Source organism: Anguilla anguilla, chromosome 5, assembly GCF_013347855.1.
Source record: "Anguilla anguilla isolate fAngAng1 chromosome 5, fAngAng1.pri, whole genome shotgun sequence".
Lineage (NCBI taxonomy): Eukaryota > Metazoa > Chordata > Actinopteri > Anguilliformes > Anguillidae > Anguilla > Anguilla anguilla.
This window is the reverse complement of record NC_049205.1, coordinates 16,350,002-16,411,596: the sequence shown is the minus strand read 5'-3', so window position 1 is coordinate 16,411,596 and position 61,595 is coordinate 16,350,002. Positions and strand designations below refer to the sequence as shown.

The 61,595-nt window shown below is 43.2% G+C and overlaps 4 protein-coding genes across 5 annotated transcripts; 3 read left to right on the top strand and 1 right to left on the bottom strand.

Annotated features, from left to right (window-relative positions):
* Nucleotides 1-1,372: 1,372 nt before the first annotated feature.
* fgg (fibrinogen gamma chain) lies at nt 1,373-5,720 on the top strand. Its single transcript, XM_035418813.1, has 9 exons — nt 1,373-1,509; nt 1,632-1,679; nt 1,918-2,104; nt 2,538-2,622; nt 3,063-3,193; nt 3,632-3,765; nt 3,849-4,033; nt 4,560-4,834; nt 5,222-5,720. Exons 1-9 carry the CDS (start codon nt 1,453-1,455, stop codon nt 5,407-5,409), a joined length of 1,290 nt encoding a protein of 429 aa, XP_035274704.1. The 5' UTR covers nt 1,373-1,452; the 3' UTR covers nt 5,410-5,720.
* A 3,774-nt stretch (nt 5,721-9,494) lies between these two features.
* On the top strand, nt 9,495-16,418 carry LOC118227847 (pleiotropic regulator 1-like). Its single transcript, XM_035418812.1, has 15 exons — nt 9,495-9,655; nt 9,842-9,948; nt 10,201-10,340; nt 10,710-10,763; nt 10,876-10,969; nt 11,282-11,372; nt 11,763-11,864; nt 11,970-12,062; nt 12,320-12,469; nt 12,712-12,813; nt 13,726-13,828; nt 14,265-14,373; nt 14,966-15,105; nt 15,778-15,971; nt 16,253-16,418. Exons 1-15 carry the CDS (start codon nt 9,647-9,649, stop codon nt 16,310-16,312), a joined length of 1,548 nt encoding a protein of 515 aa, XP_035274703.1. The 5' UTR covers nt 9,495-9,646; the 3' UTR covers nt 16,313-16,418.
* Nucleotides 16,417-21,470, bottom strand: LOC118227849. The gene is made up of 5 exons (XM_035418814.1): nt 21,161-21,470; nt 19,088-19,288; nt 17,852-18,054; nt 17,224-17,364; nt 16,417-16,846 (listed from the first exon to the last, which is right to left on the bottom strand). The coding sequence occupies exons 1-5, from the start codon at nt 21,295-21,297 to the stop codon at nt 16,638-16,640; spliced, it is 891 nt and encodes a 296-aa protein (XP_035274705.1). The 5' UTR covers nt 21,298-21,470; the 3' UTR covers nt 16,417-16,637.
* A 1,097-nt stretch (nt 21,471-22,567) lies between these two features.
* On the top strand, nt 22,568-53,826 carry dchs2 (dachsous cadherin-related 2). 2 transcript variants are annotated; one of them, XM_035416628.1, is made up of 21 exons: nt 22,568-22,855; nt 23,011-24,688; nt 28,934-29,125; nt 29,392-29,623; nt 30,393-30,629; nt 31,104-32,129; nt 32,433-32,620; nt 33,037-33,136; nt 33,452-33,603; nt 34,108-34,945; nt 35,356-35,595; nt 38,713-38,847; nt 40,634-40,843; nt 41,315-42,175; nt 42,628-42,741; nt 44,861-45,072; nt 45,182-45,333; nt 45,750-45,880; nt 46,607-46,893; nt 47,290-47,431; nt 49,377-53,826. In XM_035416628.1, the coding sequence occupies exons 1-21, from the start codon at nt 22,812-22,814 to the stop codon at nt 52,016-52,018; spliced, it is 9,813 nt and encodes a 3,270-aa protein (XP_035272519.1). In that variant the 5' UTR covers nt 22,568-22,811; the 3' UTR covers nt 52,019-53,826. The 2 variants fall into 2 exon arrangements, with proteins under 2 accessions (XP_035272519.1, XP_035272518.1); XM_035416627.1 differs by having other exon boundaries at nt 22,568-24,688.
* The last annotated feature ends 7,769 nt before the right edge of the window (nt 53,827-61,595 follow it).

The following is a 61,595-nucleotide window of genomic DNA, read 5'->3' as shown; positions in this document are numbered from 1 at the left end:
AGGCCACTAACTTTAAAAAGATTCCTTGGGTACAAATAAACTGGCAAGTAGCTTATCAAGAAATCCTTGCCATACCCCCCATGCAAAGACATGTATGAGTATTTAGGCTACTGTCTGTTAGAGGCGGCGCATTGGTTGTTTAAAATTGCCGGCGTAGGCTACCCTTGCCCATAATCCAAATTCAACCCCTAGCCCCTAGTAGTTCCCCTGGAGTACCCTCAGTATTACAGCTCGCTGACATCACATCGAGGGTCACTTACAAAGATTGTACAAATAACTCTGGGATACCGCCTTCAGAATGAAGGCTACATTGTTGCTGACTCAGTCATTTCTGTTGTCTATCAAATAAATATTTCAAAATATTTTAAAATTGTATTTGTATTTTAATGTATTTTTAAAAGGCTCTATACTATTTGAAAAAAGTATTTAGTTTCACAGGAAAGTATTTATTTAAAGGAATGCATTTTTAACTAATATTTGAGAATGTATTTGGTTTTCCATGAAAATAATTTAAATAAATCAAATACAAAGTATTTCATGTGTAAATGTATTTGAAAATATGTCAAATATGTGTTTAACTACATTTTCAAATACAAATACGTATGTCGTCTGATTTGAATGCATGAAGAAAACATAGTGTTGCTGGAAACCTGGAAGACTCAAACCTTTTCAATGGCCTTTCATACCATACCATTACAAAACCTATGTATCTAACAACCACACAACCTGTGCTCTGAAAAGGAAAGTTATTTAATTAAAAATCTTAAAGACTCTGCATGGCTGGACTAAGGAGGTTTCTGACTGACAGGCCAGTTCTTCCCATTGGATTGGTTTTACTGAACATTATGTCCCTGGTTCACAAAGTGAGGTTTTAATGCAGGTACGGGAACTCTGACAAAGGAATTGAGCAACGTGTGCTAATGCTAGGGGCTTGGACTTTTTGTTTACAAACATCTCACAAGCTCCATTGAGATAGCCCAACCTAAAAAAAGAATACAAAGCTAAAAGCAAGTCATATCTGACTCCTTGCCTCCTTGTTGTGCCAAGACTTACGGGAAGACCTTCTCTATTCTCACCCACCTACCAAACCCCAAACCATCCCAATTACCCCGACAGTTAGTCATCAACGGTAAATCGGGTTCATTGATACATGGACTCCAACAGCCAATGGACCTTACTCCTACGTTGTATGTTGTAGGAGTAAGCGTAGGCGGCTCACTTCTGTCCGTACCCTCCGAAATGCAATTCTCGAAATCCGACTGACTAATTCAAACGGTGAGTAAGATGGGCGTCACGAAACGGCAATTGATTGACAGGTCATTTCGGCTGACCCCTGCGTGTACACAAGAGCCGTTATCTCCATCTGCTATGTGGACCCTGATCATATAAAAGTCTTAACCCAGCTGGGGTGCTTCACTTTGTGTGGGACCAACAGCAGGCTGTCAGGGAAACATGGCATTCATACACACAGCAGCCTGCCTTCTAATTCTGTGCTCCATCTCTTCAGCAGTAAGTGGATGATTTTCTTCTTTTTTTGTCACTCTTGAATGTTTTGAAGATGTTGTGAAGATCACTGTTGAAGATCTTGTTACTGTTAACTTTCATGTGTGTTTTTCTTCTTTGTATTTTAGCAATTTAGAGGTGATTCTGATGGATCTTGTTCCCCAAATGATGGATTTGTGAGTATTATTGTGTATTATGTATGTGTGTGTGTGTGTGTGTGTGTAGGTGTGTGGGTGTGTGTGTGTGCATGAACTGTAGAGCTGTAGCAAATATGTTATGCATGTGTTACACATGCATCATTTCACTAATGTTCCTAAAGAAAGATATCCTTGCACAACTAACTAATAAACTGCATGTGTACTTTAATAGGTCCATTTTCAGTTTTAAATGTGTTTTGCCACTTGCTCTTTTCAGGGTAAATACTGCCCAACAACATGTGGAGTGGCTGATTACCTGCAAAAATACAAGCCTAGCATGGACAAAGAGCTTGATGACATGGGGTATTTATTAGAGGAAATAGCTAATCTGACAAAGGGAGCCCAGGACAAAGTGGTCTACATGAGAGATTCTGCCAACCAGGCACAGAAGTCTACTCCCCCAGGTGCAAACTCATTTCATACAGCATACTTTAAAACTTACTATGGACTAATTACCTATGTGTGCATCTGTTTTTCTCTTGTATTATCAATTGGTCAGTTGATATATCAATCTGTCCCATCTGTCCAGTCTCTCGCATTAATGTGTTTACAATCCAGTTAATCAACATATATCTAGATCAATGGTAACCAATCCTGTTTCTGGAGATCTACTGTCCTATAGGTTTTAATTCCAACCCTAATTTAGCAAACATGCCTTTACTAATTAGCAGCTAATCATGATATCTACCTGTTGAATGAGGAGTGCTTTGTTAGGGTTGGAGAGACAACCTACAGGACGGTAGATCTCCAGGAACAGGGTTGGTTACCACTGATCTAGTGTATCTATCCAATTGACCTATCACTTTTATACAATTCATTACTGTGCTTTATTCACAGATTACTATATCAAAAGGTCATCGAACATGCTGGATGATATTCTGAGATTTGAAAGGAGCATTGTTGAGCAGGAAGCAAAAATATAGTAAGTTGCTGGTGTTTTTGCTTTGTTTTTAAAGTTGTTCAGAGAAACATATGGTGTCATATTTGGCCACTTGTGGTTCTGAAGATCAGGTTCATACAAATATAATTCAAATAATTTCAGTCTAACAGAGTATACTGTACATACATACATACATATGTACACACATACGTACATGCATACATACATGCGTACATGTGTACATACATACATGTAAACATACATACATGCGTACATACATGCATATATACTTACATGCATATGTGTGTACATACATACATATATACTTACATGCATATGTACAGACATACATACATGCATGCTTACTTACACATATACACATACATACATGCATATATACAAACATACATACAAATTAACCTTTAGAAAAGGAAGCAATTTAACCTGCTGTGCAAACCCCCCTCCCCCCATTTCTCCCCCAGTGAACTCGAACAAATGCTTGGGTCCAATGAGAAGCGAATGCTGCAGCTCAAACAGCTGTCACTGCAGCTAGAACAGAAGTGCAAGCAACCCTGCCAGGACACCGTTAAGATTGAGCCAGAAACAGGCAAAGGTAGAATCAGCAGGCTGAAAACGACAGCTTTTTCTCTCAGAATACTCGCTTTACCTTTTCCATCGATCGAAACTACGTTTAAAACCACCATTAACAGGCGGTGTAGCCTCTTAATGGTGTTTAATAGCCTCACACAGTCAATATTTCTAAATGGAGGATCAGTCTATAAACTAGTTATTTCTTCCAAAACTAACAACACCATCACTGTTTTAACCATAGACAAGGCCACGTGTTAAATGTGCACATTTTACAGCAGTCATTGGTGCACTTATTAAGAAATGTAGCGAAAATATCACAAAATGGAAGATTCAAATAATTATCAACTTAAGTTGGTATGAAATCCAGAACAGATACATTCCTCCTTGAGCACTTCTGATATACACAAAAACACTTCAAATCATCCCATTTGGTGATTCATCATTTTTTTCCCCATATCAGATTGCCAAGACATAGCGAACAAAGGCGCCCGAACCAGCGGCCTGTACTTTGTGAAGCCCCTGAAAGCCACGCACCAGTTCCTGGTCTACTGCGAAATCAACAGCGCGGGAAGCGGCTGGACGGTGCTCCAGAGGGTAGGCCCGCGAGAACAAACAACGAATAAAACTCGCTCACAGGTCCACTGGTTGAATTCAAACTGGATGTTGTGTCCTTCCAGAGGCGCGATGGAAGTGTGGACTTCTCCAAAAACTGGATCCAGTACAAGGAGGGCTTTGGCTACCTGTCTCCGAACGACAAAACAGAATACTGGCTGGGTAACGAGAAGATACACCTCCTGTCCACCCAGTCGTCCATTCCGTACGTCCTGAGGATCGAGATGATCGACTGGGATGGAACAAAAAAGTAAGGAACCGTCTATCAGACGAAACAAAAATGGCTGGCTGGACAGAAACTTTAGTCACATTCATATTAGAAATGGCCTCAGAGCACTTGTTGCCATGTTGTGAATTCTTGGTATTTTAAAGGTCAAATGCTTTGCATTCACAATATTCATCTGAGTTATTATGAAGCTGGTTTATTACTGGCAATTCAAATTTTACTTCTGTCCTCAAAAAAAAAAAAAAATTCCACTGTTGGGCCCTTGTGAAATAGTATGTTTGCAAAGTTATGCAACTCTGAAACAGGTCCCTGTATTCAAAGTAAACAACATACTTTATGTTGCACAACATTTTTGGGGGAGGGAAATTCAGGGAATGAGTTTGTGTGGGTGGCTGCTATCAAAGCAGAATTTTTACAGAGACATTTTATGAAAATTGTCAAATATTTTTATCTTGATTGCCACACTTGTGATCAAGATGAAAATATTGCAAAAGCTACGAAAGCATCAGAGGCCCATCTCCTGAATGTTTCTGTTTCTCCCCGTCTCTAGGAATGCCGATTACGCCATGTTTAAAGTGGGCCCGGAGGCTGACATGTACCGGCTGACCTACGCCTACTACCATGGAGGGGATGCCGGTGACGCCTTCGACGGATTTGATTTCGGGGACCCCAGCGACAAGTTCTACACCTCCCACAACGGAATGCAGTTTAGCACTGCTGACAAGGACAATGACAAGTACCAGGGTAACTGTGCCAAGCAGGATGGGTCAGGCTGGTGGATGAACCGGTGCCACGCCGGGCATCTGAACGGCAAATATTACCAAGGTAACAAGCCCTGTTCTCACCTGTCGGTTCTGTTACAGAAGATGACCACCGAGTCATAAAAAAGAGAAGGTAGAAATTGACATTAGTTTAGTCATTGTGAAAAAACGAAAACATAATTCTATAAATAACAAAGTAAACATATTTTTCTCCAAGTATCACACCTTTTATCCAATCAGCACACAAAATTAGTTTGTGAGTTTTTCCTTCAGCACAAACCTTCGCAAGTAGGCTGCAGAGGTCAGAAAAAGTAGTGCAGTGCAAACCACAAGTGCCTCACTTGCAAATGAATTTGTTCTGTTTTGGTGGCAGCCATTTTGTTTTGAGGTGTCACATCTGTGAATCAAAAGTGGATCACTGACGCTGTCCCTTGTTCTTCTCTCGTCCAAGGTGGGAAGTACACGGAGGCGGAAGCTGGCCAGTACGGGTATGACAACGGCATCATCTGGGCTACGTGGCACAACCGTTGGTACTCTATGAAAGAGACCACCATGAAAATTATCCCGATTAATCACATGGTCGCAGGCGGTGGTCAGCAGACGGGCATTAAGCAATTTGGAGGTCTGGGAGACATATAAAGGACGAGGTGCCAATATTTCATTGCACAAATAATGGTTTCTTGGGTTTTCTGCTTTGTATAGTCAAACATCATGTTTGTCACTCAAGGAGAGTGGCCTCCCCTGTTCACTTAGAATCATCTCAGCTATTTGTACATTTCTCCAATAAATGTTGTGTTTTCTAAGCATTATAACTACTTCTAATGCACACATTAATACAGCATGGCTGAACTCAGTGACAAGGACTGAATATGCATTGAAAGGAGGAAAAGGTTTTGTTTTCTTTTTACTTCTACAGATAAATAAAAAGTCAAAACAAATCTTACCGTCAACTTTGTTTCTGACACTTCTTCCATTGCCGATTCCTTTATTACTCGTGAAGTCTGTTCAAGAGCAAAATTGTAGGAAACAAAACCAGCAGGTTTGATATCAAAAAAAAATATTTTATCGAGGTATGTATAAGTAGATGCAGTCTCACACCTCACAGAGATTCACTCTGTGACTGAATAGGAAAGCCACTGTATGCACATATTATGATAATAGGCTATAGTCCGAAAGTAATTGAAAAGTCAGGAATCTCCAACATTTACTAGGAATTATACATTTAAAATATAAGTGATATGAAAAAATATTGCTATGGTTTTCCTTATACTTTCGCAGTCAAGCCTGAAAATACATCTCTGCATACAATATCTGTGTCACACCATATATGGGAGAAATGTAACTACTGAATGCCAGGGCTAGCACAAGACAACAGACAAAAGGCCATTGGCTGAAGACCTTTGATACCGAGGACAGTTATTTGAATGACAAGCGCTGCCAATTACTTTTTATCTCATTTACACTCGTGAGAAAATACAGTTAGGAGCCGTCAAGATGGCAGAGGGAGGAGGACATAATTAGCGGAATTTCCACAGAGGTGCTAATCACGAGCATGCTAACTGCACACCAGCGCCTGTTCATTTTCCACAGCCACTCTCAGGGCTGCAAGCCCACGCTTTTGGCCCGTCTATTCCCCTTTATCGTCGTCAGGCCATTAAAGGGGTACAAAGGGGCATGGTCAAGCTCAAGGGCTGGGTAATTACAGCTTGTTTCCAAACTACAGACAATAGTGCCCTTTTCCAATGTACTGTAAGCATGATGTTAACAGAAGGTAGGCTTCATAGAAGGATCCCAAGAACCATATATTCTACTAGGCTAAAACTACACAAGGAACATTCAATAAAAATAAAATAATTTATTTGAAAATATTTTCATAACAACATATTTGTGTCACCCAAGACACTTGTATTATGTGGAAAAAAAACATTGGTAGACAAGAAAATTGGAAAATTGCTTTATGCTTGAACTAGCTCTGGTTTTCGGCTCTGTCTGTCAGTTCTGACCACAGAAATGAGACCAATATATGACCAAATCAGATCAGTGTTAAGCAAAGAATTTGAGAGAATGCCTGGTGTTTAGAGGACCATTGACTACAGTAATAAAAAAATATATATAGTGATATCAGGTGGGAATGGCAGACAGGCATTATCATTAGTGACAAACTTACATCATTTTATTGAACGTACATTTTGCCTCTTATGTAATATGACACAATCCCAACCTTCAAATACAGCACTGGTCATAGTGCACAATATAATTTCAAAAATGTTATCAGTAGTCTGAAGATAAGAATCATCCAGCTCCTTATTGTGAATGTAAATTTCAATTATTAGACTGCTGACTGTTTTACAATGGCTGTTTTGAATTTACCATGCTATTATCCAGTCATAGCTTGGCTGACTGTTATCATTAGCTATAGCTAGTCAGCTAACTAAACAAACCATTATGCAATTGGCATACACATGAACCATCACTGTCAGGAAAATAGTGAGCTCTAGCCTAGGCTACTCACCATGTTGGCCACACAACACATCCAAAAATGACATAATGATTTATGAGAAAAATAGCACTTGATTCAAATAAACTTCAAGTTACTGTTTAATAAAAAGAACATTTCATTTCAGGTTCTGTCACCATGTTGATTCAAATTTTGACAATGGCACCCTAGAATCAAGAGTGATATAACTTGAGAATTAATGACTGTGTCCTAGAGGACATAGATGCAAACTCCACTTCTTTAGAGTGACAACTGCTTATCAAATGAAAATTATGGAACAATGATTCTTGAAGCTAACATTATTACCCATAAAACAACAAACAGCTAAAGCTGCAATGTCAATGATGAAACTAAAAGCTGAAACTGTTAAACATGCATTTATTATTACATAGACTACTTTTTAGTACCATAGTGATCAAGCAGTCCTTGTCTTTCAAGTGCTTGAGCACTCATGTCCATATATAGAAGGAAACACGCTAATGATTATTAATACAATTAGACCTTTCTTGGACCTCTGTTAAGAGTTGAATCAACACTGTTAAAGTTGAATTACTACTGGACATTTTGCTGTGAGAAATATCAGCTACGTGCATCAAAAGGACTCAAGGGGCGGCATGGTGGTTCAGTGGGTAGCACTGTTGCTACCTACTGTTGCCTACTATTGCTTCACCGCAAGAAGGCCCTGGGTTCTAATCTGGCCTTCCAGTGTAGAGTGTACATGGTGTCCGCGTGGGTTTCCTCCTACAGTCCAAAAACATGCAGGTAGGCGGGTATAGATAATGGAAAGGACACAGTTCTAGAATTTCCAGGCTAAATGAAGGCAAAATAAAACAGATTTTTTATAAAAACCCTCATCAAACACAACACAAACACAGACTTATGATTATGTATCCTTTACTCCCCGTTGATGTCGAATTCCCAATACATATGAAACAGTTCAACTTGTCTACATGGTAAATTGAGAAATTCACAGATGCCTGTCTTGTATTCAAGATTTTGCATGGCTTGGCTCCTCCCCCCTTACTGCCTTTGTTAAGCAGAGAACAACTGATAGCAGATCAGCTAGATCTGTTGTCAAGAGAGGGACTGTATAATTCCTATGAGGAGGACTGCTTTTGGACAGTCAGCTTTTTCAGTAAGGGCAGCTCACACATGGAATAAACTTCCTACACACATAAGAAACTGCAACACATATCCTTTCACAACTCACCTGAAAGTGTGATAAAAAGACAACCAGATGTGTGACCATGCTCTGTAATATCCCAACATATGTTCTGTCTGTTTTATGCATAACTATCTTTGTTTTAACGTATTTGTATTATGCCTGAATTTGTATTTTGTATTTGTTTTTAATGTACCTGCCCAAGGACTACAATTGAAAATTAGCCATGCTGTCAAAACTGACACATTTACAGAAATGGTTATTAGTTGTGCACTGTCCCTGTAAAAATACACTGAATAAAGTAAAGGAGACTATTCCCACATCTTGCAATATATTTATTTTTTATGGAGGCTTTTGTAACTGAGTAAACATTTATCTGTGTACTTTGCTTGACAAACATGGGCTAAATGTCCTACTTTCTTTGGACTGCTCTACTGAAACAACAAGAGAATGTCCAGAGTGAAAATTAAACAGACACTTTGTACTGTTTTTTTTTTGTGGTTGTCCATGGCCCTGAAATGCACTTTTGTACGTCGCTTTGGATAAAAGCATGTGTCAAATAAATGTAATGTAATGTAATGTACTGTTTGACTGTTGACTGCTGAAAACGTATATATATATACACATATATACATGTACATAAGCAACAAAACAGGCTATATAAAACAGATTTAAAGCTAAGACTAAAATAATAGGCTAATGTTATGCTAAAGTCATTGGTCCTAATGTCTTAGTCGTGCAAAGCAGATGAATATATCTACACTGGTTATCAAAATATTAATCAGAAGTTTACCAACATGGTAATCTTCAGAGGAAACATTGCAAGCTGGCAGAATATTTGAGATTATTGGTACCCGTTACAGCATGTTAAGCATGTTAAACACCACTAGTTAATGTAACATAACGAAACTAACGTCTTTACCGCATCTGTCAGAAAATTGGCAAACCGGGCGAGGGTCGGGGACGGTCGGGGATCACTTTCTTTGGTCATCCTGCATGATAGATGGCGCTAGTAATTTAATAAATAGATTCAACGGGTTCATAGTGTCCCGGAAGGTAAAATCCAAACTATTTCCTTTCTCTTCCTCATGATTTGTTTTCTTTTTTTCTTCTGGAAGTGTGCGACAGTATAGCTTCGTGTCTTGAATTTAACTTTTGGTTTTAGATTGCTTTTTAGACGGGCTTAATTTTTCTTCGTGCTCCCCAGAACATTAAAAATGTCTGAGGTAAGGCTGTTATTTTTTCTAAGGTTGGCAAAGTTAACACGATTTCGTTGCATTTCGATTTTCAGGCATGCTAGCTATTTTATTGGCGAAAACCAACTTTACAGCTGGCTAAATAGAAATGATCTCTACCTTAATCTGGTGTATATTAAATGTAATTGAATGTTTGTTGTGTGTGGAACTTTCCAGGAGGTGCAGAAGCACTCTGTCCACACACTCGTGTTCAGGTCCCTGAAGAGAACACATGATATGTTCGTATCTGATCACGCGAAACCGGTTTCCATGGACGAACAGAGGTAAGCTGGGCTGACTTCAACTGTAACTGTATGCGTTTTATTTATGCCGTTTGTCGCGGATGGCATACTAGCTGTATACCCCCCCTGATATTAGGACACTACGATGATGGCTAACTTAGCTCACGTTAGATATGCAAGTATTGCAAGTATTTGCTGCTACTTGTATTAGTCATAGGTAAGTTGGCGTTTGCTGAAATATTATGCTTGAATAAAAAGGTCGTTTTATGTTCTTCTGTTTTGTTAACCCGTTAGTCATAAGGTGAAGATGGCTGCCAAGCTACGCGCAGAATACGGCGCTGTTCTGCATATGCCTGTTTTGAAAGAGGGGAAAGACAAAGGCTCCAGTCACGCATCTGACCAGTATAGTCCACAGGCGTACCCCGCACTTCCAGGTATGTGACAAGCACTTTCATGCACTTTGATTTATAAGCTATATCCTATATTCAAAAGACACATTATGTTTGATCGCATAATTTTCAGTTTCTATATGATACAAACATTTTTTTACTGTGCATATGTAGTCTAGTTAGTCCAGTGGGTTTTAATGTTTTCGTGGTCTCTGTAAGGAAATGGGATAAGGGAAGATAAACGATTCTCTTGCACCTAAACACCTCACCTCGAAGGTGAGAGGTGGCTATTGATCAAATGTTTGGGAATCACTGAACAAGAAACATTGTATTCAAAATCATATTGATTGCAGACAGCGGTATTTTCAAACCAAAAATTGCTTATGGCCCTTTATAAATATCTTTCATTGTCAGGTTTGGATCCAGAGTATCTCATCACTGGAACTCATCCTTATCCATCAGGACCCGGTATGATTTAAGCTCCTTTAAAAATGCTATTGTTTTTCTTAGAGTTTCTTCTGAAGCTGTTTCAGCACATTGGTCTGAAAATTATACACAGGTCTTGCTTCTCCCTCAACAGGCGTAGCTCTAACAGCAGACACGCAGTTGCAGAAGATGCCCAGTGAGGGCGCTGTTCAGTCACTGGCTCTGGCCCTGCCTCCTTCACAATCCAGGTGCGTCCGTCATCTTTCCCCGCACCAAATGTAGAGGCCACCTTAATAGGTCATGTATCTACAAGAGATCTGTCTTTTTGACAGATTTGTCAAAGCTGATATATTTCAGTCTCTGAGAGGTACTGAGCAGTGTAGAATGTTTGAAAGAGTTTAAAGTTTTTAAAAGTCATCAAAACGTTTTAATTTGGATACACAGAGCAATGTTTGGGTTAAATAGAAAGAGTTGCGTGTATTTATTTGATCTGTTACCCTTAACTGGAAGAGGAGCGAGGAGCTTGGAGAGACGTGGGGTAATGTTAACCCTCCTTACAGACAGCAGGCTAACATCACTGCCGCGAGTGTGGCGGACATTCACCGACATGCCGGGAGTGCCGAGAGATCGCAGGCCCCTCTACACGGCACGGTGAGAGGATCTGGCCTGTACCCCGAGCACATCAAATAATAACATACACACACCTACCCAACAACACGAGATGTAGACCATCAGGCAGGCACACAACAGACTTTATCAGGTCACACGCTCTGGTTAGCTCTAATATATATATATGTTTATTACATAAAAATGTAATATTTCCAGTACATATCCAATAGCAAGCCTCAAAAATCTTACATAAAATTCTGCATGTGAATGCAGACCATTAGGATCACACCAGCATTCAAACTACCACAGAACTGGAGCGTGGAATGGACTTTGTTTTTGGTGTTTCAGTTCCTTTTTATAGTTTTAAGTAGGTTGTGCTCCAGCAGTGTCTTGCATTTAATTGCATCTCCTGTGTCCTGCCGTGTCGCCCAGTCTCTCGTGGAGGCGGGGGGGATGAAGAACTCCACTCTGATGGCGAGGAAGGCCCCGACCATGCCCAAGCCCCAGTGGCACCCCCCGTGGAAACTGTACCGGGTGAGGAGGCTTCGCCAACGGCCCCCAATTAGCTCCCCACGTCCCGTTAGCCCCCCGGTCTCTCTCCTCCGCGCTGCTCCTTTAACCGCTACTCGTCTCTTCCAGGTCATCAGCGGCCATTTGGGGTGGGTGCGGTCCATAGCCGTGGAGCCGGGGAATCAGTGGTTCGTCACCGGGTCAGCTGACCGAACCATCAAGGTAAGACTTGTAGACTTGGCATAACTGCGCAAGCAAGGGCCCGGTCAGATCAGAAGGCCAAGAGCTGCCGAGATGGTTCTGGAACCTCTGGACTTCCTCAGTAATCACTTCCTCAGTAATGCTCTTCAAGATTCAGCTGATTCGGTTTTGATCTGAACTGGGCTTTTGACAGTAGCGTAACTGTGTTGTGGATGACATGAGTCTGTAAGAGTCTATAGCGTTGCGTAATGTCAGTGATCGCATTTGTCCATCGGCAGATCTGGGACCTGGCCAGTGGGAAGCTCAAGCTGTCCCTCACGGGTCACATCAGCACCGTCCGCGGGGTGGCCGTCAGCACCCGGAGCCCCTACCTCTTCTCCTGCGGAGAGGACAAGCAGGTCAAGTGCTGGGACCTCGAGTACAACAAGGTATTCGCCGAGAAACGAGGACCTCTGTGGAGTCAACAGTAGAGGAAAACAAACAAGTGCTCTTTGGAAAATTTGGGTTGTATAAACTTGAGAACGAGGAGGGGTTTGCCTTTAATAAGTACAGCTGTAGCAGCTTGGTCACAAAAAATGTTTTTTCAGTGGTGTGCATGAGGGTTTTCTGAATGAGTGTCTTGTTTGGCATTAGCATGTGTAGCATTGTTGATTCTGTTTGTTATTGTCAGGTTATCAGGCATTATCACGGCCACCTAAGCGCTGTGTATGGCTTGGACCTGCATCCCACCATTGATGTACTGGTGACGTGCAGCAGAGATGCCACTGCCAGGGTGAGTCTGCTGTGGCTGTGTGGCATCGTTGGATTTTAGCTCCTTTCCCTCTGAAATGTTGTCCTTGGGCTGGCTTGGAGGTGCTTTGTATTTAGTGTAGCAATAGCCAGCTAACCTAGTCGGCTAGTTTATATATTTGTAGTTTGATCTGTTACTAGTGTTGTATAATTAAATGTTTCCATAACTTTGCTTTGACAATGGCTGAAGAAAGTCAGCTTATAACTAGAGCTGGACGATAAAGCACAATGATAAATTTTGAATGCAGTAACAATCTTTGCTACCATCTGGTGTATTACCTTTCTTTACGTCTTTTTATTTTGAATTAAACCTGAAGTGGTTGTAAACAACCAAACTAAAGAGGCTGTGTGATGCTTCCAGAGAAAAAAACCCAAACCACTGTTTTCTATGGCTGGCTGACTATGAATTAACACCCAAATCAGTACAAGTTCGTACGTGTGATCACGTGGTGCGTTTTTATCAATCACATGGAAGCTGCAAGGCCTTGCTGCTGATTGGCTGTCATATGGTCGCCCAATAGGTAGCAGTGGTGGCCTTTTTTCCAGAAACTTTTCGCGAGGCCTCTGAAGTGTGGTAGTTTACTACCGCATCAGGTATAATTAAAGGGAAAAACGAAAGGCAATACACCATGCGGTGACGACGACCGCTATTGCATTCGATAATTATCATCACGGTATATCACCCAGCTCTACTTATTTATAACACAACCTTGTTTCTACCGCAACTGAATCACTGGTGTACTGCTGTATTGCAGAATGTAGCTGGAAGTTTTGACAGCAACTCAGTAGTTTTTCAGAGACTGGATATCCAGTGTTACCCATTGTTATCCAATGGATATCCATTAACTGGGCAGACACCTGTATCTCACTGAGTGTCCATACCCATTGCGTCCAGGTTTGGGATATCAGGACCAAAGCCAACGTGCACACGCTGTCCGGCCACACCAACACTGTGGCTACTGTCAGGTGTCAGGCTGTGGAGCCGCAGATCATCACAGGTAAGGAATGCACACCTGTAATGCAACAGGCCTTGCCATTTCATGTGATAGGGCAGTCCTGTCCAAACTCTAGTCCTGCAGGGCCAGTGTGCTGGTATTGTTGTGATTTGTCCTTTCAACGGCATCTGATTTAGGCCCTGGTAGCTTTAGCCAGTCAGTGACAGTCCTGAAATGCATCAAGAAACCAAAGAAACTGCCGCCCTCCAGGGCTGGAGTTAGAGTTTCCTGTGGGATCAAAATCCCCTGAGAATTTGTGTATCAGCTTACGGATCTGCTTTAGATTAGCTGCAGTCGCATTATGATGGACTCCCCATGCAGCTGTCTGTAATTAAACATTACTGGTACTCTTCATTTGGGAGCTGTGTAAGGGCGCTGGCTAAGCAAACAACTGGTACGTAATTTAGCCTCAATCGAAGTCCTATTTTCACAATAACAGGCAGTCACGACACCACCATCAGGCTGTGGGACCTCATCGCGGGAAAGACCAGAGCCACGCTGACCAATCACAAGAAGTCCGTCAGATCCGTGGTCCTGCACCCCAGACTGTGAGTCATTCCCTCTACTTCTGCTGGTGTGGAGAGATGCTAAGGTGCATCCATAAACAGTCTTGTTATTTAACTTGAGTGCCTTAGGAACAGGAGCAAGCATGGTAGGCTAGCCGCTACCAGAACTCAGTCAGGTGATTCTCAGAGCGCAAGAAAATTATATTATAAAATCAGAGAATTTATATAGCACCTTTTACAAAACATTTATCGTAGTGCGCTAGAGAGCAGTCCATGGCTTAAAAAGCAAGCCTGGGTTGACAAGCCTAAGGCAACAGTGGCAAGGAAAGCTCCCAAGGTAGCATATCTTCCTAAGAGCCAGAAGTGTATTTTTGTCCCCTGAAAGGAATATTCTAGACTCTGCTAGTCTTAATTACAAGGACCATGTATTGCACTATGCTGAAACCTAGTATGTTACAAGGGACAGTCACAAAAATCATTATTATTATTGAAAATATTTTCATTGTTTTTGTCATCCAAGAGTCTTTATGTCAAAAACAAATAAATAAAGAAAATTTATTTCTTCTGGATCCCTGGAGGATACAGGAAGAACTGTATGTGCTGATTACTAGTCTCTTGATACCTTTTGTCTCAGGTACACGTTTGCCTCTGGCTCCCCGGACAACATTAAACAGTGGAAATTTCCAGAAGGAAACTTCATCCAGAACCTCTCGGGCCACAACGCCATCATCAACACGCTGGCGGTCAATTCTGACGGAGTGCTGGTCTCTGGAGGTAAGCAGATTAAGGACTGGCAGATGTACTGCACATGCAGTTTAATATCCAAGCCTTCCTGCTGGACTTTAATGACTGTAGTCTGCTATCTGAGCACGCTTTATTTTTTAAATTTCAACAAACACAGTCAAACAGAATAAGAAATAAATGCTAATTAACATAAACTATGTTAAGGATAATACCAAAGGTCACGTTGCCTCACAGTGCATTGTTTATTTTGGACAAGGAAAATAATATATATTAACAAATAAATCCCAACATATATCGACTGTGGCCGATTTAATTTAGCAGATGTACTGCGCATGCAGTGTGCAATCCATCTCATCCTTAGAATGGCATTTTTGCCATTTGAAATATCTAGTTCAGAAAAGGAGTTTTTTCTATGAGGCTGTGAAATTCATTGTTTTCATGTATTGTTAGATGTTTGGCATTTGAAAGCTTTGATCAAGTTGAAAAGTACTGGAATTTTTTTCTTTAATTGTATCACTTTGCCATTTGTAAGAACTGGTACAACCGTTTATTCCTATGCAGAAAGCCCAAAAATTTTGGGGTGTTGTGCATTTGATACATTTTGATTGGGTATGACAATGAGTTTGAATCACTGTGTTGCTCAGTTTTCACTCACCTGGTGCTGTGTGTGACTCACCGTCTGTCCCTCACCGTGTAATTCAGCTGATAATGGCACCATCCACATGTGGGACTGGAGGACCGGCTACAACTTCCAGCGGATCCACGCCGCGGTGCAGCCGGGCTCCCTGGACAGCGAGTCGGGCATCTTCGCCTGCATGTTCGACCACTCCGAGAGCCGGCTGATCACCGCCGAGGCCGACAAGACCATCAAAGTGTACCGAGAGGACGACACTGCGGTAACTCCAGCTTTTACACACGTTTATGTGCTATCGTTTTTCCTGTCCATAAGACTTCCCCACTCTGCATTGTAGGATGAGACTGGTTGTGTTGCATGATGCTCACGTTGTAGGATCAGATTGGTAGCATTGCAAGTAAGGTGCTGGTTTTAAATTAGGCATTTCCTGTGGACTGGTGCCTTTTGTTTGCGTAAAGAACTTGTTGAATAGCGATGGTCCCTGTTGGCCCCTATAACCACAATTTCTTACTGGTTTTATCATTCTGTAATTTTTTTTTACAGACTGAAGAATCCCACCCAGTCAACTGGAAGCCCGAGATCCTCAAAAGGAAGAGATATTAAAGCGGAACCATGTTTTTCTTTTTTCCTGTTTCATCAGTTTAATTTACAAATTGAATACTTGTTTCTTCTGTCCCAGAATAAATGTTTTTTTTTTTTATACGAGAAATGTTTTGTTGACTTTATTTTATAAATTCAGATTTACAAAAAAAACTTCATTTGCACATATTCTCCATCAGACAGCCAACACACCAAAACTGCAAAAATGTTCTAAAAAGGGATGTTCTTTTGGTTTATTTTTTCCACAATAGTCTTCGTGGCTTAGCAGTAACGGTAACTTCGTCATGGGTAGCCTTGCGTGATAGACACAGCTGAAGTTAAAAATCCATTACTCCAAAAACCATTTGCAGCTTTCATCATAGTGTTGCAGTCCAGTCAGTTTCCCATCATGCACTGCGAGAAAGCTTTGGGAGTGCTTATTCTTCATGATGACAGCCCTCTCTGGACTGTTGTCTGTCTCGTCCACCATCAGCTGCCACTCTTCTGCCCTGTGGGGACTGGCTTTGGTGTAGGTAGAATTTCCATTGGGGTCATAGCCTGCAGGATATGGAGAAGAATCACATTTAATTTGGTTTTTTGGTACATTCCAGCAGTTATTGCCTGAAGGGGGGAAAAAATCCCTAGAAGGTGTTTGGATGCAAGACTTGCAAGAACCATTTTATGTTTGTGCTTGGCAGTGTAGTCTAATTGGGCTTCATTGTTTTTTTCGTTTTTTGGCTCGGTGCTATATAAACATGCCTATTAATCTGTTTGTCTGTAAACATGTAATTTACTCTTTAAGGTTATCTTGTATCATTTGATGTTTGTAAGTAAGTCGCAAAAGCAGCTAATAAATAATTGAGCAGGAAGATGCTAAACCAGTTCTTTCCAGAAATAAATATGAATGCTTGGTATGGTGAGACAGTGAGGTTCACCTAAATATCCACTGGTGATGAAGCTCCTGAAGTGCTTGCAGTTGTCTCCCCGTATTTCCTCCCAGTACCCGTTGTCTCCTGGAGAGTCGTGGAGCTCTACGGAGTTCCTGATGTCACTGGCTGGGTGGAATATCTGCATGCCTATGGTAATCAGTGCAGAAGGCTCAAAGGCCATTCCAATGCAAGCAGGCCTGAGCCAACTAAAAGGTTCAGGTCACCTGACCTGCCAGTGCTCAATACTATATAATCATTCTACTAGTTATTTGCCTTGAATTTTCACTTGGAAAAATGCACAGGTGTGATATGGAGTTAAATATTTTTCTTTTGGGTGGGGGGGGTCAGTATTTATAGTTTGATATTTTGCGGTAATTTTGACATTTAATATTTCAAATGTCACCATTTTTTATATACTGATAGACTCACTAATGTTACAAAACAGTCTTTGATAGTTAGACAAAAATACTTTTTACATCAAATAAAATGCTTAAGTTCTAATTAAATCATTCACACACAACAGTATGTTCATTCTCAGCACAACATCCATACTTGTTTGTGCAGTGGATACTAATTATGAGGTATTCTGGCACATGGGCGGGATTCTCCGTTTCCAGGAAACCCAGGTGTTCACCTGATTCCCACAGGTAGAGTCCCGTGAGAGCATGACGGAACCCTCTTCCCGGTTTTCTCCTCACGGCGGGTCTCTCCGTGGGCGTGTCGTTGACATCGAGGGGCGGGGCTTCCACACTCAGCAGGTTCCCAGCGCAAAACATGATCTCCTCCTCCAAGGACTTGATGCACTTTTCAAAGTGGTCGTCGCTCTTCTCAGCATTTCTGGGAAAGGTTTTATATTGCTGCATATCAAATATCACTCTCAACACCTACTCACACTACAGAATAGAATAAAAATAAAAATAAACATTTTATGACACTAATGATGATCTTTTGGTTGAAACGTTTGTCCCCGTTTTGCACTTTTTTTGCAGCCTCTTCTAAGAGTTTTTCATTTATTTTTTCTGCAGTGTGCAAGTCTACCTTTGTTGGTTTCCTTTCTCTACTGTGACCCCCGCACTTGCAACTAATTGAAAAAGTATGACAGTATTTTCCACAAATTCTCCCTCCACCCAGCAGGCGGTGGTTAAACCCAATATAAAAAAATAACATGCCATTTTGCGAATAATTTTTTAATTTCCCTGGGGATTCCACTTGAACATCTTATCTAAATGTTCTCAAAGGGGGAAGTATTTCAATGTGAAAATTAATATACAACTTAGAATAGCAGGTATGCCAACCAGCCACCTTTGTGGGGCAGCTTGCCACATACATATACATATAAATGTAACTGCTTAAATGAGTGAATGCGTCTTTAGTAAACATCCCCATCTGCTGGTAGCATTAGGCATCATGTTGTGGCTCCAGGTTAGGAAAAGACACCAACATGAATGAACAACAACCTCTCATTATTCCTATGGATTATTATATCTCTTAGAGCTCTGAATTCAGTTCAATGTGATTTGAGCTGTGCATCCTATATTCTCCATCCTACCTCAGCTGAAACACCTTTCTCCACATTGGGCAATATATGATACTGTCAAAGAATGTCCCTTTAAAAATACACTGGCCAAACTTGTCACCAGCAAAGACAAGTGTTGGTGATCACAGAATGCCAATTTGTCCCAGCCTTTTCTAAATTCTTTAATGTCAGATGCACCTTTTTCTCATTATATATATATATTTTGTGCCATGAGTTTATTATTGTGTTATACAGAGAAGTTGAATGGACAAATTCTACACCCGATGGTCTCCTTTATGTGTTTGCAAATGTTGTCCCCAAACATGTTGATGAGCCAAAACAAGGTAGTCTCACCTGAAGTCTATCCAGAGCAGCCCAGCAGTGATCAGCCCTAGCCACTCGGAAGCCTCCCAGTTCTTGGCCACCATCACTGGCACAATGGTCACCCCCCGGGTGTCCGCGTAGTTCAGCTCCTTCTTGGCGCTGCGTGAAGCCTGGTACTCTGGCGTCATGAAAGGACATATAACTGCAGCCTCCTCCACCCCTGCTGCTATCCTGCCAAAACAGAGTGTCACAAAATATTACATTACATTTATTTCACAGATATTTTTATCCAAAGCGACATCACGTGCATACTGAAGGTCATTGGAACAATTAACAAAACACAGGTCCGATAAGGTACAATACTCCTTAAGTAACAGTTATCCATAGCCATGAACACATTAAGAACTGTCCACACAGTATGCTAGATCAGAAAGTTATGGTAAGTCAAACTAGGAGGCATGACCAGGAGCTACAACATCAAGACAACGATATAAGTGATGGGTGGTGATACAAGTGTGAGATGAAAATGCTAGAGGAACAAGATAGAGGGATTCAAGTGATAAGAGCAATCCTAAATTTGCAGTGCCCTGCAGAGTAGTGATAGTCCAGGTGCAGTCTGAGGAGGTGCATCTTCAGACCATGGCAGAAGATGGGCAATGACAAAGACACTGTACTCAACCCTGGCTCTGGAGTGCCACAGTGGCTGCAGGGTTAGTCAATCCCAAACGGTGTCCGAAACAGCCTCCTAAATACCATGTCCTCAAAATATATACTGTCTACTAAACCTACTGCCTACTGTTTAGTGCGTGATGGGCAGTATGCAAAAAATATCCATAGTATTTTCTGACAGTACTGTGGAAGTGTCATTAGATGTCTCACCCTTGGAGCAAAGATTTTACATGGGATAGCTCTGTTTCTTCCTCTCTTATAAGGTAGGTCTTCCTCTCTTAAAAAGTTTACTTCCTGAAAATTGTGCTCCCAAATACACTCAGCAAAACCCCAGAAATAAGTTTACCACCCAGGGATTTTAAGTACACTATATTTAGAGAAAATTTCACCTACTAAACATTCTCATCCAGTGTACTTAGCCAACTTACATACTCAATAGTAGGCAAGTAAGCCTTTTTGGACATAGCCCTAGTGGGCAACAGTGTCTGTAAGCCTACCCAAGCCTGGTCCTAGGAGGCTGCAGTGCCTGCAGAGAAACTCAGCCAAGACCTGGCCACAGTGCCCTTGTCCTGGCAGGCTTCATTGCACAGAGGGCAATTTAACTTTGACCTGCAGGGCCATTTTGCTTTACATGCGGTGACCTTATATTGGACTTCAAAAAAGAGGACATGGGCAGGCAGGCATTATGAACATTATATATAAACAAAGAAATATTGTAGTATTGTCTGGAATGAGCAAAACCTAACCAGACATTTTTTTAGGAATTTTAAAATCCCACCTGGACTCGATTTTTCTGGTCCCAAAAGAAATGTTGTCTAGTCAGCTTATTTTATGGGCTTTCACTCTAACCAGACACATGAACACTTGATTTAACAAAAAATTCAGGCCACTTTAGCCTCCTCCTCAGTTCTGAATGGGTTTGTTTTTTTATAGAGAGCCAACTCACCAAGGGCCTGTATCACAAAGCAGGATTACTCAATGCTGGATAACTGCTCGGAGTAAAATCTAGAATAAATCTTTTTACAGTCATCCATGTTCTACATTAGGCAGGGTTCTGGATTTTACTAAACAGTTATCCAGCTACCTCTGTAGGCCTAATCCTGTAGGCCCCAGGCCTGCTGCATACCACAGCATACCTAAATGCCTTCACGTTTCATGCAACTACATACAGGTATGCAAGAGATAGTAATCAATTCAGCCTGTCGGTGTGAATTTTGAACATACATCACATTAGCATTTTTCAGATGCTCTTATCTTGAGCAATTTATTAAGATTACATTTTGTGCTTGTTTGCATGCAATCCATTTATAGGGATGGGTTTTTTTACTGAAGCAATTCAAGTTAATTCAAGCACCTTGCTCAAGGGTATAACAGCAGTAGCCTGGCCCATAGCCTTTTGAGTACTATACCACTGAACTTGGATATACTACTCACGCATCATTAATGTTGCCTGAAACTCCACCTTCGATGTCCATCCAGACTGGTAAACCATCCTCCTTGAGCCGATCGTAAACCCTTTTCACAAGAGCTTGGATATCCCATTGGTAAGATAACATTACATGAGGCGCCATTTCTCCTCCCAGGGAAATAAAAACGGTAGATGTGCCAATATGATGAAACAATATGAATATTCTGCGTATGATAGGTCCTGTTAGGCATGCAATAAGAGAGGGTTGAGCTTCCGACAATGTCACAGTTCACGGGGAATTGGCTTGTTTGCTCGGGGATTAAGCTCAGCTTTCACCTGTTGCCAGGTTACCAGTGTACAAGCCAATGATACACCTGCTCATGTTTTACTAATTGCCTTCTCCGTTATAGCCTACAGCACATAATACAAGATGAATTTTATTCCTCATTTATAGTCGTTTTTCTCTAACTCTCCGGCTAATAAATGTAATTTATTGTAATTTCTGTTGGTTTAGTGAATGCCTTGTGAACAGATCTGTATTTGACATTTGCTTTACAGGATATTGCACCTTACAGGGTTCGGCAAATGTGTATAATTCAGTATTTGTTGTGTGCCCGTCCTCATTATGCAAATGAAAAAACTAAAAGCTAGAATGCAATTCTAATTAGTGTGGTGGACTGCTGGACGATGTAAGACGTAAATGTGTAAACAATTGGAAAACATGTTCAATTGACGTTCGGTGCTTTCAATTGAATACATATTAATATTTATTGTTCACCTACAGAGGGCGACAAATAACCACAAAGGCCAAACATCTCGAGATTTGCCGGACCTTTATTTTCGGCTATTTCATCTTATATAAATATAAATACGTTGTCTTTAATTTCACCTCATTTCAACTGTCAGAGGTAGAAAATCCAGGTTTAGAAAGTAAAAGTTAACCCCAGTATTTTCTTCCAATCACCTGGATTTTCTAATTAGCACAATTCTTCAGACAGGAGGTAGAATTAATTAGTGAAAACTTCTGGCTCATGCTTCGGAGAAACACACATGGCAGAACCTTTACTTTTTGACCCCTTGTCTTTCCACTTCTATAGTGTTAATGTACACGTACATGTAAACACACACACACACACACACACACACACACACATATATATATATATATAACCGTTTTAAATGGCCATTAACACTTTAAAATCTTTTTATCACTTCAAATTAGCATAATCTTCAAACATTCTTATGAAACATAATGAAAACGTCCATATTCCAATGCTGTTCGGAGCACTACAAGTGCGTATATGCATTCTTACCAGTCCTACTTAATAAACCCGAAACTCAAGAAGGATATTCAGAAGTATACGTGCACCTGACGTCAAGTTCGCTATGCCTCACATTCGTCGCACACGTCATGTGACGCCGGGACAGTTTGGCAGCCCATGTCATAGAGAGGCAAAGTGACAAGAGTGATACTGAATTCCTGGTCCTACTAGTGGTATATTGCCGCTTAAATTGTTTGACGGACTCACATCTGACCACTTGCTGCTGAGAAATCTTCTCCTTACGGGAAAAAAGATTTACAATTACGCACCAGAAAAATGTGAGCTTTGGAATTGAGCTCTGGGTGTTGGAGAATGGACTTTGGAAAAGTTGCTTCGCGCGCAGCAATGCGCCAGAATGTCCTTTACCTGTCTTACTTGCGAGAAACAGCGAGTGGAAACGTGAGTATGTCCTCTCTAGGGTCTGAATTGTTTTTGTGGAGGGGACGTTAAACACAGAAAATATGCGGAGGTTGTAAAATGCAGTCGAAAAGAATGCACCGTAGTTGTGTGACTCCCAGGTTACTTCAGCTAATTGCAGTTTCCCTACTGTGTAGTCGGTCTTCTGCTCAGGTGTACAACCTCAGTCTATCAATCGAAGAGGGGCTCCCAGCAGGAACAGTTGTTGGAGGCATAAGGGATGGTTTGCCTGAGGACATTTCGAGCAGTGGGTTTTTTATATCGGAGAGCAGAGACTCCTATGTGTTCAAAGACCTGGAAATTGATGGAGATACTGGGATAATAACCACAGCCCTGGTTCTGGACAGGGAGAGTACAGATGAGTATGATTTTGTGGCAGCCACCTTAACCGGGGAGGTGATTAAGGTAAATATTGTGGTGAGGGATGTGAACGACCACTCTCCGGTATTTACCAGGGAATTTGTACAGTTGAATATATCTGAACAATCCCCCCTTGGCACCAAGTTTGAGCTAGAAGGTGCCCACGACCAGGATGAAGGTGAATATGGAATTCAGGGTTATCGCATACCTGAAGGCACAGTCGGGGAATTGTTCAAGGTGGAATACCGCAGTGGAGGAGAAAGTTTATTCAACCTGGACCTGGTCCTTTCGGATCGCTTGGACAGAGAGCTGAGGGATCTGTACACATTTACCATCGAAGCTTTTGATGGGGGCATTCCACAGAGGACAGGGACGCTGCAGGTCCAGGTCCATGTCCTGGATGAAAACGACAATGCCCCTGTATTTAGTCAAAGAGAATATCACGCGTCCATATGGGAAAACGCCCCCGTCTCTAGTACGGTGTGTCAGGTTAGTGCCGCGGACCTCGACCTTGGAGAAAATGGACACGTTACCTACGAGATAAACCGGCGCCAAAGTGACCCGAATGAGCTCTTCTCTATTGACCATACCACCGGAATAATCAGCGTCAACAAACCCCTGGACTACGAGGTACAGCCATTCCACGAGCTGATAATCAGAGCGGGAGATAATGGAGCACAGCCTGAATACAGCAGCGCTCTGGTGGTGGTGAGGGTCCGGGACTTCAACGACAACAGCCCCACCATCAACATAATGTTCCTCAGCGAGTCCGGAGAGGCAGAGGTCTCCGAAGGAGCCGCAGTCGGAGAGTATGTGGCCAGGATATCTGTGTCAGACCCTGACCTGGGAGAGGCTGACGTGGTCAGGGTCTCCCTGGAAGGTGGGGATGGAAAATTTGCTTTGAAACCCTCAGACGGTTTCCTGTACTCGCTCTGTGTGGAGGGCGAGCTGGACCGGGAGGAGGTGGACCTCTATGCCTTGAGAATCGTGGCCTCCGACTTCGGCGTTCCGCCTCTGCAGAGCGAGCGGACTTTTGTGATCAGGGTGAGAGACTTGAACGACTGCCCACCTGTTTTTGAAAAGGACAAGTACGTATTGAATGTCTCAGAAGACACCTTTCAGGGGAGTGCAATTCTGCAGGTCCTGGCCAAGGACCAGGATGAGGGCCTCAACTCTGTTGTGCAGTATTCAATAATGAACTCTGAGCAGGACTACCTGATTGACATTGACCCCGATTCTGGGCTCATAACCACAGCGGTGGGTCTAGATCACGAGAGAGAGGCCGAAATACGATTTTCTGTGGTAGCTGTCGACAGAGGAGCCCCACCCCTGTCTGCAACAACCTCTGTCATAGTTCATGTTGAGGACATCAACGACAACCAGCCTGTTTTCGAGAAACAGCGTTACAACGCGTCACTTCCGGAGCACACGCCCATAGGGACCTGCTTCCTTCAGGTATGACAATGTTGATTTCAGTTTTTCCTTTTCATCGACTACTGTCGATGCTTTTAGGACATATAACTAGAGGCCTTGAACTTCTGTTATAGGTTACTCTAGGCCTTTAATTTTAGGCCGTTTATTTGATTGACTTTTCAGTAAAAAGATGCATCTCATTGTTTGAGGTGAAAATGCTCAGTTACTGTTTGAGTAAAATACTTAAAAGATGTGTGGAGAATAGAAACAATCACACGATAGCCACAGACAGTGAAATCTGTGACATGGAAGTACACCAATGCTCTGGACAAACACACTCGTGCAAGCACACACACACACACACACATGCACACACACTCATACACACACACACACACACACACACACAGAGGCACACACATGCGCGCACACACACACACACGCACACATCAGACATACAAACACACACGCACACACCCACATGCACATGCACACACACATCCCGAGTGCTGCCACTAAAAGGACAGAGATCTGTTTTCTCAGTGCAGACAAAGCCCTCAGTGTTGAGAACTCCTGGCTGGTCCTGACAAGCTGCCCCTCACTGTCACAGCGCTTATGCAATGTGACAGAGCCAAGGCCTTGTACCATCTCCAGGCTGAGACCATTATTCTCCCACCACCCTTTCACAAAGACACTATTAACTACGCAGTCATGCTTTCACGGCTACTATTAGACAAGACAGTTTCAAAATACCTGCCAGACTGCAGTCTGTGAGTTCAAGTGCCATTATTACATTGTATATGCAGTCACCCTTGTACAGATTTCAGAAACCTTGAGACAGTGGCACATGACCTATTTCCCATACTTTTGCCTGACACAGGTCTCTGAATTTGAGTTGTTCTGGACCAAGCAGAAAACTTTAAGCGTTTAGGACCATGGTAGTCATAAACTATAGATCTACTTCCTCTCTCTGTGTCTCTCTAACCTCTACTTCACATTTGCGGCCCTTCCCAGTGCAAATAAGGTTGATTTATATGAACTGGTATACGAGTAAGACTTTGAACTGGAGCTCTCATATAAATGATGAATCAGAGCAGCCCTATGCTCAGTTCCTATTGCACTTATGTTTGTACCGTTTATGGCTCAATACACTTAAAAGCGAGCGGCCTTTTTAATCCTTTGCTCAAGCATCAGGTGCAATAATATTTGAAGTTTTTTCTATTTTTTTTATTGGAAGAATGGCAGTGCTAGGTTGATTTTCTTCCTAGTCTTTCAGCAAGACCTTAGATAGCAGCAAAGTGAGGATAAGCATTGGCTATTTATAGCATGTCTCTCGGTGCTTCTCACCAGATTAGTCACCTCCTAACACACTCAGTTGTGACAAGATGACTGCTTGTTATACTCCTCCGTATGCATTTGGGGTGGGTCAGTTTGTTAATTTTCAGTTTTATACAGTACTTGGTGGAAGATGTCTTCTTGGGATCAAAATGAGTTTGTAGGGGTTGTTTCAGAAATTGAGGAATGAGTTCAATATTGTACCTGTTTGCATTTTCTCATCAGTCATCAATTTTTATCTAACAATATATTTTTTTTACTTTGCTAATATACAGGAGGATTAGAACATATTTGAACGGGATAAAGATAAGGCCTATAACATTGTTCTTATACACTATCGGTCCAAAGCTTTAGTACACCCACAATGTTCAAGCAATGAAAGATAAGAAAGAAATAAACCTCTTATTAAAAAATAAAATACAATCTAAATCTCAGATTTCTCAAAATAGCTATCTTTTGCAGTAATAACTGCTGAGCGTATTCATGCCATTTTTTCTACCAGGACAGTCATATGGTTCTTCCCATATGCTTCTCCTTGACCTTTCTGTCCAATTTGTCCCAAACCAACTTGATTTTGCTTCACTTCTTGGAAAACAGACAGAATCTGTTTACCTGTTTATTTGACCAGATATGGGTTTTTATGAACATTTAGGTCACTATCTTGCGAGGTAAAATATTATTTTAAACATCTAACTATTCACTTCTTATCTTGTGCCATTTGAGGTCGTTTACAGAAGTTAAACTGTTTAAAGTTCACTAAAGCCAGAGCACTACAATCCAAGTAAAATGTACTAAAACATTTGATTGGTAGTGTATGAACATTCAGCAATGCACTATAAGTCAGCATTGTCTTTCTTCCATGCAAGCAAATGTACTTGCACTTTCTACATTATTTTACCTTGACCATGTTGGTTTCGCTATGAACAATATTTCTCTTTAGTCCACCTGCGAGCATTCATTGTCAGAAACATATTGCGTAGTTTGAAAAAAGGAAAATGACATCAGACTGAAATTATAAGTATGCAGTGCCACGTTTGAATTATGAATACAAAAGCAATAGTAGTGGGAGCTATTATGATCAATACTTTTTTCATTTTATTTAATAATTTAATTATTGATCAGTTTATTCATTTAGTAGCATACATATTTAGCTGTGTATTGATTTTAATTGTTGAATGCTGAATTGCATTCTTCTAGGCTGTATATAAAGTTCTGATGCCTAGATATGAAACAGCCTAATTTATGCTGAACATGACTATCTTTCTTAACTTGTGTTAGCATTAAAGAGACAGCTTCTGCTCACCAGCATACAAGATAAATGTACTGTGACTGTTCTGATACAAAAAAGTTTTTGATCCATAAAATAAGGTTATGATTTATTCCAGTGACGAGTGCCTCAGCCTGTTTCTCAGGGTAGTCAAGTGATGGATTTGCAGCCATTATTTTTTTGTTTCAAATATTTTATTGGGTTTTAAAATGATATGCTTTGTTGAAAATACCGAACTTGAGGAGGGAAAAGGTCTCAGTTTTTTAGATGAATGCCCACAGCCTGATTGTGGTTTACGCTCCATTCAGTGAAAAATTTAAATTATGGAACTGGTCCCAGAGACAAACAATGTATGAGAGGTGTAAGATGGAGTTGCCAGATAAACAAAAGAAAAGGAGGGTTTGTGCGTGCAGTGCTTTCTTATCTCATTGAATGAGAACTTGGCTGTTTCTTTTTTAGAAAACAGCCTGTTGGTTCCGATCTCTTGTACTCTGCACTATGAACATGTTTACTTTGCAGACTGGCTTGCTTTGTAGAAGTATCAGTTATGAATCCGGTAAGCAGGGCATTGTCAGTGGGAACTCCTAAGAGATAGCGCTGGTGTCCGTGAACTCGAGAGCGCCTGCTTTCTAACAAAAAGCCGCTTCGGACGTGACCAGTCACCGGATCTCTTTGCCTGCTTGTGTCTTATCAGGTGAAGTAATGTGCTTTTTTATCAAGCGCAGGACAGGAGGCAGATCCCAGGGTTGCAGTTTATTAGTGGGCATAGTTCACTCTAAATTACCTGCTAAGAATTGCATATCCCCTGGGCTCCAGTAAATGAGCTCATGGTGTGACTTTGCAAAACAGTGGCATCTTACCAATCCATCCATGTTCCCTCTGGAAATCACCCTGTCACAAAGTGGTAATATGACTGTGCATCAGTTATTTAGCTCTTGTTTAGTCACTTTTGTGGTTTTTACTCAAGTTACCGCTTAACTTCAACAGCAAGGGCAAGTTAACTTCAGTTTTACTGGTTTCAGGTACGTCCTGGGCCATTAATCCCAGGGGGGTGTGACTGGTTTTGGACATCCTCTCAGCTGGGTCTTTACATTGGACCCTCCCCCCCACTCCCTCTGCTGGGCTTATGGCACTGCCACAGCTGTGCCACCATTAATATCTTAATAAGATCCACACTTATCTCTGTAAGCAGCACAGATGGGCATGCTAGAGCTTTGAGTCCATGAATATGGGTGCTATGGGTGGAAGCATATGGTATTTTGAGAATTATTCTTTCTGCTTGCCACTTAATTACTGGCTGGGTAGTTTGTCAACAGACCCTAACAATGTCTGCCACATTGAATGACAATGGTGATGCATAATCAGCAAGGGCCTTTGAATGAAAGATTTTATTTTGTACATTTGTGTTTTGTTTATGAATGTCATATGTTGAACTTACAAATTGCTTTGTCATAGACTCATTGGAAATAGACTCATTGGAAATATATAGTGGTCCAAATTGTGATATAGTATGGTATACTATAGTACATAGTATGTCAATTTGACTTTTTTGTGAGACCTTTTAAAAAATGTTATTTAATTTGAACTATGCTTGTTTATGTGTAAAATGCTATTTCATTATTTTAATTGAAGTTTTATTTACGGTGTCATTTGATCAGTTTTTGTATATTTTTTTCTCTCTGTAGGTCACTGCGACAGATGCTGACAGTGGTGAGCTTGGCAGAGTGACTTATTCTCTCTACCGTGGGCTCGACAGCTTCGACAAACACCCTGTCTTCCTGATTCACCCCGACTCTGGTGAGATCTGCGTGTCTGAAGACATTGACAGAGAGGCTGGTCTGGTGAACTATGACATCTTGGTTAAAGCTGAAGACCAGGTGAGGGTCATTCAGCATATTTCATCTCTCCAGGCTAGATTGAATGAATATGAATCTTATGTGGCAATATGTGGCATTTCTGTTGTATTGGAAGACAAGCTTGTGTTTAGTTTACTGCATGTAGGTCTCATTATTCTATAAAACAAGACGGTATGTTTAAATTATATATGATTTGTTTTCAGCAGTTGAATTAGAAGTCAATGCTTTGAGTGTAGTTGAGGTGAAAATACTCATGGGAGGAACAACTCCTTTGAACTGTTCCCCAGGGAGGCCTGAGTACCCAAACCTACGTCCATATAGAAGTAGAGGACCTCAATGACAACCGGCCCGTCTTCAGCCCGGAGAGCTACGTCACAAGCGTCAGCAGCCACGCCCAGCCCGGCACGGAGCTTGTGAACGTAATCGCCGCTGACAGAGACTCTGGGACGCACGGGCAGGTGTCCTATGAGCTCCTCTCCGGGGATTTATCCTCGCTTTTCTCCATGGATAAATCTACAGGTAAATGGGATTATTTCCCCCTTGCCGGCAATGGCTTCTGTCAAGCAGATTTGTCAAGCAGATTTGACCCTTGCTTCCTCCCACAATGAAAATATATTGCTATATAAGAAATAGTATATATACTGGGTTCATTGAGTAGAATTTTTGAATATATGGGGGCATTCTGAATATATTTTAAAGCCATGGATATACATTATATGGATATACAATATATTATTCAATAGAAGACCCTGCTGGTGTTACAAAAATGAAAAAATAAAAATTGGCAATATATTACAACTTCATATTATGTAGAAAAAAGACATCCAAAATCTTTGTTGTGTTAGGGATTATATAGACATATGGCTTCCTTGATGAATGTGACTTTACTGTAAAGAGCATGAGTTAGTCTTTGTGTTGTGAGGTGTGCCATTTCATTGCTGTAGAGTTCTCCCAGCCAGAGTGAGCTCATTCTCCAATGGGGTGTATGCTGTCACTCAGTCTCTGTGTAAAATCCCTGGTGTTTGACTTTTGACTGGGTCACTCAATGTTGTGATTGGGATAAAGGACCTGCACAGTCACGCCACAGTCACTGGGCTAAGGTTCTAATCCTTTCTATCCCCTCACTCTGATATCATGGCTTTACAGTCACACGAGGGTCATGCACAAACCATATGGCCTTTTTTGTACAGGTGCAGCCATGTTGGGAAGTATAACGTAACACAATGGTAAAATCAGATATAGGATTTATTTTTACTGTTTTATTAAACATCCACCTATCTTCCTCCAGGTGTATTGTACCTGGCCTCTACTCTAACCCACCTGGGCACCGCCAGCGTAAAACTCTCCATATCTGCCCGGGACGGGGTGGGCTTGAGCTCCGCCCGCCCCGCCACGGTTACCGTCGACATCCTGAGCAGCGCGCTGGCGCCCGCCGTCTTCCGGCGTTCCCGCTACACCTTCTCCGTGCCCGAGGACTCGCCTGTGGGCACTCCTGTGGGCACAGTGCAGGCCGACAGTCCTGAGAGTGAGTTTCAGAGTCGGAGATGGCCCACCAGCGTTTCCATCGCCATTACAGTGACCGTTAGCCTAACCCTAACCCTCACTATTTTACCTTCAGTTTTTAGCTAATTCATAGCTGGACAGCAATGCTAGCAGCAGGCTGCTATTCGGTCACTGAACTCTCTGACTACAAGGCTGTAGCTTAAGAACAGTGCAATTCAAGTAGGGTATAGATTTGATATTAGGGTACTTGGTCAACAAGTGGATAAAAATATTAAACCTCAGAATTTGGGGAAGGTGATCCTGTGAGTTTTCACTCTTACCCTAATAAAGCACACCTCATTCAACAGCTTGTTCAGCTACTAATTGTTATAGTCAGGTGTGCCGAATTAGGGTTGAAATGAAAATCTAAAGGATGGTAGATCTCCAGGAACAGGATTGGTTATTGCTGCACTACAGTAATATTGCACATTCTGAGAGACATTCTGTACACCTCCAGATTCCCTGGAGACCCTGTCTTACAGGATTTCCTCGGGGGACCCGCAGGGCCTGTTCCACGTGCACCCCACGTCGGGCCTCATCAGCACCAGTAAGGCGCTGGATCACGAGTCCCAGCCACGCGTTCTGCTCACGCTCCAGTCCCAGACGGACAGCTCTCCGGTCCAGAGCAGCACTCAGGTCAACGTGACCATCACCGATGTCAACGACAACCCGCCGCTCTTCCCCAGGGATGAGGACGCCATCACGGTCTCCCAAAGCACCGCCCCCGGGACCGCGCTCTTCATCGCCCACGCCCGCGACCGCGACAGCGGCGCCAACGGGAGGGTCCGCTACTCCCTGCGAACGGAAGGTTCCGGAACCGAGGCCGGCCCCTTCGCCGTCGACCCGCGCCTGGGCACGGTGTGGCTGAACCGGAGCCTGCCCCAGGACGGGGGGCCCGGGTACACCCTTCGGATCCTGGCGGAGGACGGAGGGGCTCCGTCGCTAACGGCGACCGCGACGCTCGCCGTTACCGTGGACCGCTCGGCGAGCGAGGACGCCCTGGCCTTCGAGACGCTGGCGTACCAGGTGGAGATCGGCGAGGGCGCCCCGCAGGACTCCCGGGTGATCCAGGTACGGGCGCACGGGCGGAGGTCCCGGCCCTACCCCGGCCTGTCCTACTCCCTCCAGCCCCTCTCTGGGACCCCTCCCTTCGGGGTACACCCCGAAAGCGGCTGGCTCTTCCTCTCTCGGAGCCTGGACCACGAGACCACCCCCCTGTACCGCTTCGGAGTGCTGGCCACCGCCCGGGAGGGCGCCTACGTCCTCAGCGCCACGACAACCGTCACCGTCATCGTCCTGGACGAGAACGACAACGCACCCGTCTTCACTCGCGACGCCTACTTTTTTACCGTCCAGGAGGGCCCCGCCCCCCGGGGCCTGATTGGCACAGTCAAAGCGACGGACAGGGACTCCGAGAAGAACTCGCAGCTGTCATACATCCTGCTGTCTGATGGGAAGCACTTCCGTATTAATTCCAATACAGGTTAGAACAGATAACTTTTTTCAGGTATCATTTTGGAAAGGCTAAATTGATTGCACTAGTGTTCAGGGGAATATGTTTTGTTTATATGGCTGTAGTTGAAAGTCAACAGATAGAAAGTCCATGGGCTGAAGCAGCAGAGTATTTTACTCTGTGTGAGCAACAGTCATAAGCTCTCTCTCTCTCGCTCTTCTCTCTCATTCTTTCTTTCTCTCTCTCTCTATTCTCTGTTCTCTTCTCTCTCATTCCCTCTCTCTCTCTGTGTTTCTGTTCTCTTCTCTCTCTTTCTCTCTCTCTCTCTCTCAGGGGAGATCAGTAATTGGGTAGCTCTCGACCGTGAGGCGCACACTCATCACACCCTGAAGGTTCTGGTGACGGACCACGGTTTTCCTCGCCTCAACGCCACCGCTGCCGTTCACATCCTCGTCACCGATGTCAACGACAACCCGCCCCAGTTCCTGCACGTGCCAGCGAGCAAGGAGATCAACGTGCAGGTCAGTGACCCCACAGCAAGCCTAATTATCTTCAGCAATGGCTCACACAACACCGCCACGTGGTGCAGAGGAGCTGTGAACTTTTACCAGTGCCAACCAATGCTAAATTACACATAGAATTCAATAGGGAAGGTAAATAAATAGTTGCACAGTCATTTGTGGTAAAAATCTGACCTATTCTGCTTTCATGATGGTTTTATTTTAAAATAAAATATTAATAAGATATTTTGATTTCATCATTGTTGAGTTATTACATGAGTTGTGTATAAGGAATAATGTGTACATAACTGTGAAAATCAACGAAGCTTTTATTTGTCTGTGTATAGAATGTGATTTGAAGCAGTACTGAGTTAAACTGGAATATCTTCTGTGTTTGTTTCACTACAATGCTCTCCTCTGCCACAACTTACTGACAGATTTGGGCTGGACTGCCTGCTGGCTCTGTGGTAACCACTATGTTTGCCAAAGACCTTGATGCAGGAGAAAATGGAACAGTCATGTTCTCACTGACATCAGGTACGCTCACTAAATCTAAACAGTAGCGGTGGAGCTACTCTATTTCTGAGAACACAAAGAGGCTGCCACAGTGTTTGCTCTGTGTTATTTACAACATCTGTCTGTTACGTGTTGCTTTAAATTGTCCTTGTTAATGAACTGGCTAAGTCTTGTAAACATTCTAGTACTGTAAGAACTCTTAATATACATATTTAAAAAAAATGAATTTTAAGACTGTTCCCAATAATACAGAATTAATTATTTATTCCAAGAGTCAGTTAATACAACGGATATAATTGTAAACATGTAACCCTTATGGAATGCTTTGTTTTTCAGATGACTTCGGTCTTTTTGAGATTGACAGTAAGAGTGGGGAGATCAGGACCACAGGGGATATCTCACAGCCCAGAACACAGTACACTCTGACTGTCATCGCCAGGGACAACGGACCTGCACCACTGGAGGACGTCGCTGTGGTGCACCTGCAGGTGCCTGCCCATTGCATGATGGGATAGATAATCCATTGCGAGTTTCCCTGGATTTGAGCTTATTCCTGATTATAGTGATTATAGTATAGTGATTCAGAGTTTAAAGTGAAGCAGTGTATACTATTATCTATTATCTTACTATTATCTCATTTTAGGGGCGAAAATTAAAGTTCCTCCGAGTTCCCAAGACTCGCCCCTCGAGAATTACATGCTTGTTTTTCACCTCAAAATCTATTGAGCAGATTAAAATTTTTGCTTTTTCTATTTTGTTAGCAGACACCATGGCAATTTTTTTGTCATTTTCAGATTCAGTTTTTCACCATCAGTAAAGCATTCACGCAGCGCAGCAAATGCATTAATGATTAAAACTAAAACTAAATTTAACTAAACTAACTAAACTAAAATTAAAAATTCTAAATGAATTCTTAGGAAATGTATGTTAGGAAACTTCACAGAGTAGCGTGAAAGCCCCTTTTTACCAGTCTCTCTCTCTCTGTGCTGCAGGTTCACCCCTCTGAGGGTGCGGGTGGAGGCGCTGTCTCGCTGGCCCACCTGCGGCTCTCGGTGAGGGAGGACTGCCAGCCCGGGACCGTGGTCGGGTCCGTAGGGTCGCCCGAGAGGCCCCGCGGGACCCTGTACTCCATCGCCGAAGGGGACGGCAGCCTCCACTTTGGGATCGACCGCTCCTCCGGCGACCTGTACGTCAGCCGCGAGCTGGACCACGAGGCCACGCCGCGCTACCTGCTCAAGGTCCAGGCGGAGGACGGCGGTCCGCCGTCGGCCCGCGGCAGCCCCGCGCCGGTCTTCGTGAGCGTCGCCGTGGAGGACGTCAACGACCACACGCCCTGGTTCGCCGACGATGTCATCGTGTTCGGGCTGGAAGAGAACCCGCCACAGGGGGCGCCGGTGTACACCTTCAATGCCAAGGACGGGGACGGGAGCTGGAGGAACAGCGACCTGCGTTACGCTATCGTCGGGGGCGACGGGGCGGAACTGCCGTTCCGCATCGACCCGCTGACGGGGACCCTGACCGTTTCCGGTCCGGTGGACCGGGAAAGGACCCCGAGCGTCGTCTTCACGGTGACCGCCACCGACCAGGCCCTGCTGGCTTCTGACCGCAGGTCTGGAACGCTGACCGCTCACGTGTTCCTCCTGGACGCGAACGACAACGCCCCTGCCTTCGCCTCCTCGGGCGCGGCCTGCGTCCTCGAGGACGCCGAACCCGGCAGCCTGGTGCACCGCCTTGTTGCCAAGGACGACGACCTGGGAGAAAACGCCCTGGTGACCTACGCCATCCTGTCAGGGAACGAGGAGGGCCTGTTCACTCTGGAGGAGAGCACAGGTAGGCCTGCTGTTAAAATGTGAAATAGGAACATCAACTGTGCTCTCATAAGTGAAAGAAGATACTTTTCTGATTTGCAATCTGGTGACGGGCTGACAGCTGGTGCCCTTAGTCGTCGGGTAGATTCTCGCTTGCTGGGGAGCACCTGATGGGTCTTTGGCTGGGCTGCCGGACCCTGTTCCTGGAGATCTACTATCCTGTAGGCTTCCACTCCAACCCTGACAAAGCACATCTCATTAAGCAGCTATAGATCTTATTGAACTCTAATTAATGGAATCAGGTGTGCCAAATGAGGGTTGAAATGAAAACCTGCCAGACAGTAGATCTCTAGTAACAGGACTGGGCAGCCCTGGTCTATAGTGTAATCTCTTCCAGTAATATTGGCTCTGCCTCTCTTCCCTCCGCTGAAGGCCTGCTGCATCTAGCTGCCCCGCTGGACTATGAGTCGTCCACCTCTCACGTGATGGTGGTCCAGGCCACGGACCACGGCCTCCCCAGGCTTTCCTCCACGCAGACCCTCACCGTCTCTGTGCTGGACGTAAATGACCAGGCTCCCGTGTTCGAGCGCACCGTCTACAACGCCACAGTGATGGAGAACAGGGATCCTGGAGAACCGGTGATCCAGGTCACAGCATCAGACAGGGATTCAGGTATATCCAGTTTCTCTCTGCTTTACCCAATTGAATTCATTTCTTTCTTGCATATAATAAATATAGCTGAATGTGGGGGAGATTGCAGTGGAAGTTTGAGGCCTGAAAAATAACACGTGTTCCGACCACCTCTCACCCGAATCTGAAACGAAACCTGAGCATAATCACTTCTTCCCACCCCAAGGCAGAATAGATTAAAAAATATATTTTGAAGTATTAGTTTTCATTTTTATTCCTTTTTATTATTTTAATGTCATAAATCAATAAAATGGATAATAATGTCTGCCAAAGTATAGTAATGTAATATAATGTAATGAAATTTCATGTAATGTAATATTAATCTTGAATTGACTTCAAAGGAATGACCACTGCTTTCTATTTTTTAGCGGTGGTGTTTTAGAACCACTTAGCCTCAAGGGGGCAGCACTAACACACAGGCTGGCTAAGGAGGGGTCTTGCTGCCATTCAGGCCTACTGTATTAAACACAGCTGTCAAAGAACAGCAATCATGTTCTCTTGATGGGAACTTAAATACAAAGTGAGTTTATTACTTTGAGTGAGAGATGTTATCATTTATGAGTTTACAGTGCATATTTAGTTACAGGATTTTGGCCTGAGTAAAGTCAATGCAGTATTTACATGCTAATCACAGCCCACAAACCTGACACCAGCATCAGTGTTTATCCTTGTAAAAATGCTGTGATTCTTGCCACCACAAATCAAAATAGCCTGTAGCCCCAGGTTTGTTGCTTTGGCGAGTGGAGAGGTCAATGTTTTTTGTAAATGTTCCTTTTCTTGGATTTTTTCGTGAGCCTGACTCAAGCCCTTATGCCTTCCACTGTGTTTGAACTTTTCTTTTTTCTCTCTTTTTCGTTGTTCTGCATATGGAATTTAATTACTTATATTTATATTTTTAGTGAACATCACTCCACACATGGAGATGTTAACATATTGAGCATGGACTCCTGAATCGTATTTTTCTTGAAAATACTGACCGTTCTCCTTTCCAAAATAATTTCCACTTCAGCATCAGTGTACGTGCACTGTGACATTCATCAGGTGAAAACAGTCCAAAAATAGCAAGCAGTCAGACAGCGTTGTGAATGTTCATTAAGGATTTGTAATTCAGACCACATGTGCTAATAATGATCCATTTTCACCTAGAGGCTCCAATGTATCCTTCTTTCTCCCAGCATGCTCTTTGTTTCTTTTTTGTTAGATGTTCCCTGACTGTTCCATTTGTTATCCTGGCTAGGCAGGTTTTTGATTGACAGTCCATGAGGAAAGGGTGTTGTGACACCAATATGTCTTGTGGAAGTACAGAGAAAAAAAAAAAAAATGTGGTTGTTACTGGTTGAATATTGTGCAGTGAGACCTGGCTAAAGATCATACTGAATTTCTTCATGAGGTCTCTGGAGTCAGTGAAGGCTATCACTGATCCCACCGAATCCCAGCAGTATCCAATCAAAGGCTTGAGGCCTTAATCCGTCGCGTGAATGGGGTCTCTCCTTGTAGCTCTGGTCTCACGCTCTGGTCTCAAAAGAGAAAAGAAATACTGTTTACCTAACCTTGCTAAACTACTCGGTGATTTGTTTGGACAGCAACAGCAGGTTCTTTCGGGGGCCGTTTGCACATGCTTGCATCGTTAATCAGCGCCCCGTTCCGAGCGCTAAGCACGGGACTCCAGCGAGTCTGGGTCCCTGACGGATCTGTCGTACGCCGCGGGCGCCGCTCGCCTCGCACGCCCCCGAAGCGACCCTCGAGCCGTCGACCCCCTTCCAGAACAGGCGGGGCGCGTACCCGCCACCGGCCCCGGAGCCCGCCACGCCGGTTACTCCTGTGTCCGACCGCGGACCGCTTGCGCAGAGGCTGCCGTGAACGCACGCGGTGATGCAAACCACATGTCGGCGGAGGTTCTCGGGGCTTAGGTTGGGGGGCGGGGAGTGCTTTGTCTCTGTGGGAGGGGCTGGGGGTGTGGAGGGAGGCAGGGAGGTACCGGAGTACAGGGAAACAGGTCATTAATCTGTGTGTTTGCAAATGGCTCTGAACCCTCACCCCCAGACTAGGCTGAATTCGGGGGACATGCTTTACACCCTGGGCTCTATGTTGTGAAGATTGATGGCCGAGGCGGAGAGCGAGTGCGTCTGGCCTGAGGAGGGCGGGGCTTCAGAGCTACAGCAGCAGGCTTTAGGGGCAGATCACATCAGAGCTGTGATCTATAGCTCCAGCACTGCTTTCAGTCTCACCATCTGATAAGACTGTGAGAAAAGCCACTCCGTACCGCAAAGGTCACGCATAGTGTTCGACCCAGAGAAACTGGGGGTTCAGCGGTTCGAGAGGAATTTTAATGAACGTAATGAAATACGTAAGAAAAGTCAGCATGTTCATGTCAAACAAAAAAAAGGTTTGGTTTTGCAATTTTTTTAAATGAACAGCAATCTAAATTTAGAACGGGAATTAAGTAAGGATGATCTTTGCAAGCTTCCGACATCAAGCAGTATTACCATATACCTAACAAAAAACTTTTGGTGAGTCAGGGAATAAAACGAAAAAGTACAGTATTCTGTTACTAATGTATTCAATGTTATCCAAGCCTGACCTGTGTCATTCACTGGATACTGGACCCGGTTTGGTGTATGCGCCTCCTCTGTGATATCTAGCAACTTTTAAGCATTTTCTGAAACTCAATGTACAATGTAGCATATTACCATCTTATGTGCTTGTATGTGTGTGTGTGTGTGTGTGTGTGTAAAAGATGATTACAGGCAAGTGCTTGTCTGGTTTCAAGGTAGTTGCTGCCAAGAGTTGGCGATACACTCATTTATGCATTATCATCACTGGCCATAGAACTTTCGTGTTTCAATAGAAACTAGAAAGATTAGAATATTCTGTTGGCTTTTATTGTATTTTGTGGAGTTTTGTGTAAAGGTAAAGATGCTAATTTAAAAATATACTGTGTATTGTGTTCCAAGTGTGAGTATTTGAAATGCTGTTTTGCAAGATGGCCTGCTTGGTGCATTATCCAAATGGAGACCTTTTGCAAGGCCTCAGCAAGAGTAATCAAGTCGGCACAAGCTTAAAAGTAATGAGGGTTCACCATGCTTGTGTGTGTCACAGAGGAGAACGCTGCGGTGCGTTACAGCCTCCTTCCGGGCCCCGGGTTCGAGCTCTTCTCCATAGACTCTCACACCGGGGAGATCAGCACAACCTCTCAACTGGACCGTGAGAGGCACCAGATGTTCGCTCTCAGAGGTAAGACCAGACAGCCCTTACCTTGCCTCTTTAATCCCAGGAAAGCCATTCACACGGACGGATGTTACCCATGTAGCACACACTTATGATTCTACCTCTGCAGCTCTGTTTTAAGTGGTGCATTTATGGCTTTTGCTGGGAAGGAGTATGGGACTTTTTGGATTTTACTTCAGAATATTATTATTAAAACACTAACTGTACTCTAGAGTTGTCTATCCGTGTGTCACATTTGATCTTGCCAGACAGTCCTTATACCTGATTCTTTAAGATGTGAGCATGTTAATTTATGAGCATGTTAATAAATAATAATATATTACAAATCTTTGTATGAGGGCCTATTCTGCAGTATCAATGTTAATTCTGAAATAATTGTTTTATAAAGTAATCATTTTAAATATGTGATATTGAATTAATTGATTTATTGTCTTTGAGTCCAGAAGACACGCGCGCACACACACACACACACACACACACACACACACACACCAACTGTACACACACATGCACACACACACACACACACACACACAAGGACACACACGGACACACACAAAACCCAAAGAGTGTCTTGGATAACCTCTTTAACTGAGATCATCATTGGCTCTCTCTCCACTGCAGTTTAATAAAATACCTCAAATATTTTTCAACACTTTCCCAGCATGTTGCCACAGGTCATGGGGAATTATCTGGCTTTTCGTTTTTCGAAAAGAACATTACTCATCATATTAATGTGTAATTTCCTTATTAAATGAGGAAATGTAGATTTTTTAACATTAGTTAATGCATACGTGTTCACTTACTTACTTCTATATAATTCCAGTATAAATCTGTATAAAACATTTTGCCAGTTCACATTCTTTTATTATTGTTTTACTTGAATCCAAAAACCCCAGAAACATTTTTTGCAATAAAGTTTTGTCGGATGTGTTGGCTGTCCATGTTGTATAGTCTGGAATGTATAATGTGGAATATGGAATATAGTCAACGATTCAATTTTTTAAAAAGCAGAAATTCAATAAGAGGAAATATGACCTGAACCCCCAGCCAGAACCGTTAAGTAAGAAATGTGAAACTTAAGGGAAATTTTTCCATTGGCACAGCACAGAACATGAATTTAAAAGGGTCTTCTTTTATGACCAACTCCATTTTTGAGCTGTAGCCATCAGGATCTGTTAGATATGGACAAATTAGACTTCTAATCTTGGAAATATTCCAAAGCCCACACATTAAAGGGGAAAAATGCCCCTGAAGTTCTGTAGTAATAGAATATGGAAGAAGATTAATAGAACGCCAGTAGAAGACTGCCAGAGAACTATAGCCAAGGATTGTAAAAGAGGTCGACAGGAGAAGCTGAAATATTATCAGAAGACTATGGTAGAAGCCAACAGAAGAGCACTATAGTTGCGATAACGAACTGTTCGCAGACAATGACTATGTGAAAACGACTCACTACGATACATGTTTGTTAAGGATTGTCAAAGTGTTGTGGTAGAGCAGGACAATGACAGAACACCATGTTCTTAATCGATCGTCTTAACCAGTGATCTCAAACTCAATTCTTGGATGGTCACAGTGTCTATAGGTATTCGTGATTTTTTTCAGTAAGCAACCAATTTAGGCATTGGCAGCAAGGTGTGTTGACTCTATCCTTAATAAGTCTGTTACTTATTAAGTACTTGGAGAGCTAAATCAAAAACTAAAAAGCAGCAGACGCTACAGTGGCCCTCCAGAATTTAGATTTTGAGTTATTTTTCTGAATGGCAGAGTTCTCTGTGCCCCCTTGCAGTTCTGGCCCAGGACAGCGGGATCCAGCCTCTCTCCAGCACCGCCACCGTCCTGTGCTCCATACTCGACGAAAACGACAATGCCCCCGAGTTCATGCAGCCCTCCTTCCTGATCCGGATCCCAGAGAACCTTCCCCCAGGACACCTCCACACGGCCCAGGCTGCCGACCCAGACGCAGGAGCCAACGGGACCGTCCTGTACAGCATACAGGGTGGGTGTGCTCTTGCACTCAAACCCTGGCCTCTCTGCATGACTCTGGGACTATTCTGTGTTTATCATCATTTCCAGTTTAACCACTTTGAGCTGCAAATGTTGTCTGCAGGGTCTCTAATATACAGATTATTATTATTCCTGTCGTATACTGATAGTTATGCATAAATTGATTTTATTTTTGCTTAATATTTGTTTTATTTATTTGTCATTTGTATTTTGATTCTTGGTGGGAAGAGTTAACTTGGGCAAGGGTGTCAGTGATGTGGAGCCTATACTCGCTGGTCTGGGAATGTTGTTAGCCAGGTCTCATGTTAATCAGGTGAATTCAATTATGTTCACTCTGCATTGTAGGCTGCTCTGGATAAGGGCATTTCCTAAATGGATGTAATATAGCATCACGTAGCATAAATGGAAGCTGCTGCTTGTGTACTGGGAAGACTGATGATGTAATGTATTGGCCATTTTATAGGGGAGGACATTGAGGATTTTTTCACCATAAACGCCACAAGCGGAGCGATCTCCACGCTGAAGAGCCTGGACAGGGAGAAGCGGAGCAACTACACCCTTATCATCAAGGCTGAAGACCAGGGTCCAGCCCCCAGGAGCTCCACGGCCCCGCTGCATGTGCTGGTACTGGACGAGAACGACCACAGCCCCACCTTCAGCCAGAAGAGCTACCAGGCGTCCATCAGGGAGGGCCTGCCGGCGGGGTCGGAGGTCATTCGTCTGACCGCCACCGATGGGGACGAGGGCCCCAACGGCGAGGTCACCTTCTCCCTGACGGAGGAGACCCTGGGCGCGTTCGCGGTCGACGGCTCCTCGGGGGTGGTGCGTACGACCAGGCCGCTAGACCATGAGACGCGGTCGCGGTACACCTTCTGGGCCTCGGCCACTGACGGCGGAACCCGGGGTCCGCGCAGCTCGGTCGCCAGCGTGACCGTGACCGTGGAGGACGTCAACGACAACGCCCCGGTCTGCGGCCGCAGTCCCCTCAGCGCCCAGGTCGCTGCGGAGACGGCCCCCAACCAGACCGTCGCCACGGTGAGGGCCCTGGACGGTGACCTGGGCGAGAATGGCACGGTGGTGTTCGCCCTGAGCGAACCGGACGCGGTCTTCGAGGTGGGCGAGGAGACGGGGGAGGTCCGGCTGAAGACGGCTCTTCCTTCTGGTTTCTTCGGCGTGAGGCTCCTGCGTGTGGTGGTCTCAGATCGGGGGACCCCAGCACTCTCCTCCACCTGCCTGGTGCTCATACACCTACAGGGGGAGGAAGAGGGGCTGAAGTTCACCGAGGATGTCTATGAAGTGGCTATACCTGAGAACAGCCAAACCGGTATGCAACCAAACCATTCTTTCTTCAATGTACTGTATATGTTCTGTACCTTTTTCTTACAGCATAAATGCCATATTACCCACTGTAATGAATACAGCATTGGTATTACTGTAGTTAATCTCTAGCTTGAAGTGTTTAGTTCTCCTGCTTTGTACATTACATTGAAGGGATAGCTAATTTTCTGTTTTTTTTAGGATTATTTCTGTTTTAGTGTATGTTTTCTGTTGTGTGTGTTTTTCGTGTGTGATGAAGGATATTTGAGATATTTACAGTATTTACAGAGGTTTCTGATAATATGCCAGTTTTGCAGTGGTTGGCATTGGGGCATTTTGGGGTTTGTGGTCGAATAGAAGAAAGTGCACTTCAAAGCGGCGCGTAAAGTAACAATATGCCTACAGAGGTTCCCTTCTCTCTGAACGGTGCTCTGAATTTCCCTTCCGCTCTTCCGCCAGGTTCCTGGGTAGCGAACGTTGTCGCCGCGGACCAAAACCCGGACGGGCGCAGTGTCGAGTACAGCATTTTCAGCGGAAACGAAGACGGCGCGTTCGCCATCGACGCGCACGACGGTGAGTCCCGAGTCCGTCGTCACCTGACTGCGTGACGACAGGCCGCCGTTGCTCTGCGGGAAACCGCTTCAGAACCAGACTGAACGCAAGCCGCCTACGTGGCACTCCTTCGTGAGCCGCTGTCACACTGTCACGCTCCAGGTCATAAATGTGCGCGCAACGAGAATTTCGACCAGTTCGTCCAATCAGACTAATGACTTCCTTTCATTTTCCTCAGATCGTATTCCCAAAAACAATTGAATCCTTCACTTGTCGTTTGAGTAGCCAGCCACTCTGGTCCCCGTAAGGCCATTCTGTTCTCTTGACATTTTGAGACATTTTTCTTGACTGTTTTTGGAAGGGGGTCGTTTACAGAGAGCGTGTGGAGCCTTATATCGTGGGTCAGAGGCTACATCGAGACCTTCTAGCCTGTCCATCATTAACAGACGTCTGGAACGACACAGCTTTGCCCTGCGTTCCACACGGGTCTTCTGTGCTGTTGAAAACGAAGCATATTGCATCGTTCCGAACAACAAGATTTAGCAAAGCTATATATAAGCTCAACAATTTGAAATGCTTTCATATTTATCTGGCTTTGGTTAAATTATTTTTGACAAGATGATTCCTTTCATGTGTGTCTGTTGTGGATCTTCTGCCATGGGATTGTGCGAAGAACACAAACATCTGTCCGCAATCCACAAACCCACAGGCCAGAGAGGAGCCGGGCTTTCTTCCAAAAAACTTTTTAAGCATTTCTGAAGAACACCAACCTCATTTCACCTTGTTCACTTTTTTTCCATTATGCTAACAGCAGAGTGGACTAAAAATTTGTTGTCTCACTGATTTTCGTCATCAGAGCATGACTGAGAGGGCACAGGTGGTCTTTGGCATACGTAGCCCGTGCTCACTTAGCGTAATTGCTCACACGCTGCCGCAATTATTGTTGCACATTTGACAAACGTGGACTAAACGAAACTAAATGAACCACTGTCGTCTCCCATATTAAGTAGAGATAATATCAGATTTGTTCATTTTTATGGACAATCATTGGCATCTGTAAAAAAAAATGGATATGAAAATTATAATGAGTTTTACTTTCATCTCAGTTTTGTCCCAAAAAAAAGCCGTTTTTAAAAATTCGAATGAAAATAGTTCAGGCTATGATAATCACTAAATCCATGAGGTTTAGAGGAGTTGATGGATGAAGTTCAGCGCACATGTCTCTGAGAGCAGCTTCCCTGCTCTTCCGGATATTCTTACCCTATAGTCTGGGAGCCCAGATGTTCTGATGTCCAGACACTCTCATCTTACCGATAGGCACAGTGGGGAGATGCGGGGTTGGACATCGCTCAGGTTCTCAGAGGGCAGTTTGTGAACGCGAGCCGTGTTTGACACATGCCTCCTCTTGCCATTCTCTCACTTCCCCATGAGTTGATGTGCATCGGTTTACATGCAAAAAAAGATGGCGGATTTATTGCTTTCAGCCACATCGTCTTTTCCAGGGTTCTAGTGGTGATGTATAATCCTGGATCGCGAGCCTATTCTTACCCTTCAGACTGTATGGATTACAGTGATGAAGGCAGGCTGTAATTGCCATCTCATGTTTTGCCCTTCCAGAGTCACTGCTCCCCATTCCGATGCCTGTTTTTGGTTTGCGTTATACGCTCCCACCTTTATGTGTCTCGCAGCCTGAGGCCTTGGATATGTTAGCATTTAAATCACATTTGTTTCCTTGCAGTCATCAGAATGTTTTCCATATATAATTTTGTCTGTTTGGATGTTTGTAGAAATTAAGTAACTCTAGTGAATTGATGTCTTGCACTCAGCGCATCTTCCACATCTGTTCATTCGTTTTAAGAAGCCAGGTCCATATTGAGCAAGTGAACCACAAAAAAGAATTGTGTGAGAGTACAGTATCTACATGTATAAAATTTGTGAGTGACTAATTACCAAGGGTTAGTTCCCCTCGTTTGGTTGTGTTCCTTAGCTGCTGGCTTTCAGTGACCCATCTATTGAAGTCCAAGAATATGCAAATGTGTCTACCTACCATTGCGTCGCAAACTACATTGATAGCTCTTCGTGTTACAAAATGGGATTGACGCGATAGTGAGAATTTATACATGATTTGGCGCCTTCACAGGTGACATTTTGGTGAAGGACCAGAGCCGCCTGGACTTTGAGGAGAGGACGAGAGTCCACCTGGTGGTTCTGGCGGACGACGGGCGGCAGACGGCCCACTGCCGGGTCGCCATCGCCCTGCTGGACGTCAACGACAACCCGCCCACGTTCGAGCAGCGCTACTACAAAAGTGCCGTGTGGGAGGGACAGATACCCAACACCTACGTGATGCAGGTAACACCAGGCCGTCTGTAGGAGGGGCCTACCCATATGCTTCGTCCTCAAAATGGGATCAAGCATTTTGCGGAATAACCTGCCCCCCCCACCCCCACCCCCGCTCCAGGTGTTTGCGTTGGACGCCGACAGCGGTCTGCATGGACAGGTGGAGTACTCCATCCTGTCTGGGAACCAAAATAACGCCTTCATCATCGACTCCACGCGGGGCATCCTGGCCACCAACGCCGTCCTTGATCGAGAGGTTGTGCCTTCTTACAAGTAGGTTTCCCCCAACACCACCAGAGTGGGCCTCCTCCTTCAGAACTCAAAGCTTTTACTCCTTTAGGTCAGGGCTTCTGCACAGTAATGTTCAGTTAATCTGTCAGAGCTGATTAACCACTGACCGTTTTACTGTGCAAAATGTGTTTTATTTTGATGTTGTTGGATCTCAGCCTGTTTACATGTCACAGTCTGATTCATTACATCATAACTGTTAGTGTATTGGTATTGGATAGGAACCCCTCTGCTGACTGATGTGTTTGTAATTGGATAAGAATCGTTGTATTGACTGTACAGTGCAGCTCAGTTAGAATTATTTTCTTATGCCCAGCAATTAATTGCCCCTCGGGGATAAATGAAGTTTATTGAATTTAATTGAATTGAATTTTCACTGTGTGTTTTTTCCTTTGTCACAGGCTGGTCCTGCAGGCCGTGGACAAAGGCAGCCCCCCCCTCACGGGCACCGCCACCACCAGGATCCAGGTGGTGGACGTCAATGACAACAGCCCGTCTATACCCCCCATGGAGCCGGTAGCCATAGCAGAGAGTAAGATGCTTCAGCAAATGCGCTGAAACCCATGTAGAGAAATGCATACATTCTACTGAGGCCCTTCGTGCTATCATATCTGATAAAATTAATTTCCGTATAGGTCATGCATGTGGTCAGCTGCTTGCCTTTATATGTGTTACATGTCCAGTTTTAGGGTTTAGACCAAATTTACATGTCTCCTAGTTGCTGCATTCATTATTCCATCCGACCTGGCTGCCAGCAATAACAGATTATCTCCCAGTGATCTCGGGATTATTATGGGATGTGTTTGTCAGTAGAGTGTTGGTGACAGGAGATAACGTGTGCTGAAGCATTTACATTCCGTTCCTATATCGGTGGAATCCTAACCAGACTACTCAGCTCTGCCTGTTGCATTAAAAGACAAGTGTAAACAGTGCCTATATGTGTTTGTATGAACCTGGTCAGGGTTCATGTATGTCTTCTTGTTCTTATTATGTTCAAATACTTTAGAACAGGGGTGGCCAACCCTGTTCCTGGGTAGCTGCAGGGTCTCCTGTTTTTTGTTTTAACATTTAATACAACAACCTCTTAGACCAAAGAAACCAGGTGAGGTGAGTTAACTGTGTAATCAACTTCATCGATCAATTAAATGTCGAGTAAAAACACAAACCAGTAGACCTTGTGTCTCTCCAACCTGGGTTGGCTACCCCTGCTTTAGAAGATGCACTTTTGTGACATCCTTCTGTCTCATCCGGTTTGTAGATCTGCCTGCAGGTTACATTGTGACCCAAGTGGCGGCCAACGACGTGGACTTGAGCTCTGTACTGACATACGGCTTCGCAGAGCAGGGAAGTGGGGGCGGGCGGTTCGCCATTGACCCATTCACAGGGGTCATCACGCTTACCCAAAGTCTGGACCGCGAGGAGAGCTCCAACTACACCCTGAGGGTCCAGGCCTCGGACTCTCTCCACCAGACCGAAGCGGAGGTTACCGTCAAAGTCCTGGACGTCAACGACAATCCGCCTCTCTTTTCCAAGGAAGCCTACCAGGTTGAGATTTTTTGTATCACAAGAGTAAAATGGGGAAATGTCTCTGTACAAACGCTGCAGCTAGCGGGACTGCCATGGCCCCCTAGTGGCCTTCTATTGGCGTAGCGGTTATTCCACCTGTGTTTTGCAGAGTTAGCAGCTGGCTGCAGCATTTACATTTTCTCACAGTAGTCAGCTAGTGGTTTTGTTGCAGTCAAGGTGAGGTTCAGCTGTTGAAAGGAGGTGAAATGATTGCCAAATAGTCCTGTCATTAGCAGACCGCTGTTGTCCTAATTTGTAAAATGCTGGCAGGCTAACAGCTATAGCCGACAGCGAAATTGAAATCTTGCTTTCATCCCGGTGAGGTTGATGGAGCATTGCTAATGCATCTGCTTTCTCACTGTATCTCCCCTGCAGGTTGTGTTGTCAGAGCTGTCTTCTGTGGACACGTTTGTGCTAGCGCTGTCTGCCACTGACAGAGACTCTGGACTCAATGGCAGAGTTTCCTACAGGCTCCTTACGTCTCCTCTGAAGGGATTCTACATACATGCAGAGAATGGTGATGTGCATTACAGTTCTGTCTGTCTCTCTGTCTGGTTTATCTGTATGTATGTGTGTGTGTGTGTGTGTCAAGCTGTTGTCAAACTTCAAAATAATAATGACAAAATACTGGCTCTTTACTAAATAGCAATTTTTAAATAAACTGCTGTGAAATATATCACATTTTTAAAGAATCCCCAGTTACAATATGCAGTGCACTCCATTTCTTTAAGGATGCACTCATACAGTATACCTGTCATTTCACTGTGATGACCTTATAAGTCCAGATGAGCAAATCGTTAAAAAAACAGTATTTTTAGTTCCCCTCACACACTAAATTTCTCTCCTTGATTATTATGTTATTTTTTGACGCATGAATGACCCCCTTTTATTGTGCTGACTGCAGCATTATTATTCAATTAGTCTAGAAATTTTGCTGAGTGTACTGTTCGTTGGAAAGTTCATTGCTTCCATTTCTGCTGTGTAAATCAACTGAGTGGAGCGATAATGACAGAGACGCACTGTAGTGCGACCACAGAATGTGACACTCCGCTCCTGAAGTGTCTTGTGGTCTTTGATTTGTGAACTCTGTAAACTCCCAGCTCTCAGAATCACATATAGCAGAAGATGGATTGCACCAGGCAGGCCCTTGCTTCATGGAACCCTGTCAGCAGATTTCTAATTGAAGCATTATTTACATTTTCTTCCTCTCATGTTTGGAAGGCAAACCCTAATTGCTTAAATGAAATGTTTATTTAGGAGTTTTTTTGCCCCAAGAGTGAGGAATTGAAAGTGAAGTTTGCATCAAAAGAAGATTACAAGAATCTAGCCTGGACAGCAGAGGATTTTGCATTTACAAGAATCTTGTCTTATTTTGACATAAATAGACCCTGCAGTCTAATACAGCATCATTTTTTCCTATCACATGATTGTACCACACATTTGGAAGTTGTACTTCCAAGCTAAATGCAACATAACAGGAAATGCAAGACACTAAACAAAGGAAACTGGAAAATGATCATAAATCAAACTCGGAATTTTATTGTTGAATTGCTAATGAAAGACACTTGGCTTGCTTTCATCGCATACTGTATATAATGCAGACACATTCACTTACAGGTATAAACACCATATCAGAATCTGAGGTATCACAGCTTGCTTTTAGGAATCCATATTAATAAATCTTGATCCAGCAAATGTGGTAAAGAGATTTAGCGGAGGACCTATCAGCAACAGCTGTTGATTTGCCGCATTTTGCAATAGCAGCGGCCATTCACCAGATATTTTGAATTTTCTAAGCCACCTCTCCTATTCTGTCCTAGTGGATTGCTATAGTACCCATTTGCCAAATGAACAAGGGTTGGCATTGACCAAAAAGTGGTGTGTGAGGTCAAAAGAATGTATGTCCAATCTTTTATCTGAAGTTAAAATTGTGGAGTGTTATTGCCAATCCAGGCTACACTCATTCCGAATGTGTTTTAAAGGCATACTATGCAGGATTGTTAGTCTTGCTGTGGTCCTGTGTTTACAAACAATTTCACATTTCAAATTTCCATATCTCTATTTTTTGATAGCTGTCACCATCAAGGAAAAACAGTTCCAAGGTTGACTCATTTTTTAACAAGCCTTGTCAGTTTGTCATTTTGCTTTTCTGTGCTCATGCTTCTTCACCTCCACCATTGCAGTTGCTGGATAGCTACAAACCTGATGCCACCCCACAGGCTCTGTAGCCCCAGCCATCCCTCCCAGCACAGAAAATAGCACAAAACCCAGAAACATCCCGAACACATCTTTGAAGAAGAAATACAGGCAGAGCAGCTCGGAATTGGCAAATGTGCACAAAGACAGCGATCACCAGTGCATCATAGATATGACAGAGCATGGTTATTTTATAATATTTTCAAGGTAAAAATCCTGAATAGTATGCCTTTAAACCTTTGTTCTATACCTTGTTTGACCTGCAGGGTCCCTGTTCACCAACAAGCCACTGACACACCTTACCAACGGGAATGCGATTCAGCTCATGGTGGAGGCCCGAGATGGCGGTGACCCCCCGCTCAGCACTGTGACGTCTGTGGACGTTTCTGTGCAGGACACCAATGACCACGCCCCTCGCTTCCAGCGGGCCTCCTACCAGGTGACTGTCTCCGAGGACACACCCGTGGGGAGCACCCTACTGCTCCTGCAGGCTGATGACCAGGACTGGGCCCCTGACAGCTCTCGCGTGGACTACGCCATCACTGGGGGCAACCAGGAGAGGCGGTTCTGCTTGGAGGTGGGTGTGGTCCAGACCGAGACGCGGCAGATGACCGTGGCCAGGCTGGTCCTGTGCAGCACACTGGACCGTGAGACAGCTGAGAGCCATGCACTGACCGTTACCGCCACCGACAGGGGAAGCCCACCACTGAACGGTTCTGCCGCAGTCACCGTGACCGTGCTGGATGTCAATGACAACGCGCCCGAATTTGGAAGTTCCGAGTACCACACACAGGTAAACGAGTGCAGCCCGCCCGGAACCAGCCTGGTGCGGCTGTCTGCACATGACCCTGATGAGGGTCCAAACGCGCAAGTCAGGTATGACATCATCTCCGGAAACAGCAGGGGCCTCTTCAGACTGGATCCCCTGACGGGGATCGTAGAGGTTAACCAGAGCCTGGACTATGAGGAGGATGTCAGATTCACGCTGACCGTCAGGGCCTCTGATGGAAATGGAGATGGGTCAGGGGGCGGGAATGTGGCCTTCGCAGTGCTCTACATGTCCGTGCTGGATGAGAATGACAACTCACCCTACTTCCCCTTCCCCATAGTCAACTGTTCGGTGTTGGAGAATCAGCCTACCTTCTCCCTAGTCTGTACAGTCCATGCCATTGACCGCGACGCCGGACCCTACGGCCGGCTGACCTACTCCATCCTCGGCCCCTGCTTCTTGGACTATGGCAGTGGGAGCCCAGACAGGAAGGACGCCTTTGCCATCGACCCGCTGACTGGAGACATCCACACCCGCCAGACTTTCGACTACGAGCAGGAACATGAGTACTGCTTCCTGGTGGAGGCTCGCGACAAAGGTGACCAGACGGCAACCGCGAGGGTCCAAATACTCATCGAGGGGGTGGACGAGTTCAGTCCTGTCTTCACCCGACAGCAGTACCTCTTCCACCTGCCAGAATTTGCCAAGGCCGGGCAGAGCATCGGCCAGGTATCAGCCACCGACCATGACACAGGACAGGACGGCCTTCTAGAGTACACTCTGGCCAGGTCCTACCCCTTTTTCTCCATCAACAGAACCAGCGGCATCGTCTACTTGTCCGCCCCCGTGTACAGGAGACAGGGAAGTGTTGCAGGAGAGGAGCTGGTGGATTTTTTAGTGATAGCGAGCAGCCCAAAGATGGACTCCAGGTCGGCTTCATGCCTGGTCATCGTCAACATTTCCAGCTCTGCCGAGGTTCCGCTAGCAATGTCCCTCCATGCACAGACCATCAGCCTCAGTGCATCTCTGGCCGTCCTCCTCCTCCTCCTCATTGCCTTCATTGTCCTTGTCCTGAGGTTCAAGCGAAGAGAGACCACCACGAAACAAGGCCCTCCTCCCGAGACCTCCAGCCTGACCCACAGACAGGATGCCTTTGATAAGGAGGTCATCAACCACGACGCAATCAATGGCATCAGCCTCCAGGACCTGAGTGGTCTGGTGGACATTCGGGTGAAAAGGGAGCTGGTCAACCCCTACCGTCACTCGGACTCGAGTGGGCGGGGCTCGGCTGAGGGGGAGACGGCCGAAGATGAGGAGATCCAAATGATCAACGAGCACCTGTTGCAAAAGAGTGCTGGCTACACACCCAGCTTGGGTCCGTCCCGGGTCCCTGATTTCAGAGTGCCCCGGGATTCAGTCCCAGCATCCTGCGTGGCAGAGGAGGAGGACGCGACTGAGCCAGTTTCTATGGTTGCTGTGGGGACGGAGAGTTCAGAGAGCCTTCACAATTTCCTGGAAGAAGGCGGGGGCGAGGAGATGTTATCACGGCCACTGGATCTGAGAGACAGAGACAGGGCCAGGGTGGTTGGGTATGCCTCTGAGGGTGAAGCCCAAGTAGGCGTTGCTGTGGGCGGATCTCTGACCTCACTGGTGTGTACAGAGGATGAGCTACAGGGCAACTACAGTTGGGACTACCTCCTCGGCTGGGAGCCCCGCTTCCAGCCTTTAGCTTCTGTCTTCTCAGACATTGGCCTGCTGTCTGATGAGGAGGTGGAGGAGGAGCAGGAGCAGGGCAGAGGTGGGGCCGTAGAGATACGTAGGCAACTCCGACCCCCACCCCTCATCACATCCATGGCCCGACCGGGCATCCGGTCCGTGCCCCCAAGGATGCCCCCTTCACGGGTGGCACCGACAATGACCCGCATGCCATCCTTTCCCAAATACTCTTACTCCCCCCTAGCCAGGAACACAGGCCTCACCCCCTCCACCATGACCCCCAGCTTCTCCCCCGCCCTGTCCCTGCTCAACATGAGAACACCCAGTGCTTCACCTGTGGTGTCAGAGACTGGACTTAGTACCACTCCCACCAGGCCTTGTCCACACCCCTCCTGTATCAGAGATGGGGAAATACAGGTATAGGCTGTTTATACTCCAAACACTTTTAGTCTTAGCAACAGTTATGTCAGAGCAATGCATTTTTTTAATATCTTAACAAATATTTTCTTGGCAATAAATAATGATACAAAGGACCATTGTTTCTGCTTGTATGTCTATCCTAATATATGATATTCTCACATATCATATATTTAATTTGATTAATTTAATGACTGCCCTATGAACATGAATCAGAATTTTAATTTACTGTGGCCATTTTATGTTATTTTGCATAAGGGTGCTTCCACGAGAAAGTGGAACTTGAAATTCTCATGATGCCTTGTGTCAACATCATGTCGATGATGACCTTTATTATAAAGACATCCATGGCGCACTTAAACTTGAAATAAAACTTTATTCAGACCTGAGTCTGGCTTTGTGTACATAATGTGATCTCCCATTCAGCCAACTATTTAAAAAGAATCCAATATTTTGAACGAAGCCACATTAATATTCAGCTTCAAACATCACTGAGTCAACATAAATTTGAGTTATTTTTAAGTGGTCAAAGAAAGAAACTGGAAGTATTTATCATTGGCATATTTGAGTAATTGTTTGCTTTTCATTTCACATATTTCAGGATCATTCTGTAAGGAAAATTGTAATGAAAAAAACAACCCTCACTGTGCTCCACTAGCTTTTTGTTATTGCAGATTAAAATAGGACCCTTTTTGGTTGTGAAACCCAGTTGTTTTTAGTCTCCACAGCTGCATGTACTTAAAAAACAGAGGAGCAGAGAAAATTATTTCTACAACCCCAAATACCAGATATGGACATATTTAAAAATGTATGTATCAGTTGTCGACCAAAAGTATTGAATATTATGTTATTAGTCAAATTCCACTGAAAAGGAAGATTGGAATTATTTACTGTGTGGAAGTCATTTTATACAGTGCCCTCCAGAATTTTGGCACCCATGATAAATAAAAAAGGCTGGCCATCTCAGTCACAAGATTTAAATCTTATTGAAAATGTGTACTTTGAATTGAAAGAGGCCGTCTACAAATGTATACCCAAGGATCTGAAGGACCTTGAAAGATTTTATGGAAGATTGGTCAAGGATCCCCTCCAAAATGTGTTATCATTGCAAAGGGAAGGTACGCAAATAATGGCGACACCTACTTTTTAGGGAAATGCATTTTAGTCCTGTTTCTGTTTTGTCAACTCTATTACACCTTAGATGGCATGTGTATATTTTTATAAATGATTTAACACTGTCCTATCCAGTTTGCAAAAACCAACACTACGGCAGGTGTTTGAATGAATGCAATTTTGATTATTTTGTTAAAAAAAAAAGAAAAAATTAAATAAATAATTGTATATAGGTATTTTTAAATTCCATTTTAAACTGTGCAGTATAAAAATATTTCATAAGAAGTTAGATGTATTTACATAAATATTTTATATGGTGCTTGTAGTATTTATACAACAAGCATGCAACTCATTTGTTTCAAATTGGTATCTATTAAAAAGAAAATCTCAAATATTTGTTCTTTGATGAAACCGTTTTCACTGATTGAGATGCTAACATTCTTAACAAATGTGTCAATAAACACTTTGCTGAAGTATTTGTATTTATCATTCGTGGTATTATTATTTGATTTGATGCTGCGTTCTCTTATGTTTTGGCAAATTACTAGATTGAAAACAGAGTAAATACAAGACAAGTTTTGCCATGGAAAAATTGATTGGACCTAGTTACATAGTTACAAAAACTCTTCTTTTTCATTAGGGCATATGGTCTTTGCATAAACAAGAAAGGAAGTACTGTAACCGAAAAGTTTATCCTGAAATCACATCATTTCAAAATTCATGCTTTTATCAAGCATTTGCAAAAAAAAAAAAGAAAAAGAAAAAAAAAGTTCTCCCACATGGGCCACCCCGGCTGTTTCCTGTAAATCAACATTTGAAATGGATGCATGACGTAGAACAATTACTTGACTCATTTTAATGTGATCCAGATAGAGAAACAGAGCCACTCACTGCAGTCAAGTACCAGTACTGACTGTCTGGAGAACAGGGAGAATATTCTTTCTTACTGAACTGCTTTTAAGTTTTTGACTGGTACATCCAGATTTACCTTGAAAGGAACCTTGGGATTTCTTCTGTAAACCCTAGAATCTTTCTCAGAGCTTTCTTCTATTGGTATTGTGCCTCATAATTTATAGTTTGACATCTCTGTCTGCTTGGAATTTAAGATTTATGGAAAAGGTTGCAAATGTGTTTGAAAATGTAACAATACACTTTCCCTGTTTGTGTGTTTTGTAAGCACATATACACATTTTATAAACATGCGCATACATTATAACCACTTTGTACACAATAAGATGATGTTCAGTGTTAATTTTACTGCGGCAGAGCTTATATGAGTCTAACAGGGATGAAATGTAGTCTCTCAGAATAAACTATTTTCTGTCAGTAAACTTTAGTCTGAACCTTTTACCCTGTATGTAATAAACCACATGCTTCTCCTGATTTTTTATATTGTCATGGATTAACTTTTAAATTAATTTTAAGTGGTCCAAAAGCTATGAACTATCTTCAGTAAACTTGGAAATTACTATTATACATTTTCTTGGTTGTCAACAAGGGCATATAAACATTGACCTACCTTTATTACATATTTTTTTATCTTTATTATGTTTTACATCAGTCAAATGGAGGTAATCCTTTTAATGTGTACACGCATGAACAAAAATCAATCTGTTAAAAAAAATAATTAATTGATCTGTTAAGCCAGGTGTTTTAACTAACTTTAATACTCTCAACATTTTCTGAAATAGCACAAATATATTGTATTGCAGTATTGAATGTTACAGTGTGACTGTGATTGATATGTGATTTAAGTTACGTTTGTCAAGATTTTATTCAGATTCTACCCGCATACAATATTCAACACACCATACCCGGTTATACTGTAAGGAAATTGGTATTTTAAGTGAAAAATTTCAATCTTTTATGTGATGTTTTCTAATGAACAAAGCCAGAGTAGCTTAACCCAAATAAGTACATCATGAAACTGGTACTGAATACAGTTGTAGGAAAAAGGCGCTAATTTTCATGTTGTACAAATACCTTGTGTAAAAGCTAGGACATACACTTTAATGGGCCTGCTTTCATTAGTCTATAAATTACATGACCTGGTTGTGCTTTTTCGTGACATGGTGGTGTGAAGGAGGCTATTTAAAGAACTCCAAGACCACCACAGAAAGAGCCAAAGGGCTGCCACACTGTATTTCCACACTGTATTTGCAGTGACATCCAAACCCTGGGTGGGTGATTTGCAATGGATCTTCGCCCAGGTTCTAATAGCCTGCGCTAAAGCTCAGCTCGGTCCGTCCTACAGCGGCGGTCTGAACATGGCAGCGCTTTAAATCCAGGGGTAATAAATCAAAGGCAGATCTGCTGGCTCAATTTGGTCTGGCATCCATCCCAAAATTTTATTTATTGTTATGAATATAGTGCATGCAGGGGGGGAAAGCCGTAACCCAATATAATAACATGTCTTTACTTATGGGAGCAATAGATATCCATGCCAATTTGTCTTTGGCATGTAGCATTAAGCTAATTTGTGGTTGTCATTCTGTGTTTCTTTGGGTAATGTTTTGCGAGGCGTCCTTTGTTTGGAGGGTAACCTCCTTTCTGCGTTTGTAGTTTCAACAGGCCTTAGGCATGCAAAAGTGGTGCAGAGGGAGAATCTTTGTTGTCAAGCAGTAATGTCAAAATAAAGAGACATTACTGCTTGAGTAAGTGGTCAGTGGAACAAAGATGAGAATGAGGAACAGATTTCTGATTCTTTTGTTTCAACAGACGCTATCTTCATGTCATCTCAACACTGGACCAAAAGACTCGACTACCTCTGTGTCAGAGCAACTGTATAATAAGCACTAGTCTCAGTAAAAAATAATGATTATGAAGGTAATTCAATTGATGCACAAATCAAATGGCTTCAGTTGGACTATGAGATATTTTGAAAGATAGGCTAGTTCCACTGGGACCAAAGCATTTTTCAAATGAAATTGGACATGAAAGAGAAGACTTCACCTGGTGGTATTAATCACATATTTATTTACCATTTCATCTCTAAAAGAGAACAGTGGGTAGTTATAGAAGGTGGGAATTTATGTTGGTGTCTTGTTTTACTGGTGGTTATGCAGGGATTTTGCAACAATTGGCTTTCTACCTCCCATTAACTTTGTTTCCTTCTGAAGAATCAGTTGCTGGGTGTGTTAGTAGACCAACTCTAAGTCAGGGGTGCACAACAAGGACTTTTTCAGGATTTTGTGCCAACTTCTCTTCTTAATTATTCAATTAGCTCAATCATATCTTGATCTGAAAATTGCATAAGCACCAGCTACAGCTGCACATTGCAAGTGTATCCTAAAGAGTTTACTGTGCTCAAGAACAGGAGTTAACCAGTCTAGTTTATAGAGCTGTCAAAAAACTAAAACTAAGGTAATTGGTTGGAACAAAAACCAGCATGCACACCGGCCCCCCAGGACCGGAGTTGTGCACTCCTGCTCTAAGTCCATCAACAAAATAGATGGCTATCTATTAAAAGTCTGTTGTTTTATTGACCTTATGTATTTACCTGTAATGACAGAGAAATTGTTCCTCAAGTTGACTATAAAGCAATATTTTGTGGAGGAAATAAAAATGTGGAAACCTTGAATCAGGTTTTTTTTAACCTGTCCAGTAGGCTGTTTCTGTCGCCAAACTCATTCCACTTGAAATCTCAATGGGGGTTCTCCTTTACCAACTATGGTATGATGAAGGTCTCAGTATGATGAAGTTCAGAAAAACAGCTCCATCTGTTGGCAAACATTCACTAGGACACATTGCACACCATAAAAAGGACACTTTTTACAATGACAAGCAAATGGAAGACAAAGCAGTAGAGAATTAAATAACACTTTAGTGACTTCAAGCTTAAGAAAGAGTGTTCTCTCCTTCTCTTAACCTTTCTCGTAATAAGCCAAATCTATATGTAATTCCACTAAAGGTAACTGAGATATATTGCCAAGATTAATATATTCTTAATATAATTTTTACATCTGAGATATTCTTCACTTCCTGGAGCTGCCATGTTGACTATTCCACCAGTCCAGTGAACTGGACTGGATCACGATAACCTCCACCTGAACTTTTAGAGATGTTGAGCTCTACACGTTTTAAAAATTGGCGGAAGAAAGCATCCATGGTGAGCTGCTTTCTTCTTTCCGTAGAATTAGAAAAAAAAACATCCTGTGATGAAAAACCTGCCTGTCTTGCATTCCCAGTTTATGGGTTTTCAGGTTCTCATTTGACAAGGGTTACGCTATAACCAATGTAAGCCAGGTGCAGCTAAAGCTACTAAATCTACCTCGCTGAGGTATATACATTTTTTTTACTTCCCATATTCCAAAGATTTTGAGTGAGGTATGTCCACCACAGTTCTCTTGATACTCTTGCATATGAACAGTCAGTATGGACTTTTTGGCCAGTGAGCAGACACATGCAGAAGCTGGGGACAAAACATTTCAAGTATATTAATGACCTTATATACTAAGTATGTGAGTGTGTGTGTGTGTGTGTGTGTTTTTTATATGATACACACACACACAAACACACGTCTGTGAGCACGCGCACACGCACACGCATATGTTTATATGGTCAGGTTAGAATGTGTGTGGTGTGTATACAACAGGCTCTGGCTGTACTTTTGTAAACTGCAGTCGCACTGAAAAACTTCTCTTTCCTTGGACTTGCTACCTGCTTTCAGATGTGACTCACACATTGAGGCTGAGGCACAGACACTGGCAGTAGTCAGTAGACAGATGTGCCTCAGACGTGAAACACATTGAAAGAGAAAAATTTCCATCCAGAGCTTCCCAGAAGTAGCTTGTGCTTTTTGGGAGAAATTATGATGCCCCGTTTGTGAGTGTTGTTTTTTTTTCCAGTTTTCGCAATATTCAGACAAAACATACTTCGAAATTTATAACTTGATGGGCCATCCAGCTGCTGAGCATTAATTAGAGACCTAAATTTTTATTTCAGTTTTTATCTGTATAAACCATTTTGCCAAGCTTAAATGCTACATAATTTCCCTGTAAATTAGAGCCAAATTTGCACAAAGGATCATTTGTCTCTTTCTCATTTATTTGACACAGAATCATGAACATTGTTGACTTGTGAGTAGCTTTAGAAGGATATTTATTATAAATGATGCCGTAGACTGTTACTTACTGAAGGAAAAAGCAGAACAAACAAAGCCAATGCATTCACTGGACCTTGTCAATGACATATTGTCATGTGATATGCTGGAGTATTTCGATGTCATTCTTAAAATATTTGTTTATTGGATTGTTTTCCATTGGTTGTGCACTGAAAAATGTGTAAGTGCTGCTACACTGCTAGATTATTTTCAAGACATTTTTGTACTTTTGTCTTCCTGTAGATTGTGACTGCAATTTAATAGTAGTAATGTGTACAGTGTAGGAACTGTCAGCACAGTGCACGCATTGTGTTTGCATGTGTGTGTGTGTGTGTGTGTGTGTGTGTGTGTTGTATGTATAACAGAATCTCATACATCACAAAATGCGCATCTGTGTTAGATTACAATGATAAAATCAATATTTGAAACACTGAACGCAGATCAGTTACAGACTTTCAAACAGAGAATGTAATATGTTTACTGTCTTTCACCACTACAGTAGTGCAGAAACTAAATGATGGGTGTCTGTCTCATAAATCACACAAAAACTCCAGATGCGCTTTGGGCCTTCAGTGAATCATCAAAAGAAACCCACGACTGCCTGACATACAAAAATCCCTTTCAAAGGATTTCGTTGTTGTTGTTCTTGTCCATGATTCTGTTGTTGTTTTCAAGTATATCACTATATATGCTCGTCAGAAAACTATCCTGGCCATATTTTCTGTTTTAATTGTGAGGTGAAAACTTTTTTGAGCTTTTCATAAAACAAGGCTTGGTACTGAGATGAGTGCGTGCTCAAAACTCCTTGTAAACTCCTACATCTGCTTTCAGTTTTGTTGGGAAAATGTCCATTTCTCACTGCCGGAAGGAATCACAACAGAAATAAAAACTCAGGCCCTCCAAACAATGTTCCTTCCACGGCCTCCTGATAACATGTAGAATATCTCTTTCACTTTATTGTTAATCCCATGGGCAGGGAAATACCTTGCAACTTAATGCTGCACTTCTGGATTATTGTATGGCATTATACAAACACTGATGTTCGGTAGTGCAGTATAATTAATGGATTAGTGCTGGACTCTACATTCACTTCAATGTGCTGTTGGTATGTTGCTATGAAGGATAATTGTTGGTCATAATATATTTACTGCAGCATGTTTTTTTTATTCTATTTTTTTTTTTGTGGGGGGGGGGGGTTGCTTGGTGCCTGTCACTGTACTGAACTCATTTTATTTATTTCTGCTTCTGAGATATGTATTTAATGTAGCGTGGTCCTATCAATATTAGCCCTGTGAGCTGTTCTGGATAAAATTAGCTGCCCAGAAAATTGTAGTTTTTTTAAGTTCAGTTTTCCTTCATTGCTGACTTTGCAAAACAATTCCTGAACAAAAACGTATTTATCACAATGCAGATGCAAAATGATGTAGGCTAAAGCAATTCTTTGAGCTGTTGATACCAAAGTTGCTGGGATTGTATTTGTATGGTAGATATATTAGATATATCTTAGATATATTATTATCAATGCCACTGCAACTGCCTCCTAAGTATATCAATACGCTTCCAAAAAGTTGAGCGATTTGTAGGTATTAAACTGAAATCTACTGATGAACAATTCATTTTAAACAGCTGAATCTGACATTTAATGTGCAACATCAGGGAGTCGGGGAGTTTTTCCTTGCCACTGTTGCCCTAGGATTACTCTTTAGGGGCCAGTTCTCTGTAAAGCTGCTGTGTGACAAAGCTCCTTTTTTAAAAGTGCTATACAAATAAAAATTGATTGATTGATTAAACATCAGGAGATCTGGAACATTTGAATACTTTGCCGACTGCAACGATCATGTTCATTTAGAGGTAGCAACAGGTACCAAAAAAGGTCAAAAAGGCTTCCTTCCCTTATTATTAATGATAGCTAGATCCAATAGCTACATACTGTACTTGACATATCAAAGCACATCTGTCTGTGCTCTCAGGTCATCATACCTTACCTTAAAAGATAATCAAAATTGATCTGTCTTTAGTTGATACCAAGTTTCTTCTTTTTCCTAGGAATGCATTTGAAAACTCCTGTGCAACCTTAAATTAATATAGATGGATGTAGGTGAGCACCAGTTTGCTGTGCATATAGTGAGAGAGGTAAGTAATTAGGCTTTTTCACCGGGCTTCGGACCATAAACAAGCATTTAAAGAATGGCCACCTGCCTTAACCGTTCACTGCAGAATGAAGGGAGGCTGTCACCAGGAGATTTTGTTCCCATGCAGAGAGGATCGCTGCAGTTCACCGAAAAACACGCTACGGTTGCGCTACCTGCCAAGAGCCGGAGAGCCAAACGAATGCCAGGGTCCTAATTACAGCCCGCCCCAGCGTGCACGCCTGTCAGGGGACCCGGCCCGGGCCCACGGGGGATAAAACCAGGACGTTGATGGATGACGGGGTCCGGAGTATCACATTTGGGTTTAATCAGACCATCTGTATTTTTCTTGGCCATTGTATATGAAACACATTTTGCGCAAACAAGTGGAAAATATCCACTGGTTCTTGTTTCAACTCGATGAAAAATGATGCTGTAGAGAAATAAAAAAAAATAAAAAATGCCCTTCAGTGGTTATATTTCTTTTTTTTTTTTTTAGGGGCGAGTGATGATCTGTTGACCATTGTTAACTTTCTGCAAAAACACAGGGTAACCACGGGGCAAGCACCACAGGTCAGGGGTTAAAAGTAATTTTCCTTAATGACCAGGTTTATGTTAGTTTCAGCTAACTGAACTACCTATGGGAACTGACTGGAACAAAAACATGTTTGTTTACACCAACGTCTTTGAGAAATTATATTGAACAAAATACATATTGCCTATATCATACAAATATAATATTCCTATCTGATGAATAACTTTACCTATATTTAATAACTTAAATACTACATAAATCCTGCAAATGCAGAGGTGGATAAAATCGCTAATGATAGGCAGTGGTTAGTCGCCCAAGCAATAAAACATTCCCACTGGGAAGAGAATTCCACCTCCCTGCATCACCACAACAGTTCACTGTGATCCTGAGTGATCTATTTGCTCTCCCGGTCAGGGGAGGGACTGCAGCGTGTGTGGCCTGGTGTGTGCATTAATATCAGGGCAGTAAAATGTTCCACTTAAAGGCCAGGGCCTGGTTGGTCTCCTTGGCTCCTGAGGGAGCTGGGGCTGAATTATTTTACTGTGGAGGTGTCCAGCTCACTTGGATGATCCTTAATAGCTTAGCCTCAAGCCAGGAGGGTGATGATGTCAGCATCATGCCGCAATCTCAGAAGGGCTGCTTATGTGAGTGATGAACCTGGTTCCTGAGCGCACATGGTGGATCACCCAGTGAGTGGCTTTCTAT

Excerpts from the sequence above, each read along its gene's own strand:
- fgg (XM_035418813.1), top strand. The coding sequence starts at position 1,453 with ATGGCATTCATACACACAGCAGCCTGCCTTCTAATTCTGTGCTCCATC. Across the intron at positions 2,105-2,537 it reads ACAGAAGTCTACTCCCCCAG|ATTACTATATCAAAAGGTCA; the intron begins GTGCAAACTCAT and ends CTTTATTCACAG. Across the intron at positions 2,623-3,062 it reads GAGCAGGAAGCAAAAATATA|TGAACTCGAACAAATGCTTG; the intron begins GTAAGTTGCTGG and ends TTTCTCCCCCAG.
- LOC118227847 (XM_035418812.1), top strand. Across the intron at positions 10,341-10,709 it reads GGCGTACCCCGCACTTCCAG|GTTTGGATCCAGAGTATCTC; the intron begins GTATGTGACAAG and ends TTTCATTGTCAG. Across the intron at positions 12,063-12,319 it reads CAGCTGACCGAACCATCAAG|ATCTGGGACCTGGCCAGTGG; the intron begins GTAAGACTTGTA and ends GTCCATCGGCAG.
- LOC118227849 (XM_035418814.1), bottom strand. The coding sequence starts at position 21,297 with ATGGCGCCTCATGTAATGTTATCTTACCAATGGGATATCCAAGCTCTT. Across the intron at positions 18,055-19,087 it reads CTGCTCTGGATAGACTTCAG|AAATGCTGAGAAGAGCGACG; the intron begins GTGAGACTACCT and ends AACCTTTCCCAG. Across the intron at positions 17,365-17,851 it reads ACTCTACCTGTGGGAATCAG|GCATGCAGATATTCCACCCA; the intron begins GTGAACACCTGG and ends TGATTACCATAG.
- dchs2 (XM_035416627.1), top strand. The coding sequence starts at position 22,934 with ATGCAGTCGAAAAGAATGCACCGTAGTTGTGTGACTCCCAGGTTACTT. Across the intron at positions 24,689-28,933 it reads TAGGGACCTGCTTCCTTCAG|GTCACTGCGACAGATGCTGA; the intron begins GTATGACAATGT and ends TTCTCTCTGTAG. Across the intron at positions 29,624-30,392 it reads CTCCATGGATAAATCTACAG|GTGTATTGTACCTGGCCTCT; the intron begins GTAAATGGGATT and ends ATCTTCCTCCAG.